Raw genomic sequence first — 72089 nt, forward strand, 5'->3', positions numbered from 1 at the left:
CGCTTTTGTAACAAAGCGCACTCTAAAGTGAAGCGAAAAAATAATGAGGAAATGGAGGGACACCAATAGAGGACGCTTTATTGAAAGCGCCCTCTAAGGGTAACCTTAGAGGGCGCTTCTAAAAAAGCGCTCTCTATGTCCATGTACATTTCCAGTTTATAAGGCGCTTTTTGGAAAGCCTTAGAGAGCGCTTTTAGAAGCGCCCTCTTAGGCCCCCTTTAGAGGGCGCTTTTGTAACTAAGCGCCCTCTAAAGTGAAGCCAAAAAAAAAATGGAGGGACAACAATAGAGGGCGCTTTTGTGAAAGCGCCCTCTAAGGTTACCCTTAGAGGGCGCTTTTGAAAAAGCGCTCTCTAAGTCCATGTACATTTCCAGTTTAGAAGGCGCTTTTGGAAAGCCTTAGAGAGCGCTTTCAGAAGCGCCCTCTTAGGCCCCCTTTAGAGGGCGCTTTTTTTAAAAAAGCGCCCTCTAAGGTCCCCTTTAGTAAACATTAAAATTATAACATATACTGCATGTCTCTTTATTTTCCCTCTCTATAAGCTATTTCGTTTACGTAACTGGGTTTTCTCTCAACTGCGATTACTCTCTACTGCGATTACTCTCGTCCTCCGTTCGTTCTCCCTCCCTCACCGTCATCGTCGCCGTTCGTTCTCCCTCCCTCACCGTTCACGTTCACTGCGTTAACCTCTTCCACCGTCACTGTTCACTTTCTTCTCCATCGTTACCGTCACCTTTAAGGTATTTCTCTTCTCCATCGTTACCGTTCACTTTCTTCATGTGTTTGATTAGGGCATTTTCTAAACTTAGTTTTTCATTTTGTGCATTATGTTGATTAATGTTGTTTAGGGCAAACTGAGTTTTTTATTTCTGATTGAAAACTGATATATTTGAAGTGTGTTTGAGCTTGTGCTTGGAAGTTTGATGATTATGGATGCAAGTTTGTTCATGTTCCAAACACCATAAGTTTGCATTGGTCTTTTGCATGCAGTAGGTGTGTGTGAGTAAATGTGTATGCAGTAAGTTTGTGCATGCAGTAAATGTGTTCACGTATTGAATCATTGTCTTACTTGGGTCTTATTGAATCATTTCTATATTACAGATAAAATGGCTAACCAAGACGATACCCATGCCGCGAATGAATCACGTAATAATGTTGAAAAAGAAATCAAACGAGGATTGACTGTTATGAAGTCAATCATTCGTGCAAGAGACAAGGGTGTAAAATTTGAAGTACATTGGAGTGCTGAAGACCAACTAATTGAGCCTAACGGTTCAATGTTGGCAAGTTACATTGGTTTCCTTGTTCGCCAACATATTCCGATTACATGTGATAATTGGAGAAGTCCGGACTTGAAGGTTGGCAAGGAAAAAATATGGTCGGAGATACAGGTACTTACCATATATTGTTATATGTTTTTTTTGTTGACTATTTGTTAACCATATATTGTTATAATATTACTTTATAATAACACACTCCATTTGTATGTTTTTTAGAGATCCTTTCACATCGATGAAAGCCGGCAAAAATATTGTATTCAATTGGCCGGAAAAAGACTCCGAGGATTTCGATCCTTTTTGTGCAACAAATTTCTCAAGGATGAGGAAGGAAAATTTGTTGAAGGAGAACGGCCAATGAAGTATGCCGAGATTATTTCAGCCGATGAATGGGATAACTTTGTCGCCAAACGAAGAAACGAAAAATTCCATGTAATGTCTATTAATTATGGTATTATACAATTGTTAAGTTACTTGGTTCTAATATGCCTTAAACTTTTTTATCCAGGAAATAAGCGACATAAATAGGAAAAGGGCATCAAAACCCGCGTATCCGTACAAAAAAGGGCGTACGGGTTATGCACGGTTACAACAAAGAATTGTGAGTATATTCAAATGCTATGAGCTTATACATTGTCACAATATGTTATAATTGATGATCTTATAATCTAATTCAATGTGTAGCTAGCCGAGGAGAAAAGTGACGCAACATCTCTTCCGGACCACGTATTATGGAAGGCTGCTCGGGTTGGGAAGGATGGGGCTGTCGTTGAAGCGGTCCAAAATGTTTATGACGAATGTGTAAGTATATGTAACATTATTTCTTTAATTATATCGAAAATTTTGTTAGACATATAATTCATTTTTAATCTCCTCTAATAATATTTCAGGAGACTTTATCCCAAACCCCTTCAACCGAGGTCCAGGATTGCAGGAGCGTACTTAGTCGAGTACTAAATGTTCCTGAGTATTCCGGTCGTGTGAGGGGTAAGGGTTTTGGTGTGACTCCGTCGTCATTTTATAAAAAAAAAAAAAAAAATCCTACCAACAAAGAGGTGATGGAGACCTTGGCGGAGTTAAGGGCACAAGTACTCCAACTGCAAAACGAGAATGAAAGGTATAGAGAGGAAAGGTGCGCTTCCGAGGCAAAAGATACTAGTGACCGAGCTAGTATCAATCATCAACCGAAATTTCCCGAGGTAATTATATATGTTATTATGAAATTAAAATAGCACTTTTTTACTTGACACATATACAAGTTAACAATAACATTTATTATTGGTTTAGGGCATTTCACCTTGTCAGCTGTATCTATCGTCACCAACTTATCGCATGGTTGGCAAGGGAAAAGTGCACAATACTTCGGGTGAATTACTTCACCATAATCCCCTCCCGGTGGGATTTATGAAAGTTTCGGTTGACCTCGTATTAGATACGGACGCCCGTCTACCATTACCCGACGTTGTTTCAGAGACAACGTTGATGCGAGATGCAGTCGGATCCTTTGTTGGAAAGATACCTCTTAAACCCTTGGACCAATCATGGAAGATACCTCTTTAAATGCCTGCATGCACAATCGCCACTATGCGATGACATCTAGAAAACACATCATGAGCATGATCTAATTGTGCATGATCCTCCTATAGTATCTCCTGATGAGATAGCCTCGATGGATCTCCTGGAGAAGCATATAAAATTGTGACACCCTGAAGAATCACCTAATGTACCCGTCGACGTAGCTCTATTCACTCTTAGCAATTATACTTCGTGCCTCATCCTGTACCAGATGATTAAGATAATCATCAAACATGACATTCATTTGCCTACGTGTCAAAGAAGGATGAGCAAAGATAATAGGGTGTATGGGAATGGTCTGAGTGTAGCCGAACTTCCGCATCATGCACTCAGGAAGATGAGGAACATTGACATATGATATGTAAGCCAACCATCCAGAGTATAACATTATGTCATCAAATAGCCACCTCTCACGATGATCAACATAGCTGTTGAAGTACATGTCCTCGGAAACCAAATGGTCAAGATGCACTCTGAATGAATTTGTCATTTAGTTCCCTTTGTGCCAGGAAAATGTAGAAGCACAAGGCGTATCCTCAGTGTAATTCGGTACACCTTCCCAACCAGAGATGCGCGAGAAGTACAAGAGGATCCAAGCCTACAAAGTGTTAGAACACACGAATCATCAGTAATAAAGTTGCAAAGATAAAATGAAAATGACACATAAACATTAAAAGACCAATAAATATTACTGTCAGTAGTCTAATGCTTCATGTGGTATGCTTCGTCTTCCACTTACAACCCTTTGATAACTTCGAGTACAAGTAGACCAAAGAAATTCCACCCAGTTGTACTCATGGATCCCCTTGAAGTCTCGTGGGTATACGACATCTATATAAGTGGCACTATTATCCATAAAAATTGCAGTGTCAACCAAATATAGCAAGTATGCTCTCATAGCATATGCTCTATGGATCCCCACCTGCTCGTTATCACATATAGCCTGCTCTTATATAAGGAGCTCATATGTATATACCTTTTTTCAAGAATTCAAACCTAGCACGATCCCCTATGGTTATTTCCATCTCCGTCATTGCAACCTCTGGGTCAACTCCTAAATAATCTACCATCAACTTGAGTGCCTCGTCTTTGCTAATACTCCAATGGTCTAGAAGTTTTCCTCTGATCGGAAGAAGCAGAAAACACGACACATCGTCGAGTGTGATAAACATCTCACCAAGCGGGAGATGAAATGAAGAGGTCTCGGTGTGCCATATCTCCACGAGTGGATTAAGCATCTCGTGGTTGATCGTAATATAATCGGTCATGTACAAGTCCTTCATCCCAGATAGGGACAAATCTGCCTGAAACCACTCCTGATTTAGCCGAGGTAAGCTAGTAATCTTCCGCCAGTGGTTAATAATCTTCAACGGATCACGATCCTGCAGAAAAATAAATCAATTTCAGAAACTTGTAAGATATTAATTAACGTAAATTAAAAAGAACGAATCCAACTAATGTTACCCCTTCGTTCCAAATATGTTTGGCAGAATGGTCTGGGTATAAAGGAAGTAGTGACAACTCTACATGGCCTCCTCCAAATGCATGAGGTGGATCTGACCCATCATCCTCACCAGCCTCACCATCCAAAGGTGGAACCGGCTCAGAAGCAACAACAACTGGAGGTGGCACTGGCTTAGAAGCATCATCCGTCGGAGGTGGCACTGATGCCTATGGTACCATTGGTGTCTGAGGTACCTCTGACGCATGAATATGTGAACATGAGCCTTTGAAACCTGACTTTTCTCCCGCTGCACTAATGCAGATTGTACAATCCTCGTGTGCCCCATTATATCGTGTTTATCAACCATAATGTCTATAACTAAACCAGACAATTAGTACAAGTAACACTACAAGCAAGAAAATAATAAAAAAAGCCGAGAATTTCCGAAGTTGCATTTCCGGTTACTGGGAAACTAAATCTCCATGATTTTTTGCAACTCTTCGGGTCTTTCAGTGGCAGAAATGCAAACATGCAAACCTAAAAAAATGGTTTGGTGGTGATATACAACAAACAAACATGTTTTACAGTATGTATAAACTAACATTCTTGCATTTCCTACCCATTTCTTACCTAAATTATCATTTCTACTCATTTACACAAAAACTCAAAAAAATTATCAAAATAAAAGACTTACAAATTTAGACTTTGATTCAGTGTTGGATGATGTCTCTGATGACTTTGATGTTAATTGAAGATCCTTTGAGCTAGATTGTTTGATTTTGGACTTGGTTGATGATTTTTTTTTTGAGAGTTTGCTAAAGTTTTGATTTTTTTTTTAGAAATGAGGAAGGAGAAGGGTTCTGGAATGATTTAAGCTCCAATGCCTTCTGGAGATGCATCTCCGAAATATTTTAACGTTAAATCAGAATTTGGTGCTTACGAAGATGCGTCTTCGAAATATGGGGACATTTTACTATTTTCACGTGGTGTCTAAGTAATATATAAGGTGCATTAAGAAATTCCCTTTCTCGATTTGGTCCGCCTTTTGCTAATTTTCTTGCAAGGTTGTTTTGAGGCTGTTTTAGACCTGATGCATATCCAGTTCCCAGCTGACCGATCCAATTCAATGTTTATTATTATGATACATAGTAATGAGTATGATAGAAAAATAAACATAAATACTTTTTAATAAAATAGTAAGTTTTTTTTTAGATGGAGGTAGTAAGTTTTTTTCTCTCGTTTAGTTCCTCTAAGCATGCGCTGCAAGCAATATGTTATGGTTTTTTTCACTCCTTGTTAGGCACATATGTATATAGGAGTAATTGAGGCAAGTGACCCTTATTGTTTTATTTTTTAAAAACTAATAATGACTAATTTAAACACTATTTTAACATACCTTAAATTTTAATATTGTTTGGAAATCAATGGCAATGATAATTTATATATAACAATACTCTTGAATCTAAGATGGAACATTTTTTAAGAGACACCCATGTATGGTTTCTACACACAAAGCGAAAAATATCTCAATGTTGCATTGATCAACAAAATCAAGGTCAATCTGAACATTACGCTAGAAGGAGGGGTCATACCCACATGGTTTAGAGTTTGCACCCCGCCCCTTAGCCTCGACTGAAGGACAACTGTTCAGAACACCTTAAAGCCTCGTGTTGCTTAAGAATCAAAGACAATGGTAGTTTATATACAACACACACACACACACACACACTCACACGCACAGACATATAATCACACACACACACACACACACACACACGCACACACACACACACACATAATCTCCTCAACCTAACGAGATGTCTTTTCAAAAAGACAAAGTTGTAACGAGTTTCCACACCCAAAGAAGACAATACCTCAGGGATGCAGTGGTCAACAAACTTAGATGCAATTGGAATATTGCCTTTAGAATGAGGGTTTGACCCATATGCTCGAGGTTTGCACCATGTTGCTCTGCCTTAACTAGGAGAAATTGTTCTAGTATACCTTAAACTTTTAAGTTGCTTAAGATCATATCCAAAAGTAGTTTATATACAACACTCACACTCTTTGGATTACCACACTCAAAGAGAGCAGTACTTCGTAGCCTCAATGACCAGTTGTTTATTGAGAAATTTGGTAAACAATCGTTAGTCTCTTATTGAAGGTTACTTACTGGATCAACTAGAGAATCCTATGAAATAGTGCTAAAAGCTTTTGTTTATAGTTTTGTGTAAATACGTGAAGGATTTCGACTTAGTCGAAATAGCTGAGAAAAATAGTGTGAAAGGTAATTTCGACGAAGTTAAAAAGCCTAGAATTTTCTAAAGTAAGCGTAAAATGGCAATGAAGTTAAAAGATAAATGAAAGTAAATTGTAAAATAATATAAAATGAAATAAAAAGCTTTGCATTCACTACGCCAAAAACTGGAATAGACAGCGCCCCTTAGAGGGCGCTTTATTACAAAAGCGCACTCTAAAGTAAAGAGAAAAAATAAGGAGCATACTATTGGAATAGACAGCGCACTTTAGAGGGCGCTTTTGTAACAAAGCGCACTCTAAAGTGAAGCGAAAAAATAATGAGGAAATGGAGGGACACCAATAGAGGACGCTTTATTGAAAGCGCCCTCTAAGGGTAACCTTAGAGGGCGCTTCTAAAAAAGCGCTCTCTATGTCCATGTACATTTCCAGTTTATAAGGCGCTTTTTGGAAAGCCTTAGAGAGCGCTTTTAGAAGCGCCCTCTTAGGCCCCCTTTAGAGGGCGCTTTTGTAACTAAGCGCCCTCTAAAGTGAAGCCAAAAAAAAAATGGAGGGACAACAATAGAGGGCGCTTTTGTGAAAGCGCCCTCTAAGGTTACCCTTAGAGGGCGCTTTTGAAAAAGCGCTCTCTAAGTCCATGTACATTTCCAGTTTAGAAGGCGCTTTTGGAAAGCCTTAGAGAGCGCTTTCAGAAGCGCCCTCTTAGGCCCCCTTTAGAGGGCGCTTTTTTTAAAAAAGCGCCCTCTAAGGTCCCCTTTAGTAAACATTAAAATTATAACATATACTGCATGTCTCTTTATTTTCCCTCTCTATAAGCTATTTCGTTTACGTAACTGGGTTTTCTCTCAACTGCGATTACTCTCTACTGCGATTACTCTCGTCCTCCGTTCGTTCTCCCTCCCTCACCGTCATCGTCGCCGTTCGTTCTCCCTCCCTCACCGTTCACGTTCACTGCGTTAACCTCTTCCACCGTCACTGTTCACTTTCTTCTCCATCGTTACCGTCACCTTTAAGGTATTTCTCTTCTCCATCGTTACCGTTCACTTTCTTCATGTGTTTGATTAGGGCATTTTCTAAACTTAGTTTTTCATTTTGTGCATTATGTTGATTAATGTTGTTTAGGGCAAACTGAGTTTTTTATTTCTGATTGAAAACTGATATATTTGAAGTGTGTTTGAGCTTGTGCTTGGAAGTTTGATGATTATGGATGCAAGTTTGTTCATGTTCCAAACACCATAAGTTTGCATTGGTCTTTTGCATGCAGTAGGTGTGTGTGAGTAAATGTGTATGCAGTAAGTTTGTGCATGCAGTAAATGTGTTCACGTATTGAATCATTGTCTTACTTGGGTCTTATTGAATCATTTCTATATTACAGATAAAATGGCTAACCAAGACGATACCCATGCCGCGAATGAATCACGTAATAATGTTGAAAAAGAAATCAAACGAGGATTGACTGTTATGAAGTCAATCATTCGTGCAAGAGACAAGGGTGTAAAATTTGAAGTACATTGGAGTGCTGAAGACCAACTAATTGAGCCTAACGGTTCAATGTTGGCAAGTTACATTGGTTTCCTTGTTCGCCAACATATTCCGATTACATGTGATAATTGGAGAAGTCCGGACTTGAAGGTTGGCAAGGAAAAAATATGGTCGGAGATACAGGTACTTACCATATATTGTTATATGTTTTTTTTGTTGACTATTTGTTAACCATATATTGTTATAATATTACTTTATAATAACACACTCCATTTGTATGTTTTTTAGAGATCCTTTCACATCGATGAAAGCCGGCAAAAATATTGTATTCAATTGGCCGGAAAAAGACTCCGAGGATTTCGATCCTTTTTGTGCAACAAATTTCTCAAGGATGAGGAAGGAAAATTTGTTGAAGGAGAACGGCCAATGAAGTATGCCGAGATTATTTCAGCCGATGAATGGGATAACTTTGTCGCCAAACGAAGAAACGAAAAATTCCATGTAATGTCTATTAATTATGGTATTATACAATTGTTAAGTTACTTGGTTCTAATATGCCTTAAACTTTTTTATCCAGGAAATAAGCGACATAAATAGGAAAAGGGCATCAAAACCCGCGTATCCGTACAAAAAAGGGCGTACGGGTTATGCACGGTTACAACAAAGAATTGTGAGTATATTCAAATGCTATGAGCTTATACATTGTCACAATATGTTATAATTGATGATCTTATAATCTAATTCAATGTGTAGCTAGCCGAGGAGAAAAGTGACGCAACATCTCTTCCGGACCACGTATTATGGAAGGCTGCTCGGGTTGGGAAGGATGGGGCTGTCGTTGAAGCGGTCCAAAATGTTTATGACGAATGTGTAAGTATATGTAACATTATTTCTTTAATTATATCGAAAATTTTGTTAGACATATAATTCATTTTTAATCTCCTCTAATAATATTTCAGGAGACTTTATCCCAAACCCCTTCAACCGAGGTCCAGGATTGCAGGAGCGTACTTAGTCGAGTACTAAATGTTCCTGAGTATTCCGGTCGTGTGAGGGGTAAGGGTTTTGGTGTGACTCCGTCGTCATTTTATAAAAAAAAAAAAAAAAAATCCTACCAACAAAGAGGTGATGGAGACCTTGGCGGAGTTAAGGGCACAAGTACTCCAACTGCAAAACGAGAATGAAAGGTATAGAGAGGAAAGGTGCGCTTCCGAGGCAAAAGATACTAGTGACCGAGCTAGTATCAATCATCAACCGAAATTTCCCGAGGTAATTATATATGTTATTATGAAATTAAAATAGCACTTTTTTACTTGACACATATACAAGTTAACAATAACATTTATTATTGGTTTAGGGCATTTCACCTTGTCAGCTGTATCTATCGTCACCAACTTATCGCATGGTTGGCAAGGGAAAAGTGCACAATACTTCGGGTGAATTACTTCACCATAATCCCCTCCCGGTGGGATTTATGAAAGTTTCGGTTGACCTCGTATTAGATACGGACGCCCGTCTACCATTACCCGACGTTGTTTCAGAGACAACGTTGATGCGAGATGCAGTCGGATCCTTTGTTGGTTGGCCGTCAGATCTAATTTTCTCTGATGCCGAGGTATATATGTTCTAAATGATTATGAATATTTAGAATTCACATTTCAATTCAGCTACAATTATGATATTTAATCAATCCTTATTACATGGTAATGTTAGACTCCTACAAGACCCACCCCTAAAGCTGGTAAAGGGATTTCAAGACGCATCGAGTCGGTTGCATCTCAAAAAGAGGTACAAATATATATACCCATTGAATTATATACACAACGATTCTTTTGCATCACAAAAAGTAATGATTTATTTTATATGAATTTTTAGGTTCCCGGTCGAAAGTTGAAAAGCGATGGTAAGGATATTCCAACGAAGGATATTCCAACGAAGGATATTCCAACGACGGCCGGGACAAAATCTCAAATTATGATGCGTCTTGAGAAAATGGTGGAAGGGTCCGATATTATGGACGGGTCCATTCGTAGTATAGATTTTGATGAAGGTGTTTTCGGAAAAGCTCATTTCGAAATAATTGGAAAGGAGGACATGCAACAACTTTTTGAGCACGACGAATTGGGCATCGCTATCATTCATACATACATATGGTACTCCGATCAATCTATAATTTACTTAGTTGAACAATTTATTTACACATTTCAATGAGTAGTCTAATATTTATTATGTTTCTATTTAAGGTATATGTATGACAAATTGATGCGGGGAACTGAATTGTGTAACCGTTTCAATTTTATTGCTGCTTCCCGTGTCAACGCAACGTTAATATCGAAAAATCCAACATCCGTAAAGAATGATCTAGTCGATAGATTCATGGCGGCCGGCGATAATACTACACGCAGTTTGTATTTTTTACCGTTTAATTCTGGCAACGGGTTAGATTTTCTTTCTAATAATTTCATTCTAATCTATGTATATCTTTTACGTAGAAAATTTTCATTCATCTAAATTTTTGTTTTATTTTACAGTGGCCACTGGGTGTTGGTTGCTATGGATCTTTCGAGATTAATAGTGTATTATCTCGATTCGTTATCGGGTGATTGGAGTAAATATCCGGGTTTGAAGAAGACGGTTGACACGTAAGTGAAATTCCCCTAAATATTCGTGTGTATTTCTATATTTAATTATGTCTGTCAGATTGATCTCAATATACGTTTTTATTTTGTTAGGGCAATACTAAAATTTAGATCGAAAAAGAATTACCGCATTAGGAAGGACATTACCTGGGTCAGAGTTCAGGTATATATTAAGTATCTTATTTTTGCTTATAATAGTGTTTGTTTTTTTGCTTATAATAGTGTTTGTAAGAAATTAACTATATATATATTGTTTGTTTTTCTGTGTAGTGTCCTCAGCAAAATAATTCGGTCGATTGCGGATTTTTTGTATTGAGATTTATGAGAGATATCATTGCATTGAATCGTATAGACATCCCAAAAATGGTATGGAATAATAACTTAGGGTTTATTTTAATATTATCGGATAACTAATCTAATTTGTTACTAAATCATGAATATGTTTTATTCTCTTAATTGTAGTACTTTGAGGAATACAAATCTTACTCAAGAGCTCATTTGGATGAAATGAAGGATGAATTGTGTCAATTCATTGTTGATCAAAGAATCATATAGCTAGGTTGTATATTGTTGTACATATATGTATGGAATGTTGTTGTTGTATGCTGTTGTTGTATATATGTTGTATATTGTTGTTGTACTTTTACTAAATCATGAATATGTTGTTGTATATTGTTGATCAAAGAATCATATATTAATGTTGTATATATGGAGGATTAATGTTGTATATAAATGGATTCATGTTGTATATATCAATGGATTAATGGTGTATAACATTGGATTAAAGGATGAAATCAATATGAATTTTACACTTTTGCAGCATGCGAACAGGTTACCAATTAAATATCCATTGTTTTTCAAACAAATTTTTTTAAAATAACTAACACTTTAGAGGGCGCTTTCTGTAGGAAGCGCCCTCTAAACACTTTACATTGAGAACTTTAGAGGGCGCTTTATCCAGAAAGCGCCCTCTAAACACTTTACATTGACAACTTTAGAGGGCGCTTTCTGCAGAAAGCGCCCTCTAAAGTGTTAGTTATTTTAAAAAAATAAGCGCCCTCTAAACACTTTACATTGACAACTTTAGAGGGCGTTTTTTCCAGAAAGCGCCCTCTAAACACTTTACATTGACAACTTTAGAGGGCGCTTTTTCCAGAAAGCGCCCTCTAAGGTGTCCCTTTATGGACCACTCCAGAGGGCGCTTTTTTCATAAAGCGCACTATAATGTGGGCCTTTAGACAGCGCTTTCTCCAGGAAAACAAAGCGCTGTCTTTACCTATGCCAGCGCCAGATTAGAGGGCGCTTAAAAGCGCTGTTATAGGCCAAAATAAGCGCCCTCTTTTCCCTTATTTGGCGTAGTGATTTGAATGAAAATGGTGTTTAAAGATTCATAAATTTTCTCAGTGAACTTGTTTCTCTCTAACGCTGGTACTTTGAGTACGTGTGAGATTTTGTAGTGAAATAAAATGAGCACACCTTGAATCCTAACACTAGAATCCCTATTTATACATGAGTAAAATAACTATTATCTAATGTTCGTTTCTTCAGCCTTTGTCACGTTGATTCTTGTATGTACCTCGCTTCTAAATATTCTCCACGTGTTTCTTGGGATAAGACTGAGAAATAGTTATTTATTTTGAACAAAACACCTCTCTGCGCCCAAATAAATGCTAATCGGCACACCTTGTTGTCGTTGAAAACCTAAACCACCAGGTTGTCAAAATGTTAGAAGAAATATTCCTTTTCTTCCTGAAAAAATCCTAAGTCCCATTCACACCTTTCCTAATGAAACTTCAACTTTTGCACCATAACACTTCGACAATCATCTAGTTAACCTCAACTTACTCCAAGTCTTCTAACTATACTGAGATTTTTCCCTTGTCAAAAATTCCAACTAACGAATTTCCCCCCAAAAAAGCCTCTTTTGACGAAAAGGAGATATGTGAATTTTTGACTTTCTCAAACACTATTTAAGCTAGTGGATTGACGTCATGGACATCATGAACTTTCCATCAACTGTTACCTAAAAAACATGCGCCTTTCCATTGACCTATAACTCCTCATCATGGTTCCATCTTCATGGGGTGGCGTGGCTAGGTGTACAAAATCGTTTCAATTTTGCCTCTAAAAGGTGGCACGTGTCAATATATTTCGTGCCATTTGTCAAGCAAAAAATTGAAGAGTTTTTTATTCCTTCAATATAAATACCTCTTCTTTAACTCTTCTTCTCTTTTCCACCCAATGTTATCAGAAACTTTATCTTCAAAATTCCCTTTTCTTCAAACAATCAACTCAACGTCCATAGCAATGGCTTCCAAAGAAAAGAACACTAAAGCAACCAAAGAATCTCTTCCATTAGCTAACATGCTCCAATCCGTCACTTGCATTGGAAATCAAGAGTATGTACTATAGCCTCCTAACTATGAAGAAAAACTATGAATCTACAAATCCCAGGTAATCATTCCTTACTCCATGTATGAAAAACCCATGCACTTATGGGTCCAATGCATGATCCCTCTGTAGATCTTACTAAAATTAGGGACTTTTTCCCTTCTTGTCACCGTACTAAACCTATTGTTATTATTAAGTAACCTTTACGCTTAGAATACATGATTGTCACCTTACGTGTTTTCCATTCAACTCCTCCCACTAAAAAGAATGAGGATTATATTGTCTGGCTGAACAAAATTAAGGCAAATTAAGTGAAACTTGGAAGTCGAGAGGTATTTTCGAATTAATTCAGTTGTTGAGAACTAACCCCACTTATTTCCAAAACATGCTTGTCGCCTCTTTGTACTTTTGGGAAAGTACTACCAACACCTTCTATCTTCCTTGTGGAATGATAACACCCACCCTTTTCGATATAGCAACCATTACTAGCCTTCACCCAACTGGATTTTTTTTATCCTAATGAGAGAGATGATGACATCGTAAGCTTCAACACGAACCGTGCCAGCTTTAGCAAATATATCAAGGACTATCACATCACTAACACTGCTGAAGTCTCTAATGAAGAGCACATTGCCTTCCTTGCTCTGTGGCTATCGAGATGCATTTTTTGCTGCAAGTATTTGAAGGTAGCAAATCGATATTTAACCTTAGCCAACCAACTGCACGAAGGCTATGACATATACCTTAGCCAATTAATTTTAGGATCTCTTTATGAGTCCTTAGAAGTAGCTATTGATGCTCTAAAAAACCTCAAACCCAAAGACAACATGTTGCTGTCTGGACCATTCTGGTGGCTACAACTTTGGATGAATGCCATGTTTGAAATTTCTATGGATGTAGACAAGCCCAACGACGCTAACGAAATCATTAAGAATAGGTGCGCAAAAGGCGTTCGACTGACCCAAATGAATCCAACTGATAAGAACAGATCAAATTGAGAAGCACTTTCGTCTTATTTCCTGATGTTTGCCAAAAGTTATCCCTCAACCCACGATGGCTCCTTTTGTCAAACAAACTCATGGTCCTGAGTGGTTTACCTGGAAGTTTCCTACGACCGACGAACATGAATTTGAGTCGAAGAAATATGGGAGGCTTTCCTTACTCCAAAGCTTTTTTCAACCAGACTTGGGACTTCAAAAGAAAATGTGAAGATCCTCTGTCATAAACCCAACTTGGTGTCACGCCAGTTTGGAATTATTCAAACTGTGCCCAAGCCCTTCTTTAACCGAAAAAGTGAACTATGTATTTGCAATATCGACTACTCCAAAGATGAATACCTTCAACGACTTTCTCAACATGCTAATGATCACGATGTGCTTACTACGTTTGCTGCAAATGCCAAATAATATCTCAATGCTGCAACATTAACTAAGTATCTAACTGATGCTTTCTCTTCCCTGCAACAAAAGTTCAACAAAGGTAGAGTCAAACACGTCAAAGAGATCCAATCTTTTCAGAAATACTTTAAAACTATGTATAACCCCAATGACCTTGGTCAGATGATATGTGAAGAAGTCGTTACTCTTAAAGAAAAAATCATGGTGAAACTCCTTAACTTGAGGGTTCATGATAATGTGAAGGACAAATACACTTTTGCACTGGATTTTTATCCTCCTAAATTTCCCACTTTGCCCACCAGCGATATGACTTTGGCTTTTTCCCCTCTATTTCTATGGTGGTTTATTTGTGTGGAAGATATAAAGGTGCTAAAAAACTAAATCCTGAAACCTTCCAAGCGAGTGACTCTGACTATGCATGACATATACAGTTTCAAAGGCTACCTTCGTGTTGACATAAGTCATGCCAGGGTTGAAACCCCCATACATGAAAGTGAGAAAAGCAAAATGATCTCTTCAAAATCTATTTAAACCTATAATATTTTCCTCTTCATTTACATTTGATTTTGCATGTTTTCAGTTGTCGAACATAGGAAGAGGACTAAAGATGCTGCTAGCGCTAAAGTAGCACTCAAGCAGCCTTAAGTCGAAGCAACTTAAAAAAAAACCACACATGTAAGTTTCACAAATTTTATTACATAAATAATTTAAATTAAAACTAAAATTAAATTAAAAAAATTAAAAAAATGGTTCCAAGAGGGGTCAAACCACGGACCTTATATTTACAACAAAAAAGCCTATTCACTAAGCCAATTGCATTTCTTATTTATATTCATAACACATATGTATATATTACATAATTGGAAGAGGACTAAATCCAAAAATGAATTGATTTTTCAGTTTGAACTTCTTCTTATTCCTCTCCTCTAATTCGTATTCTTCTTCCTCTCCTCTAATATGTATTCTTCTTCCTCCTTTTTCCCTTCATCCATGGCTACGTATTCAGCTGATAACTTTACTCTGTTCCAAATCCTCAAGACATAACTTTGCTCTGTTTCGTTTAATTTAGTTGTTATTTCTAATTATGGGATATGAGTTTGTAACTAATAGAATTGGTGGTGGATTTTTATTGTACAGTGGTAGTCTTCGGTCTTGATAGAAGTGTTAGAAATCATTTTTATGAAAAGGGGGAATAAGGAATAAACAAGGAATAGTTTTGGATTTGAAAAAATTCAGGGTTTGTATGATGGTTAGGGATGAAGGTATGAGCACAAACCCATAATTCTAGGTTAAGTATTCTTTCCGTCCCTATAAATTGGCGCGTTTTTGGCTTTAGTCCCTATAACCTAATATATTTTTGGGTTTTAGTCCCTAATTCTGGGTTTGAATTCATATCTTCATGTCCAACCTTCATACAAAACAATAATTTTTTTCCAGATCGATGAGAACATGTGTGTTTGTTTATTAGGTATTCTTGTATGTTTATTTAATGCTCTACCATTTCAAACCATTATCAGTTTTGGTAGTTTAATTATGTAACTTTATTATTTACTCTTTCTCTCACAATCTTCACCAGCATCTTCCATTAAAGTTTCATTTTCATGTTTGTTTTTGAAGTAAGGTTTGGATTCTTAGTTTCTCAAAGTACCAATGTTATTTTTATGTATGCATGGTGGTGAAACATTTTTCAAAACAAATACACTCATGCATGTATATACACACATGCAATCTTCACCATCATCTTCCATTAAAGTTTCATTTTCATGTTTATTTTTGAAGTAAGGTTTGGATTCTTAGTCTCTCAAAGTACCAATGTTATTTTTATGTATGCATGGTGATGAAATATTTTTCAAAACAAATACACTCATACATGTATATACATCTATGCAAGTGCACTCATGCATTTTATGTATGTGATTATCATTATCATACTCCTATTTCATAAACACCAATTAGTATAAACAAGGGTTGCAAGTGCATGAGTTGAAGCATTTAGTGGAATATTACGTAATTTTTAGTTGAAATAAATTAATTAATCATTAATAGTTGAAATATTAAGTAATTTATTAAATACTGAATCATTTATGAAATATATATTCTTGTTGCAATATTTCTTTCCTATTGAAAAGTTAGTTGTTTGTAATAGCAAAGGTCATGAGTTCAATTCCTTATAAGATTAAGTTTTGATTTTTTTCCTTTTTAAGATTGACTAATCCCAATGCAAAAGTGAGATGTAGAGACAAAAAAAAGAAGAAGATACAAGAACAAAATCAAAACTCGCGTGTAAAAAATGAGTGTTCCTTCCTATCTCATATACAACCTAATTTTCTCTCTCAAATTTATTAAATAATATAGATCAAATATCAAATACATAAGTAATTTAATAACTTAATTAAAAAATTAAACAAAATACTATTTAAGATGTAAAAAGGATAAAACACTTTTTAAAAATAATTATCCTTTTCCAGACACGTTATTTATTTATGAGATGATCACATAGGTTCTCTAAGTTATTTTTTTCTTAACCAATCATTCTTTCAGGATTTTTTTAATAACTTGATTCTTTAATTTACATCGTCATCATTTTTTAATAAATTAAATGTGTTAATTGTGAATGCAATTATTTTAATACTGATATTTTTATAAGTATTAAAAATATGATAAAAAGATGTAGAAGTCATTCTAACAAACTTACAACCGTAAATAACAAGCGAATTCTTCCTGCCACCTCCCAAATTATACCTGACATCCATCCATACTTTCATATTGCCCAAACTGCCAATGACTGCAAATTAAATGAGAATTTCGCCTTCGAGCCTACTGAAGAGGCATACGTACCAGACATTAATACAAACACCATACTTGTCTGCAAATATTAACACCAGAGTTGTCCACAAAGAGAGTACGAGAGCCATCCAGAATCTGTTGTCAATTGAGAGATGGAACAATGCCGAAACATCATCCAGAGTGATAGTTATCTATCCAAATGGAAAATGAAATAAAGATGTCTTCTTGTGCCATCTCTCAACAAAAGTACTAAGTAATGGAGCGTCAAGCATGGTGAGGGAGCAACGGGCAAAATTGAGCAGTTGGAAGTCTTGTATAATCCGGCTGACCTGCCCAGGTATTAGAATCTTCGAGAAGTCTTTCATCTTCGACCCGTGCGATGTCACCTTCAGTGTGGAACACTCATGTGACAAACAAATATAAACAAATTAGCATATAACTTTCATTTCACAATAATAAAAAATTACAATTAAACATAAAAGACATATACCTCTCCCTACCATAGTCGTAACACCACATGGTCAACATATTTGGTAAGCACTGACCGGTCAATGAATCCTTTAGGGAATCCTCCAGCAGTGTGCACAGAGGATTCGATCGAAGGAGTTGTAACATCAGTGTCAGTAGTAACATATGAGACTGAATTAACAACATCAACATTTGGCTGGACCACTCGAGCAACCTCATATAAACCAACCTCCTCATCCACAACAATAAGATCTGCAACCTCCTCAAGCACCTGATCAACCACCAAATCAGCCACTTCATTGACGACAACAACATATGACACCACCTCATCTCTAGGCTGCTATACTGACCATACCGGTCGGTGTCGAGTGCTACGAGGTGCCCGAAACTGATCCTGCTCCGCCAACCGCTTCAGGTGTAAACCAGTTAGACCACTCGTCCAACCTGTATATGGGAAGACTCATCCTTAACACCTTTGGCAGCCCTAACCTGGTCTATCGCTCAATCAACAACTTTCCCTGCAATAGTTTGTATCTACCTCTGTATTTCATTGTAAAAGAACAATTTTTTAAAAATATTAATAATTAGCAACTACTGAAAAATTTGGTATAGAACAAAGTTTTGGTACATACCGAAAATTTCAATTTTTTTTATATAAATTCTCATGGTATATATACCGGAAATTTCAGAATTTCCGATATAAAATCAGATTTTTCTAACTATCGAAAATTACAAAATTCCGGTATATTCAATAGGATTTTGTATCATAAATATTGAAATTTCCGACAAACATTTCTTAAAAACACTGGAAACTTAGAGATTTCTAGTACAAAATTCGATATTAATACTCATTGTTTTTGAAATTTCCGATACTTCTCCAAATTTCCGATATCCTCCCAGCAATTCCAAATTCACATCTTTGCATTATAAATTTTAAAAAAATTGAAATTGACAGTATTGTCTTTTCATACATAATTGAGGGTGTCAGGTCTAAGCGGGGTGTAAAAATTCAAAAGGAGATGACTTGGATTTGAGTTTGTTTAGACAGTTAGAAGGTGTGACATATTACCGGCCTTACCGGTTACCAAGCATTCAAACTTGCGAGTGAGAGTGAGAGTAGTCTTGATTCGCACTTCTCCGTCGCGTTCACCGTCGCATTCTCCGTCGCGTTCACCGTCGCATTCTCCGTCGCGTTCTTCATTTTTCTATTCTCAAACCTTCTCACATGTCAACGGCACCGCCGCCTAAGCGCGATAAGTTGCAATGGGAATATCCCGTAGCTGGTTTAATATCCGGATTCACCACCGTAACCGTAAAGTACCCCCTCGACCTTGTTTCAACTAGGCTTCAAGGTTTTCTCTCTCTTTTTCATCTATATGATTTTGATTTCCTTTATATTTGCCATACCTTCTGCTCAAATTTTTAGACCATGATTTGATTCGCAGTTAACGATGGTCGACTCTTCTCTCAGTTTCCTAGATACAAGAACACCGCTCACGCCATTTTCACCATTGCTCGCTTCGACGTTTGTGTTTTTCGTAGCTCATTACTTTGCAATTACTTTCGTCATTGAATTTGCATTTTTCTGTTTGCAGTTCAATGATCACAATGCACTTTTGTTTCGATTTATGGCTTCTGAATATGACTATTTTTCTACAATTTTAGTAACTGAACTGAAAGTAGGTTTTAAAAATCTGTCGGTAAAGAACAAATTTTGGTTAATTCACACCGTGACGACCACACTCACGTCGTCGCAACACATGTACCAACGGTTATTTAAAACCTTTGATTGCTAAACCTACTAGGTATTAATTGACACTTCCCGGTATAGCCATTTTTCAGGACCAAATTTCAGCACTATGGTTTCTTTCTGGTATTAGTGATATCAATGGAAGCTAAGAGAGTGTGTTTAGATTAGGGTAATTGAAAATTCTTAGGAAATTAGAACTGTTGGCAATTGAATTTCCTTCATATGTATTTTTTTTTGTTTGGATAGAGTAAAAAATTCTTCATTCATCAACTTTAAACTTTGTTGAGATATTTTTATGAAATTTTAAAAAGTTGAGCCAAAATTATGAAAGTTAGGCTAGAAGTATCCAATATAATATGTGCCAGCCGTTTTGAAGTGTCTAAGCTGTTAGTACCCTTTGTTGTGAAGGTCAGTTATCCTTGTTTGTTAATAAATGTTAACTCGAGCGTTAGTCGTACCCTTTGTTGTGAAGGTCACTTATCCTTGTTTGTTAATAAATGTTAACTCAAGCGGCAAACCTTCAGACTTCTTTTTACACCTCACGCATGCTCTTACTTTGTGAGGTTAATATCAATGTTATCTATTGCGAATTGCAAAGAAAAAAGCAGCTTGTTAAAGTTTTGCAATGCAACACAACTATGGCGCCGCTATATCCTGTTCTTCAAAATATTTTGTATTAAATAGCACATCACAGAAAATAAGTGACTTGTTCAAATTTCTCCATGCTATAGCGCCTCTATTTAACAACACTGATTAATATAGGAGAGAGAAACTTCTGGTGTAGGTACTTTGTGCCTGTCATACTATGAATGTTCTACTTACACGCTATGTTTTATCTTGCAGGGATTGAAAGGCCTGTATGCAGGCTTTCTTGCTGGGGTTCTTGGGACAGGCATTTCATCGGGTTTAGCACTCGTTTAGTAAGTAGTTTAAATTTTAACCTTTCACTTTTACATCTGATGCTCACTTGGAGAGAATGATATTTTATTAGGATGGCATCTTTGTAGTGTGATGTTTGTGCATGTAGTATATAGTATGCGTTCTGGTTAAATTTTAACCTGTTTCAATAAGTATGATTCTCTCCTTTTGTCTGTCTCTCTGTCACACACATAGCTTATATTTCTTAGTAAGAGTGAAATCAATATCTTGTAGTTGACGGTGTGTGATGATGGCAGACAATTTATTATATATGTTCTCTATCTAAAACATGAATGACACTCACTAATTATTAGTAGGTAAGGACTATTTTCAGCATCAATGTGTTTGTATGATGGGACCTTGTATAGAACTTGATAGTTTCATTTGGTGCAAATTTTTTTGGAAAATTGCATTGCTTGATTTTTATTATGTGAAGGATTGTCCCCCCTCCCCCATTTTTTAACTTCCATATTAGAAATTATAAGTTATCCTAGATAAAGAATTTGTGAGAGATCAGAGGTGATTATTCTCTTTTCTGGATTTTCGATTCAATCATTGTCACCATTACAGGTGAGAGTGAACTATTTATAGATTCACCACTAAGGGTTTGTTTGGAAGTTTGGAGGGGAGGTGATGGAACCCGTGAGTTCATACTAGAGAATCTGTTTGTATTAAGTATGAAAAGGGAGCAAGGATCACCTAAGTCATGAATGAAAGAGATTAACCTGAGTTCAAGAACTCCTAGTCAGAGCACTATTCTCCTAACTAGAGAGAAACTCTCATAACAAACTTTCTAACAAAACAACCCCTATCCCTCTTATCACTATTCCCATCCTAACCAAATCTCACCACATCACTACTCTCCCCATTCAACACACCAACTGGGCTAAACCCCAAATCCATTATCCTATCACTACCGGCCGCTAGAAAAATAGTCTTGCCCTCAAGGCTAAGATAAGGACACTAACACGTTGAATACGTCCTACCCTATCTTTGCAGCTGGTGACATGACCATGGTATGAACAGCTTGCATGAGATCAAGGGATTTAGGCACAAGCGGTTTCAACAAAACAACTTATGCATTGAACTGTTCAAGAACCCTCTCTGTATTGTAATTATTGCAAATCACGTCCTTGCCCCCAAGAACCCACTGTTGGTGGAAGCATAATGGCCCTGCAAGAGGCGACTGATCATCAAAAAATGAATTTTGCTAAAACCAATGTCCTCACTCCATAACCCATCGGACTAATGCCATAAGTTTCAGTCTTTGCATATCTTCTAGGAAATATACTGAAGGGACTAAAAAACGACAATAAAGGGGTTTGTGATTGAGACCAAATAGAGGTCATAAGGAAAAAGGAAGTATTGTGTAATAATGAGTGTGGTAAGGATATATGATAAATAAAGTGTGAGTTAGGATTTCTAGTTGGCAGGTTTGTTATGCCTTAGTAGTATAAAGACACACAGTTTTGTGCTTAACATGCTGGTCCATCTTATTGCTTCGTTTTTTTTTTCTTCTTTTCTTTCAATTGTAGCTACGCAAGATCTAAACAAAGATATGCTAAGAGCAAAGAGGAGAAGTTTAGTCCAGGTCTTGCCTCAGCTGTGGAAACAGGAGCTTTGGTGAGTGTTCAAATATACAAAATATTATGAAAGGATAACCACATTTATAATTCATGGTAAGATATTTGGATAGATTATGTGTTGTTCAATCCTACTAGTGTTTTGTATTTATTAGTTGTTGCAACTTGGAGTAAAGTTTCATAATCTCCCTAGGTTTGTATTTTTAGCTTTTTGCTTCTATTGGGCCCACGGAGTGGTGAGAAGGGATACAATGAAATACTTTTGGTAAAACTGTATTACATGATTTTTATTACGAAAATTGTTGCTTAAATATTAAGTGAGATTGAACTAACATACTTTACTACTTTCTTATCTGTGCATATACTTGAGAATAGTACCTAGCTTTCAAAGTTGGATGTTTAGGGCTCCAAAACCAAGCATAGTGTGGCACAATTCATGAATGGTGTCAAAACAGTCATTTTGGTTTCCTTCACCTGTTATCAGGTTTGCTTGTGCGCAAATCCTGTTTGGATGGTGAAGACAAGATTGCAGCTTCAGACTCCTCTTCAACCGACACGGCCATACTCTGGGCTCTATGGTCTGCTTTCCATCTTAATATTCTGAATTGTTTACTTTCGGGTTAATTTTCTTGATGTTTGTCTCTTTTCTACTCTGGCTCTAGAGGTTAGCTTAAATCAATAGCTTAATTATTATCTTTTACACACAGACTCTCTTAATCACAATCACATTACCCAAGCTGAGCTAGAAAATAGAAATTAGGATATATAAGATGAAAGATAGCTCATTTTCACTAGCTAATTCAATTGGAGTCATAATATTTTGTGGAAGTTTGTCCTTCTCACCCAAAGCAGGTCGTGGGAAATTTATATATATATATATATATATATATATATATATATATATTAAAGTATCTATATTCAGTCATTAATTAATACACTCTACTTGCTACTTGGCAATGTACTAAGCATACATATTCATTCCATTTCTTTCAAGTTTCAACTACCTAAAAGCTAAAACATGATAGTGACAGTATATTTTTCTTATTGTGGTTATATTCATCATTATACCAATTGCCAACCTGCCATGGCATACTTTTTTATCTGGATAATCAAATATCAGATGCATTTAGGACCATTGTGAGGGAAGAAGGGTTTAGTGCACTTTTCAGAGGGATTGTTCCTGGTTTATTTCTGGTAAGTTGCTGGCTCTTGTTATTTTTCCTGTCAATTTTATGCACTTAAAATTATAACTAACATTATAATGTGTGGAATTGAGCTTAAATAAAGATAAAGGTCTCAAAAGGAATTGACCTTCTGATAATTGAATAGAGTTTAATTGGTATATTGAGCTTAATGTTGAGCCAATAGCAACTAACCATTATGAACTCTTCAATTCAATATACCAATTAAACTCGTCAATTATCAGAAGCCTCGCATTAGATTCTTCCAACTAATTACTGTCAAACTACAATTGGAATTAGTTTATCATGTGATTTTCACATGGTCACTAGCACATGTTAGCATAATTTGTCTGTGATGAACTGGTTATTACCTACATCATTATATGGTTTTCTATTCATTCACGAAATTTCATTTGTTAAAACTAAACAGTCGTGCATTTAGGACCATTTTGAGGGAAGAGTGGCCTAGTGGACGTGACAAAGGGATTTGGTCCTTGTCTTTTTCTGTTATGTTGCTTGCTCTTGTATTTTGCCTGTCAATCTTGTCACTTAAAATTTTAATGGAGATTAAATATAATACATGTGGAATGGAATTGTGCATAGAAAAAGGCCATTCTTTGCCAATCTTCAATAAACATAACACAATAGCACTAGTTGCAACTGGCCATTAGAAACTTGAATCCACCAATTAAATCCATTACAAACCTCCAAGTGGATTTTTCATTCAATTTCTGCTAAATGTTACCAAATTTATTTGTCATGACATTAATGGCATGTACTAGTATGAATGAGTCATATCGTCTTCAGCAATCATTCATATTGCACGTTACAAATAGATTAAAAGCTCTACAAAATATCTCTCCACATATTTGGTAACAAGTTCGTCAAAAATTAAAAATCATGTGACCTAGCTCCCAACCTCTATCCTTATGAAACACCTTGTTAGAGATATAAAATCATTTACGAATCCCCTGCCTAACAGCCCGCCTAAGATTTGGAGAGTTGGTCCATGACACCGTATTAGAGCCTTTGATACTCAAGTGTTTGATGATATGTGTTGCTCTCCCTCTTAATAAAAAGGATTGTATTTTATCTTAGCATGAGAAGTCTAGCTGGAGTTTACTCTTTGTCCAACTTGAATCTGAATATTTCTAATTGATATGAAAAAGTTTCAACAAATATATATATATATATATATATATATATATATATATATATATATATATATATATATATATATATATATATATATCTATATATATATATATATATATATATATATATATATATATATATATGTGTGTGTGTGTGTGAAAGATATAGTGGAATGTAATTCTATCGTAATCTCAAAGGATACTAACAAATCATAGTATAATAAATATTAATTTTAACAATAAATATTAATATCTTAACACTCTCCTTTAAGAAGGAGCATGCGTATAAAATGCATCTATCTTGTCACGTAAGAAGGTTATTTGAGGACTTAGTAGAGATTTGGTAAAGATATTAGGAAATTGTTCTTTAGAATTGATAAAGAAAATTCCGATGACTCCCGAGAGAATATTTTCTCTATTGAAATAACAATCAACTTCTATTAACTTTGTTCTTTCATGACAAATTGGATTGAAGGAAAAATGTAAACAAAAATATAGCTCTTGCCATGTGCTATTTTGATATACTTAATTGTGTTGACTTTTTCTCCTTTAAACTTTTTCTCCTTCTGTTTCTTATTGATCTCAATCAGATTCTGAACACTTAGTTCAGAGTCTGACTCAGATTTACTTGGATTGTTTAGGAAAGTCTTTATCAGATTCTAAACCAGAATCTGACTCAGAATTGCATAGTTGATAGCAGGGGAATAATAAGATCAGAAACAAAGAAAGTAAAAGCAAAGACACACAATAGTTATCCTGGTTCCTCTCACAACTTGAGAGTAGTCTAGTCCCCTTCTACTTTTAAGGGATTTTCACTATAATCAAACTGATTACAAATGCTCAAGCAACAAGTAAGAGACTTCCAATGCTCAAACCCTCAAATAAGAGACTTCTATGCTCAAGCACGCAAGCAAGAGACTTCCAATGCCTATAAGTCGGTTTTGTAGGGATGAATTAGGCCAAACTCCAATTCTAACATGGTATCAGCGTCTACCGATTCGGGCACTCACCAGTTATATGCGCACCAAGCCCAACAATGTTGGGCGTAAGGGGGTTTATTGGAAAAACCAAGTCCTATATATTGACAATTCGGACCACCCACTGTTTATATCCACACACCAAGCCCAATAGTGTTGGTCGTGAGGGGGTGTATTGAGAAAAACGCAAGTCCCGCATTGGTTTGGTTAAAGATAGAGCATATAGAGTAACACCCTCATCTTAGAAATTGGTTTTATAGGGATGAGTTAGGTCAAAATCCAATTTTAACATCCCGCACTCTAGTCCAATATAAAGAATAAGTCCAAAGAAAAAGTAATTGAACAGCTGAGACCGTGAATAACTTTACTCGTAAAAAAAAAAGGACAATCAAGTACGAATAACACATCATTCAAAGATAGAGACAACAAAGGTGAAGTTTGACTAATAGTACTAACTTGTGCGTTAGAACCATTAACAAGTGTAATGTTCTGAAGTATTTTAGGAGGTGAAGTTTAAAATTAAGAGAGGGATTACCAACTACATTATCAGAAACACCAAAATCCAAAATTCATGATCCCACAAAGTGAAATAGGAAAAGTATTTTAGGAGGTGAAGTTTAAAACTAAGAGAGGGATTACCAACAACATGATCAGAAACACCAAAATTCAAAATTCATGATCCCACAAAATAAGATAGGAAAAGTGTAGAATTACTGTAATGAGACAAGGTGGTCGGAGATGAAACTAGTTGAACAAACATTAACCAATGAGCCAGAAAAGCAAGAAAAGCAAGTGTAAACAACCTTAGCAAACATAAGCGAAAAAGTTCCCAACAGAGGCGGTAGTGACAGTAGGCTTTAGACTTCTCTAATCCAGAGACGACAGTGCCCCTTGGGTACCCCAAGGCTAAATTAGGGCTAGCAATGACGGCTACTAAACCTAAAGGGAAAACTAGGTTTTCGAACCAAGCTGTATATACTAACTTGAATTTGAATATTTCTTATTGATATGAAAAGGTTTCAACAACTACTTATATATCTTAAAAATCCCACATCAGACAAGCACATATTTTTATAAGAGGTGGCAATTTCCACCTTACAAGTTAATTTTGTGAGATTGAGTTAGGCTCAACCACAATTCTAAGATAGTATCAGAGCCTCAATAGTGTTGGACATGAGAGCCTCAATAGTGTTGGACATGAGGAGGTGTGTTAAAAGTGTCACATCAAACAATTTATGACCTAAATATATGTTTATAAGTGGGGTATTCCTTACCTTAGAAACAAATTTTATAAGATTGAATTAGACTCAACCACAATTTTAAAAATACACATGAGAGAGAGATTTAATCTAAATAAAAATGTAATCCTATTATAATCCCAAAAAATACTAACAAATCATACTATAATAAATATCGATATCTCAACTATCCTTTTTTTTCCTACTGGAGTGCAATGTGGGTAGAATTATTTCAACAAGTAATAAAAATGATGAATGAATGTGGATCCGTTTGGTCTGCAATGTGGGTAGAATTATTTCAACAAGTAATAAAAATGATGAATGAATGTGGATCCGTTTGGTCTGCTGCTTCATGTCACTTAAATCTAAATGTTTCTCATTTTGTTGATAAGAGAATAACAAGTCTATAAATACAATCCCATAATATTAGGCCAAAATAGAATCAGTTATCTAAAGAATCTAGAATCCCATCAAATAAATTAAATATAAAATTCAAATATATTTAAAATCAAACACTTCTCCTCAAACTGGACAATATATGTTTGATGCATATTGCTTGTTACATATATAAGCTATCATAGGATAGGACCTTGTAACTTATAAGGACTTAGTTAACATGTCTGCAAATTGATTATTAGATCTGACCAAGGAAGTCTTACTGTTACTCAAGATAATCTTCTCTCTAATGAAATGATAATCAATCTCTGTGTGTGTTTAGTCTTCTCATGAAAGATTGGATTTTAAATCTTGATGACGACTGGCAATATTAAGAACAAACAAAATCATGATTTTTATTGTCTACTTGTTGTTCATAGAGAGCTTACTTGACTTTGTGGGGGGGTTTGGCAGGTCGCGCAGGGTGTTATTCACGTCACTGCATACCAGGAGCTTCGTAAAACTCTTGTTCATTTTAAGACTAAAGGAAGTAATATACAACATCAAAACCCTGATAAAATTTTGGTAAGTTATTGAACCTTAGATCCATTTAACTCTGAATTTTCAAGTGTACTGAACTACTAACATTTCAGAAATGATTGTTTGGTGGTTGGCCTTTTTGGTTACTTGTATGGCACTGAGTTCTTGTTTTATGATAGGATATTCTTGTCATTTGAACTATGCAGTTGGGTTCACCTTGTGTTAAAGACTTTGTTGTTGTTGTTGTGTAGTATAATACTTGTGTAGAACATATTGGCTCTTTCGCCCGTACATCAAACCATTTTACAATTTTATTTTATAAGTTCAAATTAATGCATTGAAGTATTATACTATGTTGAATTCTCGGACATTTCAAATGAGACAAATGGGTGAAAATTGAATAATATATTTGAAATAAAAAATTGCACAAACATTAATCTTTGTATGGGTTAATACATATTTTGGCCCTTTTAAATTGGCGATTTTTGAAAACCTGTAAAAAAAAAGGTTTAAATTCCCTCTCTGACATATGAAGATTCCTCTGTTTTGATCCCTCAAAAAACGCAATGATAAAAAATAATGACATGGTAGGGGATTTTAAAAAATCGTCAATTTGATAGGGGACAAAATAAATATTAACTCTTAAAAATAACATGACATTTAATAGGTTATTGATGGGTAAATATCTTGAGGGGTCAGATATAGGAATCTGGGGAATCTAAATCTTATTTTACGGGATGATTTTTAAAAAATCGTCAATTTGACGGGGACAAAATATGTATTAACCCATATTTGTATATAAACCATTTGAATAAAGGTCCGAATATAAATTACTACTAAAAATAGTAAAATTAACTATAATAAAAAATATATATTTATAATACTCCTCCCTCCTCAAGGTGGTGAATGAATATTTATCATTCTTATTTTGAAAACAATTTTTTCAAAGTTATTGTTATTTAGCCCCCCGGTTACTCCCCCGGTCTGAGAATGTTTGATAAATAGAGTATGATCTCCTTAATTTTATTTGAAAATTGAAACTCAATCTTACATGATTTTCGTGAATCTTCCAAACCATGCTAGTGGTGATTGTTGTAGCTCATATAAAGCATTTTTTTTACTTGCACACATGGTTGGTGGTAGTAAGTTCATGGTATCCAAGGGGTACATTTATGTAGATCTCTTCTTCAAGTTCTTTATGAAAGGAAGACATTTTTCACATCAATTTGATGTAAATTTCAATTGTAATTAACTACTAAAGATAATATCACTCTTACGATATTTATGTTTTCAACTCGGGCAAATGTCTCTGAGTAATCTACTCCATGTGAATCATTTGGCGCCCGATTTTTCCGTGTATTTTATAGTGTATACTCGTCTGCACCCTATTGTTTACTTTTTCTTTTGTAGTGAAACCAATTCTCAAGTATTGTTCTTATACAATGCCTCCATCTCCAAGTTCATGGCTTATTTCTATTTTCTGTAGAGAATTAGGTATTGTCAAAGTGTTTCAACTTGTGTGAAAGGCTTTTTGGGTGGGTGAAAAATGTTCAAAACTTATATAGTTAGATAGAGTAAAATGGCCTCTTGGTATATGGTCTGGTATCTTTTCTTAAGGAAATTGGACGTTGTAAATCTTTGTAGTAAGATGGTAGTATTGAGTTGGATTTTAGTTCCTGAGAAAATTCAAATTTTAAATCACTAGATCTTGAAGGGTCGAAGGAAGTTACCTCATATAATATTAGATTGGACTCTTGGATATATGTATATTCGGGAATAGTCTTCTTTCTTGTATATACTAAATTCTTTTCATATCTTACCTTAGTTTTAACATTTCCATTTTTTTCATAATAAGTTCAGTCTCAACTTCTAATCCGAAAATTAGGTCAGGAAGTAGAAGAGACTCATATTCCTTACTTATATTCTCCTCCTAAAGATGAGTTTGAAAGAAGTAACTTTTTTGTTCATGGAAGGGGAAATCTCAAAATATAAAGAACTTATGAGATGGTGGGTGATAATATTTGTAACCCTTTTGGATTGAAGGATATCCTATAAAGACACATTTTAATGCTCTAGGATCAAGTTTCTTTATGTGAATCATCTAAGACAAGCTCATAGCTTTTTAATACATATTTTGAGTCTTGTATTGTAGTCTTAGCATCCTGCTATTTTATGCTTATAAGTATTTTCATTTAAATTTTATATTCAAGTACTCAAGGTATTCTCCATGATTTATTTATGAAATGTTTTGGTATTTTATTCCTTTCCAGAATTCTGTTGATTCTGCTGTTCTCGGAGCAACATCAAAAGTTGCTGCAATACTCCCAAACTATCCATTTCATGTACAACTCTCTCTCCCTTTTCCTTTTGAAGGAGAAAAGTTTGGACTTTAGAGTCAAACATAGTATATCAATCATAGAAAACGTTCCTTTCTCATGTTGGATTCTGTTTCCCCCCTCTTTTTTCAGGTTATACGGACACGTTTGCAGGTAACAGAGTGTGGTTACAAGAATAGGGATAATACTTATCTTTTAATTGTGTATCATTTTAAATCTTAGCTGGACTAAAACTTCTTTCTCTCTGCAGCTACGACCTGACAGTGATGGGATATCAAGATATAAGAACAGCTGGCATGTTGTGAAAGAAACTGCACGGTACATATTAAAACCCATTAAGATCTATTTTGCATCTTTTCATTAACAAAATAAGGAAAGGTGACACTGGTTAGGACTTAGCAATGATATAAATGTTGTTTATACTTGAGTAACTTAGACCTTGGCAACACAATAAGTTAACTTTAGTCTAATACTGTCAACGAATTATAAAGACTGTTGTACTTTCATGTGTATCCATATTGATATACTCTTAATTTCAAATTGAACCAATCTTTTTTGCATTGTTGATTATATTCTGTTCTTGCAGATTTGAAGGTGTTCGAGGTTTTTACAAGGGACTCACTGCAAATCTCTTGAAAAACATTCCTGCTGCTTCAGTAACATTCATTGTCTATGAAAATGTTCTAAAATTACTTAAACACGCTAGAAGGAATGACTGAGTAAGACAGTATTTGGATATTCAGGGAGAAATCCGAGAATGATCCTCTGTCTCAAACAGAAAATTCAGAATTGAGAATGAATCTCAATGCAAGAAATAACAGTGATAGAGAGAGAGAAATAGTTAGTTGTGGGAATATCTTGTGTATTGCTTCATTTTCCCATCATAGCGCTAATATACCACTACTTTGTTACAATGAGCACATTACAAGGCTAGCTCATCAAATCTCTTAACAGAGTTATGAGTGGAATAAAATGTACCTCATAAAAGTGAAAATATAAAATAGAATAATAGAATCAACAAAGTCTTGCACTCTCCACTATGATATCTATTATTTACTCTATGATTTTCTTACTCACCTTGCTAAACACTCTTTTCTGACTTCCTGACTTTCTATTGGGTATTCTTTTATCCTTTAAAACCTTAACTCTTGACCATGTCTTCTTTTGACTCAATTATAGTTATGCTGGGAGTTTTGATTCGACATATTCTCATGTTTATGGCAAAAATATGTGTTTAAACATCTTGGTAATTTATTCCCATTCAAAACCATTTTTCCTTCATCCTTTAACTTTTAATGTAGGTGATGAGCTAAAATTTAATGGGTCTTGTATGCTTACTGTCAAGTATAACCACCATTTTGTGTTGAAGATTGTTTCTTTGATAAAGGTGTAGGTAATGCGATTTTAGAAGTTTTCCTCACCAAACGAGACTGATTATTTAGTGTGGTTTTCTGAAGTGGAGACTACTAAATGCCAACTTTGGAAGAATTGGGACCTTGTTGACACAATCATACTCTAAACATAAAGTTTGATATGGAGCAATTCTTTGACATTTCGACTACTTGTATGTAAGTGTAAATACTTCTATCTTTCTTTGGGGGTATGATGGCCCCATATTTTCTTGATGTGGGTTCCATTCTTGGCTTGCATCACTGGGGCGAAAGCTCAAACAACCTATGATACCTTTGCCCCCAAGTTAGGGTTTTCATTTTTTGAAAGGTAACTCAATTCATCCAAAAAAAATTATTCACCAATGCAAAAGCAAATACGTCTTTGGTGTATTGGCTGAACAAGTTCTTTGTTTGTACTAGTTATGTTTGTCCAAGTGTTAAATCTATATTTTGCTTTGTTAAATATGCAAGAGAAAAACATATCTTAGGGTGTCGATTTTTGTTTCTTTATTCTTTAATTATGTATTTAATATATTAGATAGTTTGTCTGAAAATAAATAACACTATGAACTAATCCATTTTGTTTCTTCAACTATGTTTCCACCTTGATTTTTTTCTGAATTCCTTTGTACAAACTTTGGTTTGAAGTTAGTTCTAAATGATGGGCGAGTTTGTGTGAATCATTGGTTTTTTACTCTATCAAAACTATTTGTGCGATCAATTATTTTCAGTTACACGTGTTTTAATCAACTACACCTTAATCAATTCCAAAGAATGAGAATTAGGCTAGGCTTTTGAAGGCTAGGAGACCTATTGTGTGGTTTGAAATCGGGTAGCAGGAAGGAACGACAATACCTCGATGGAACATTGCAATCCCCATTGTGTGTTAGGGAAATTTGATCTCCTCCAACATATCACTATTATGTACGTTACAATAGTTTCATACCTCACAAGAGGATTCTTGGATGAAGAGTAAGTGGATCACCTAACTTAACTTAACCGATATTTGATTGGAATCCGTTAAAAATTAATTAATAATAATTCATATTTAATTAATCACAAGTGTAATTAGATTATTATATATTGTGTATAATTATATTTGTATATAAATATATAGTATGTGTGATCATATTCTACATACAAAAATACAATCACTCTTATATGGTATCTAGAGCAGATTGACATTGTTTTCCACAACAACAAAAAGTTCCCCTTCCGTTTTTTTCGGCCACTAACGTTGCCGCTCCTGACGATCTTCTGGCAAAATACCTATATCGTTGGAATCGCCTCTTCCAGATTGACCCGCCCCAAAATTGCGTCGTCGCCCGCCTTCCCACGCGCCTCTCCTCATGTTACACGTGGATCTAATGCGCCACCACTCTAGCCGTGCGTGATAGTGCGTCTAGCGGCCCTCTCCGTTGAAATTTTCGTCGTCGGCGTCGCTGTCCTGCCCTCTTTTCAGACATGTAATCAATTTTTCGTTTCAAGCCATCAACTTTCATGGGAGACACCGATTTCGTCACGTTTACTAAGGTTCTGCTTATCTCGTGTGAGAAACTAATTGGGACATCCAACTACAACATATGAGTTGGTGTTGTCAAAATATGGTTTCATGCTCGAGGATATGAAGATCACTTAACCACAAAATCAGATAGTATTCTCGCTACCAAATGCGATAAGTGGACACAAATTGATGCTTCTTTATGTATTGTATTATGATTTTCCATAGAAACTAATCTCCAAGCACATACCAAGGCTTTACCACTGGTTATGAGATTTGAAAAAAGGCTAAGAAAGTATTCTCTAACAATGTCCATAATCTTTATAGTGTCATCGTTAAACTTAACTCTTTGAAATTGGAGAATATGGACATGCAAGCATATCTGAGTAAGCTTGATGTGTTGAAGGAAAATTTCACAACCTTAATGACTTTTACAATAGATGTAACAACTCATGCAGAACAATGCAATAAGTATTTCATGTTCTTGGCACTTGTTGGACTACCACCAGAACTCGATTTCATTCGTAACCAGATTTTATCAGGATCCATTATTCCTAATTATGAAGCAGTTAGTGAAAATGGTTACGCTTGACTACACCCCATGCCTTTAGACTGATTTTTACTCCACCTCCCACCGAATTAGCTGCTCTTGTTTCCCACTACCATGGTCGTGGTGGACGAACCGGGGGACGCGATGGTCAACATCATGATATTCGTTGTAACTATTGTAATTATTACCGTCACGTTGAAGCTGATTGTCGTAAAGAGGGAAGAGAAAAACAATGACAATCGCGGGTCAATGTCGTTGCTCAATCGACGACCACTAAATACATTACTATTCTCGCCGTTGATTAAAATGATTTCCTGCAATTCAAAACAACTCATTAACCATTATCATCTACCATTGTTGCCCAGTTTGGTAATTCTACAGCCTTTGCCTCTACATCCTTTCTTGGTCCTCGGGCCTTGACTCTGATGCCTCTGATCATATGGCTGGTAATAAATCCATTTTATCTCACTTGTCTTATCTAAAATCAAAGTTCAAGGCCTTGATCAGACACACTCATTTCCAAACTTGTCTTTAGAATCTATCCTTTACATTCCTGATTGTCCTTTTAATCTAATGTTTGTTAACAAACTCACTTGTACTCTTGATTGTTCAGTCTCTTTTAATGATAATTATGTTCATGTCTAGTTTTGACGTACAGGACAAAATATTGGAGAAGGGAGTGAATCCGGGGGATTATATCTTATATCTCCACTGGTGGCATGTGCTTCTATTGCTTCTCAAGATCTTACTCATCAACATTTGGGTCACCCTAGCCTTAACAAAATGCATCTTTTAGTTCCTAGTTTTTCTAAGCTTTCATCATTTGAGTGTTAGTCGTGTAAATTAGGCAAACATACTCGTAGCACTTACTGTCAACGGGTACACAAAAGTGTTGTATCACCTTTTGATTTAGTTCATTCTAATATTTAGGGTCCTAGTCGTGTCAAGTCAACTTTAGGATATTATTAATTTGTAAGTTTCATCGATGATTTCTCACGATGTACTTGGTTATTTTTAATAAAAATCGTTCAAGTGTTTTCCATACATTCTAAGAGTTTTATGCTGAAATTAAAAACCAGTTTGACACTTCTATTAAAATTTTACGCACTGATAATGCTCGTGAATATATGTCATCCTAGTTTCAATATTTTTTAACATCATAGGGAATTATTCACCAATCATCATGTGCTCATATACCACAACAAAATGGTGTCGCTGAATGGAAGAATCATAATTTAATTGAAATTGAACAGACTCTTTTACTTCACCACAATGTACCCTCTCGTTTCTAAGGTGATTCTCTCCTCACAACCTATCACCTTATCAACTGAATTCCGTCATCGGTCCTTCAAGATCATATTCCATACTCTATCTTAAATCCGCAATATGATTTCTACCCCATTCTTCTTCGTGTCTTTGGTTAAACATGGTTTGTTCACGACTTTAGTCCAGGTAAAGACAAACTTTTTTCCAAATCTCTAAAATGTATCTTTCTAGCTACTCATGTATACAAAAAGGATATCATTGTTTTTGTCCCCAACTTCAACGATATATTGTTTCCTCCGATGTTACACTCTGAAAGTTTCCCATTCTTTTCATTCTCTGTGTCACCCGGTGAGCATTGTACTTCAGATGTTCGAGACATCTCTTCCATCACACCCACACTCATTACACGTCCATTGTAGGTCTACCAACGATAGACACACTGTCCATCGAAGGGTAGATTTGACATTGATCCACTAACACCATCTCCTGCTCCAACTGCTCCTCCAGTTATGTCACCTGAACTTGACCTTCCAATAGCATTACAAAAAGGTATTCGATCTCATCATCCTAATCCTAAATATGTGTATGTTTTAAATTATGACTGTCTCTCTACTTCCTATGTCTCTTTTGTGTCTATTTTGGATTTTGTGTATATTCCTAAGTAAAAAGGTGAAGTTATGACTGATCCCAATTGGTGTCAGGCGATGGTGGAAGAAATGGCTGCATTGCATTTAAGTAACACTTAGGACATTGTTACTTTACCTCTAGACAAAACTACAGTGGGGTGTTGATGGTTTTATATGTAACATCCCAAACCCCGACTCTTAATATAAAGACAAATTTCACGACTTAGGATGCTACTCATAATACAACATGCAACTTCATGAATATTTTTTAAAAACTTCGCAACAGAACTCAAAATATCTTAAAACATAAAAGAATTATTTAAAGGAGATTACTTAAGAATTAAAATGCCAAACACTAACTCAACAAATAAAATTCCTTGTCCATAGTGTTACATATCAGAGCATATAAAACTGACTAAAAGAGCGATAAATATAAAATAAATAAAAGACAACCTCCAAGACCATCTTCCAACTCACAAGCAACTACTCCTACTGAGTACCTGGTTATCTGTACTTTTGAGGAGTATAAACGCCACAATAGTAAAAAGGGGTGAGAATATACCTTACAAATGTCAATGGTGAAAATTAGCAACATGATGGTAAATAACAATATCAACAAGTATGATAATTCTCATAAAACACAATCACAATCCAGTTAATAATGCAAATATTAATGCCACAAACTCCTTCATCAATATACATGTGGTATCGGGCTTTTGGGGTCAGAGGTATGTTACTGATTACCCATGTTTCTAATTCCTCTTGAACCATATCCATCTCTAGACTTGAGACAGTCATGGTTCCTCTCTGAACCTGACCATCACTGGACCGAAGTCCTACCTAACTCCAAAATATATGCATGCATGATCATGTATAAAAGCAAGCATACAACTCAATAATCATCACAAATTCATCAAAACATCATCATCAAAATATTTCCATCAAAACATAATCATCAAAATATGGTTCCACTCTTGAACCAAAATATTGTCAATCACAGGCCATCATTATAATCCCACCGGATTACTAATCTCGAAATATTGCCAATCACAGGCTATCACTATAATCCCACCGGATTACTAGTCTCAATGTATAATTTTTTTAAATGATTATTTTTAATTTCAAAAAGAGTAAATTTAACTTATTACTCGACAACTCTAAACTCATCAAAATTACTCATAAAATCTCAATATTTTATTATATCATTTATAACGCAATAGAGTTCTCAAAAAGCTTAAAACAGCTCAACAACAACTCTCAACTCTCAAAATAACTCTAGAGTATCCAAAAGTACTCTAAATACAATTCTTCATAAGTGATAACTCTACTAACTTTATGGGATGACAGTTTAACTCAATTTTAACTCTTTTGGCTCAACAGTCTTTAACAAATAAAAGTTATACTAAAAAGGTAACCTTATAATATCAATGGTGCTCCAAACTCAACTCAACTATATTTTATATTCTGATCTTCAACTCTAAACAACTCGAAAAAACTCTGACAACTCGGTAACAACTCTAACCAAATAAAATAGGACTCTTAAATTCATCAAAAAGGTAACAAGAGGTCACCACACTCAAAATTGCTCAAAACTCTGGACCTAACTCTGAAATTATCTCACTTCAAAATAACACCAAATATTATAGACTTGTGATAAAATTATGAAACTCTCCAATTTTAAAGTTCTTTAAATCTTCTTTCAAATGTACTTAACTTTACCTCAAAAGGAGTTACGAAACTCCGGTTCTATTCGTTTCAGTTCAGCCCTATCACAACAGTTTTTGCATAAACTCTAAAATAGAATGCATGACTTCAAAATAGCACAAAAAATTATATACTCATGATAAATATTTGAAACTCTCCAAATTGAAATATCATTCAACCCTATTTCTAATGCAATTGACCGCACCCCAAACAGACTTAAGAAACTCATGTTACGCGTGAAACATGATGACCAACACAAAGCTGAAAATGATTATGCCTATGGTATAAAAACCAGCCAACTTCTACTGTTATAACGCTCATAGAAACAATTTCCCTACTTTAAAAAAGGATTATTGTGGTAGCTTTCTAAGCAACTGACAACACCTCAAACAGACTTACGAAACTCAAGTTATGCATGAAATAAGACGATTAATCCCCTTCTATATCTACCTGTGATTTTCTGCACACAATACCCCCTATTGAATAGACTCGAAACTCTCCTATTTCACCAATTTGAGTTCTCACAGCAAAAAAAACATACTGATAAATATAGCCATTGAAAATTAAATATTCTTACTCTCGCTCTATCACAACACACACGTCAATCAACAACACACATACTCATAAATAACAAAACATCTACGGTGACTATAGAGGATTTATTCATACATCAATAAATCAAATACGATGACCATATATGATTTATCCAAAATGCCAATTGGTCACGCACAACAATAAAACAAATAACAAATGTTATTCATCGATCAAGGTCAATAAGATTTTGTCCAAATCTTATTTTGGCAAACACATTATAGAAGGGAGAATAGCATAACCTTTGACGCTGATGGAAGGGTAAGGACCCCTCACCATACTGGCTGGCTATTATCACCCATCAATAAGGAAATTCACCTACCTTAAAATTGCAGAACCTTCAAACTTTTTGCTATGGCTTTCCTTTCCTAGCTCTCCTTTTTCCAATCCATTGGCTGCCTCTCTTCTCCAAAATACTAATTATACGTATTGTAAACCTAACATTCTCTAAAACTTCCTATTTATTTTACCCTAATTTTAAAATATTTGATTATTACATTTTTGCCCCAACTTTCTCAATCTCTCACCATCATGATATTCATTGTAACTATTGTAATTGTTACCGTCACGTTGAAGCTGATTGTCGTAAAGAGGCAAGAGAAAAACAATGACAATCACGGGTCAATGTCGTTGCTCAATCGACGACCACTAAATACATTAATATTCTCGCCGCTGATTAAAATGATTTCCTTCAATTCAAAACAATTCATTAACCATTATCATCTACCATTGTTGCCCAGTCTGGTAATTCTATAGCCTTTGTCTCTACATCCTTTCTTGGTCCTCGGGCCTTGACTCTGATGCCTCTGATCAAATGGCTGGTAATAAATCCATTTTATCTCACTTGTCTTATCTAAAATCAAAGTTCAAGGCCTTGATCAGACACACCCATTTACAAACTTGTCTTTAGAATCTATCATTTACATTCCTGGTTGTCCTTTTAATCTAATGTTTGTTAACAAGCTCACTTGTACTCTTGATTGTTCAGTCTCTTTTAATGATAATTATGTTCATGTCTAGTTTCGACGTACAGGACAGAATATTGGAGAAGGGAGTGAGTTCGGGGGATTATATCTTATATCTCCACTGGTGGCATGTGCTTCTATTGCTTCTCAAGATCTTACTCATCAACATTTGGGTCACCCTAGCCTTAATAAAATGTATCTTTTAGTTCCTAGTTTTTCTAAGCTTTCATCATTTGAGTGTCAGTCGTGTCAATTAGGCAAACATACTCGTAGCACTTACTGTCAACGGGTACACAAAAGTGTTGTATCACCTTTTGATTTAGTTCATTCTAATATTTAGGGTTCTAGTCGTGTCAAGTCAAATTTAGGATATTATTAATTTGTAAGTTTCATTGATGATTTCTCACGATGTACTTGGTTATTTTTAATGAAAAACCCTTCAAGTGTTTTCCATACATTCCAAGAGTTTTATGCTGAAATTAAAAACCAGTTAGACACTTCTATTAAAAATTTACGCACTGATAATGCTTGTGAATATATGTCATCCTAGTTTCAATATTTTTTAACATCATAGGGAATTATTCACCAATCATCATGTGCTCATATACCACAACAAAATGGTGTCGCTGAATGGAAGAATCATAATTTAATTGAAATTGAACAGACTCTTTTACTTCACCACAATGTACCCTCTCGTTTCTAGGGTGATGCTCTCCTCACAACCTATCACCTTATCAACTGAATGCCGCCATCGGTCCTCAAGATCAGATTCCATACTCTATCTTGAATCCGCAATATGATCTCTACCCCATTCTTCTTCGTGTCTTTGGCTACACATGATTTATTCCTGACCTTAGTCCAGGTAAAGACAACATTTTTTCCAAATCTCTAAAATGTATCTTTCTAGGCTACTCATGTATACAAAAGGATATCCTTGTTTTTGTCCCCAACTTCAACAATACATTGTTTCCTCCGATGTTACATTCTTTGAAAGTTCCTCATTCTTTTCATTCTCTGTGTCACCCGGTGAGCATTTTACTTCAGATGTTCGAGATATCTCTTCCATCACATCCACACCCATTACACGTCCATCGCAGGTCTACCAGCGACAGACACACCGTCCATCGAAGGGTAGATCTGACATTGATCCACTAACACCATATCCTGCTACAACTGCTCCTCCAGTTATGTCACCTGAACTTGACCTTCCAATAGCATTACAAAAAGGTATTCAATCTCATCATCCTAATCCTAAATATGTGTGTGTTTTAAATTATGATTGTCTCTCTACTTCCTATGTCTCTTTTACGTCTGCTTTGGATTTTGTGTATATTCCTAAGTATACAGGTGAAGCTATGACTGATCCCAATTGGCGTCAGGAGATGGTGGAAGAAATGGATGCATTGCATTTAAGTAACACTTGGGATATTGTTACTTTACCTCTAGACAAAACTACAGTGGGGTGTTATGGTTTTATATGTAACATCCTAAACCCTGACTCTTAATATAAAGACAAATTTCACGACTTATGATGCTACTCATAACACAACATGCAACTTCATGAATATTTTTTAAAAACTTCGCAACAGAACTCAAAATATCTTAAAACATAAAAGAATTATTTAAGGGAGATTACTTAAGAAATAAAATGCCAAACATTAACTCAAAACAAATAAAATGCCTCGTTCCCAGTGTTACATATAAGATCATATAAAACTGACTAAAAGAGCGATAAATATAAAATAAATAAAAGACAACCTCCAAGACCATCTTCCAACTCACAAGCAACTACTCCTACTGAGTACCTGGTTATCTGTACTTTTGAGGAGTATAAACGCCACAATAGTAAAAAGGGGTGAGAATATACCTTACAAATGTCAATGGTGAAAATTAGCAACATGATGGTAAATAACAATATCAACAAGTATGATAATTCTCATAAAACACAATCACAATCCAGTTAATAATGTAAATGTTAATGCCACCAACTCCTTCATCAATATACATGTGGTACCGGGATTTTTGGATTAGAGGTATGTTACTGATTACCCATGTTTCTGATTCCTCTTGAACCGTGTCCCTCTCTAGACTTGAGACAGTCATGGTTCCTTTCTGAACCTGGCCATCAGTGGACCGAAGTCCTACCTAACTCCAAAATATAAGAAAATATATTATTTGTCAAATGGATAAAGAGTAAAAGAGTATAAACATAAACAATATGATATGGGATGCTAAAGTAAAAGCATAAAGTAAATGACAAAAGAAGTAAAGAGCATAAGATAAATGACATTAAAATAAATTTAGTACAATATTAATGAATGATGTTAGTAATCAAAAGGGAAAAGCAATTTATCATTTTTTATAGAACACTCAACTATTCACTCACAGGAATGAAAACACGGACCTTTACATTACCTATGAGAATGACTCCAACTTGGATAAAATCAACAAAGAATGCCACTAGCTCTCATAAGTGAAAAGGAATCAATAATTTCACACAATACCATGAGGAGTAGGAGACTTACAATCTCACTTATAAAAATGATTCACTTTTGGGACAAATTTAGCGCTATGTTAAGCAATCGTAATTGAACTTATGTAAAAATCACAACTATCTGATGCCAGACAATAATAATGTTTGTGTTAATACATGCTAGATAAATGATATGTAAATCATTCTCCTAAAGCTATGTCACAAAAAAAAGGGAATTGATCAAGCACAAAGGCTAGGATAATGGTTCATTACATCAATCTATATTTCATGATACATATGAAAAACTTATGAATCAATCCAAAGTACCTTAAATGATCCATGATCAATTAAGAGGTAGATTTGAAATGATGAAAGTTCATAAAGCACCAATCCACACATCATGATCAAGATGGACACAAATCATCCAATTGATCAAGAGGAAAGAAAAAGAGAAGGGGATGAAGAAGAAGAGGACAAGAGAAATCAAAACCCAAATTGGATCAGAGGCTTGATCAAGTCATCGTCAACATCAATCATACATTTTGGTGGATTAGGGTTTTCACCCCATCAACACCCAAGATCCATTGAGTTTGATGAGACCTATGATCAAAACAACCATGATCCAAGGCCAACAAAAGTCAACAAATGTCAAACAAATATAAAATGTAACAAAATAGAATAAAATTCAATAAAAAAACATTTTAAAATGAATTTTAAAATGGAAATAAAAGGGAAATCCATAAAGCCCTTCAAAACACCAAATAAATAGCCAAGAGAATTATGGAAGGTTGGAAATAAAATAAAAAGCATAAAATAATTTTTCATAATTTAAAAATGCATAAAAGTATTTTCAAACAAATTAAAACAAAGGAGAAAAGATAAATTCTATGAAAAATAGAAAATCAAGAAAATAAAATATGGAAAAATATAAATGAGATGAAGAAAAATAAAAGAAAAATTTAGAAGTTATCTTGGGATTTTTGTGGATGAAAAATGAAATTAGTATGAATTTTTAAAGAAAAGGAAATTTAAAATAAAGAAAGAAAGAAAAATAAATAAAATCAGAAAAAATACAGAGCATTGGATCAAGCCTCATTAATTGATGTGGCGGATCCAACACTCCTCAAGCTAGGGCGCAGAATGGGATTTAACAAAAATGAAACACGAGATTGCATTTAAATTGAACCAATCAGAATATTTCAATTGTTCAACATGTATCCAAACTCAGATGACCTGAGATAAAACTCCAGTCGTCTTCTCCGATGGTCCTTCGCCAGAGTTTCATCCTTTAGTAAATTCAGAACACGAGACCACCACCAATGTGATCGCCTTCTCACCATGAATTCAACCTCATGCTCCAAATTAATTTATCTAAACTTATCCTGGGAATTTCAGAGAAGTTTGAAAAACAAGCAAGCTACAAAAAATAAAATTAAAAGATGAACACGATCAATCAACACCAGATAAGTTAACGGAAAGAGAGTGAAGAACTATATTATGGTAACTTGTTTGAGTTCAAATGATGCTCAAATTTACCTTGTCCAAATGGTGATCAGAAGTTGATGAAGCTTGATCTGGTTAAATCACTTTAGAAGGTCTTGGAGCTTGAGAATTGTTGCAAAAGCTTCAGAGAAGATCGAAGATGCTAATGGAATCAAGAATTTGGATTGAAACAAGTTGGAATTCAAAACACGATAGTTGAATTTTTTTGGAAAATTTCAGATTGAAGCAGACATTTCTTGGCTCGCAAAAGCTTGGAAATGAATGCAGTAGCTTCCTTTATTTATAGGGAATGTGTTTTGATCCAAATACATGTGGAATCAAGCTTAGTTCATACAAAATGAATTTGATCATGAAGTGAGAAAAATGTGACTTGTAATCCATCAAAACTTAGCCAAGTGATGCGTTTCAAGGGTTAATTAACTTCTGGAGAATTAGTTAAACATGTTTAGGTCCAAAACACATGGTAATTTGGCTTGGAATTGATATTAGTGAAGTTCAAATTTCGGGCCATGGTGATTTTTTCCAGTTTGAAGTTACCATGTTTAACTCAATGGGGTATCATGCTCAGGAGGATTTTCGATCCCATTCTTCTTGCATTGTGTTGACATCATATCAAAGATTAATATGTGCCAAGAAAGTTTGCATTTGGATGCTTGAGCTTAAAGTTATGTCATGTTGAAGTTGACACAAAAAACTGGTCATGTAACTTAGAAAAATTTAAGTGTCCAAAGGTTGAAAATGACATGTAATGTCTTAATGAATTCAGTGGTCTTCCAAGCATAATTGAATTTTGATCTTTGATGCAAACTTGTAGATGGTATCACAAGTGATATTATGCAAAAATGATCAGTCTAAAATGTTGAAAATTGAAGAAGTTGTAATCCTTGAAAGTTGAGAAAAAGTCACTTGAAAATAGGTCGAATTTCACTAAGTCCACAAATGACCTATAATGTCTCCAAACTTTTGATGATCCTCCAAGCATAATTGGCTCTTGTCATGTAAAGAGACGTTATAGAGGGTATTAGAAGAGTCATATGCAAAAAGAAGCACTCAAAAATGTTGCGAATTGAAAGAGTATTGATCTCTAGAACTTTGACTTCAAATGTTGACTTTTGGTCAAAGAGTCTTGGAATAAGAATTTCATTTCAAGGTAAATGGATGATCATATGAACTCAAAATAAGGTGTCCATGAATGGCCCTTGATTGAATTAGCCAAAGTATGAGGTAACTTGTTGAAGAAGGCATGGAAATAAACACATGAACCTTTGCCTTTTATTGAGAAATAAGCCACAAGACTTTGAGATACTCTTGGTCAAAATGAGATTGAAAGGTTCTTGAGGACCTTGGAGATCATGCATGAGAGGTAAGCTTCTTGAGAATCAATGGTTGAACACACTTTGTTGAGGAATCCAAAACAAAACCTAGTTGAGGAGCCATACTTGATGCTCCTGATGAAAAGGGTATTCTTCACAATAATCTTAAAGAAAACAAAACATATTTTTGGTATTTTGATTAGTGGTTAGATAAGCAATGAACATATAAACACAAAGCTAACAAGAAAAACCAACAAAGAGGTGCTTGATGATCCTTGCACAAGGTAAACCCAAAGATGAGAATGAGAGTACCAATATGTGATCTTGTTTGTATGCAAGGATGCAAATGGTATGTGGGATCTTAGGATTAAAAATCAGGGTATGACACTAACATCACAAACACTTGCGCCTTATCCTTCACGGACTCTCTCACTTGCTTAGCTGATACAAATGTCAACTCTTCACCTCTATCAAATCAGATTCACGCCCTGGAGTAAAGTCGTAGATATCTTCGGGAAAACATCAAGAATCACACACCACTAGCATAACATTATCCATCATATTGCTTTGTACTCTCTGAGAAGCAATATCAACAATAACAAATCGTTTTCCCCAAAGACATCCCAAATTGACCAGCAGACAAGAAACTCAAATCCCTTGCATCTTCAATGTCAGGAACAACACAATTTTGGCATTACCTGAGCTCTTACAATCAGCGGCATGCTCCACCAACTTATCAAAAGAACTAGTAAACACTTGGTTTAACTCCAACAAATTCATTCCAAAAATAACATAAACTTGTTCCAACGAAATACAAACCGTACACATCCTTAAGGATCACTTCAGGATACTCAATACACCACTCGTCTTCTCTATCCAAAACATTGCCTTCTCCCCCACAAGGAAGCAACAAACGAGAACACCTGACCGTCTTCCTTAAAGGATCACACCATTTTGCTAACCAACACCATCCTCGAATCCAACCTCTCTTCGAGTTCAGGAAAAGCACAACATTCTCAAAACAATTGAACTAGCCAACATTGCCCTCTTTCATACAACAACATGATATATAAGCTTTATACAATTGGAACATCCATGAGAAGCAGGCGTTTCTCCCCCACTTGTTTCATTCCCAACCTACAAATGGAAAATAAAACAAGTATCGACAGTGTTCTCACACACATGTCGCATACTAGGGAATAAACTTAATTAAACAACCTGGGAGGATGGACCAACTTTCTATGATACCACTATGTAACACCCTAAATTTTCTCCGAGTAAATTTAAAACATTTATCAGAGTAAAATAAAATAGCATGCAACTTAGGATGCTACACTACAACATACAATCAACCTGCTCAATTATAAAGACATGTAACACTTTGCATTTATAAAAATAGTAGTAATAACCACGTGTATGAATGTTAACTTTTATTAAATTACATTGGAACAACAATAACAAACAGTTAACTCAACATAACCAACATCAACATAACATGTCATATAAGAATTATTAAAACATAAAGAAAGACACAATGTTTCAATCTCCCAATGTTACACATCAGAGCAGATGCCGAAACAAAAATAAAACTAAAGACTTCATCTTCCACTCACATCTGAAATTCTACTATGGATTATCTACATGTTACCCGTGTGGAGGCAACATTCAAACAGAAGGCGTGAGATGTCATAATTATATCAAGGAAAGTATGATAATAAGCAATCATCAGATTGTTACATGCACATCACCCATTCCATAATACAATTCCACATAATCCACATAATGGATATTCACAAATAATAGCAACATAACAACCATTCAACATAACAACAATATAGTACACCATCCAACATGATAACAACATAATCAACCATCCAACATAATAATAAATTCAACCAATATACAATGCAATGAGACTCAATAACTCGACTCAATGCATGTCGTACCAATACATGAACACTCAGGTTCACCACTTCGATCCTCACCTCCTAGGATCAAAGTCATCAATTCGTTACCATCACCTCCGATGACGTCTGACTGATTCCATCACCTCTAAAATCAGTTATCGGCCCAATCCATACAATATGATTTGAGGCTCACCAACAACTAATCATCTATCCAACAACATGAATGCATGAAACATACAATACATGCAACAACGACATCATGAACAAGGACCCGCCTCCGTAGTCAATGTACACTGCTAATATTGGCCATCATGCATCAAACACATGTTATCCAACTCAACAACATTAACATAATGAGCAACAACAATGCATTTAAGGTTATATCACATAACCACATAAACATTACAATGCATTCCAACATGATAACACATAATTTTTTTTCATTTTAAGGTACTAAAATCAAAGTTAAATGATAGTACACACTCTCAATTTTCCGGCGCTTCGAATCGTGCGTCAAACGGAGTTATGGAGCTCAAGTTACGTCATTTTCAATTCCCCAATTGTTTTTACGTCATAGTGGTAATCGATTATGCTTAAATTGGGAACCGATTACACGCTTCGAAAACAGCCCATAAACCTATTTTACATCGTTGGAGGCCTTCCGGACCTTTGATTTCGATTCTATAAAAACCTCCTGAACCTAGCGGAAATATACCCAAACGCATCGCACACTCGAACATACAACAGAGTTTCCATCGAACTTTATTTATTCCCGAAGGAAAGGAAAAACATTTATAAAACCCGGGGGAAAGAGATATGATGGGTAAGGAAGTCGGTTATGGAAGGTAAAGGTATCAGCACCCCTTAGATCCATGGTACTCCATGGAAACCGTTTTGATTGTTCTTGGTCAAATAGGTGTGATATCTAAAGATTACTCGCAAAAGAATGAAGGAAAAGGAAAGGAAATAGATAAAGTGCTCGGTGAGTATTGGGGCCCTCATGTCCATGTATCCTCATAGTGCAATGAGGAATTCAGAGCTCCGTAGTTCGTAAAACTGATGAAAGGAGGTGAAAATAAGTATGATCAAAGTATGGTCTAAACCTAAGGATAATATTGTTTGAACTCCAACAATGGGTGAAATATGAACCCAAGAGTAAAACTGGTATGAACCAACAAGTGAGGGGCCTACGATATTGTATCACTGCATTGTAATAACCGAAAACAAGGAAATTAAGTGTTTGGTTTTACAACACAAACAACTCTTGGTTCACAAGGAAATACAAGATAGAGCTCAAAGAGATAATGTATTTGGCTCGAAGATAGGGTATATCACATGAAGTGAATGAAGGTAGAATATGAATTCATCATGAAAATTGATGGAGGAATACCCTAAGGAAGGAGGAATAAATAAGTATGCTCGCTGAGGATTCAAACCCTCATGCCTAAGTATTCTCATCGTGCAATGAGAAAATCAGAGCAATCGTAGTTCAGGCTACTACGGTTGAAACAAAGGAAAAACAAAATGATTTTCCAGGGTACACAACCCTTCAAGGATGAAAAAGGAGTGCCAAGGTTCACAACCTTCTAGGTAAGGTATCACTACCATAGTTTATAATTCTGAAGGCTGCAAGGAACTGAATTGCCAAGGTTTACCACCTCTCAAGGCAAAGAATTGAATTTCCAAGGTTTACCACCTCTCAAGGCAAAGAACAAGTGCCAAGGTTTACCATCTCTCAGGGCAAAGAATTGAACTGCCAAGGTTTACCACCTCTCAAGGCAAAGAACAAGTGCCAAGGTTTACCATCTCTCAAGGCAAAGAATTGAATTGCCAAGGTTTACCACCTCTCAAGGAAAAGAACAAGTGTCAAGGTTTACCACCTCTCAAGGAAAAGAATTGAATTGCCAAGGTTTACCACATCTTAAGGTAAAGAATTGAATTGCCAAGGTTTACCACCTCTCAAGGCCAAGAACAAGTGCCAAGGTTTACCACCTCTCAAAGAAAAGAATTGAACTACCAATGTTTACCACCTCTCAAGGCAAAGAATTGAACTACCAAGGTTTACCACCTCTCAAGGCAAAGAACAAGTGCCAAGGTTTACCACCTCTCAAGGCAAGGAGTTGACTTCAATTTCCAAGGTTTACCACCTCACAAGGAAAAGAATTGAATTACCAAGGTTTACCACCTCTCAAGGCAAAGAATTGAATTGCCAAGTTTTACCACCTCACAAGGCAAAGAATTGAATTTCCAAGCTTTACCACCTCACAAGGCAAAGAACTGAATTGCCAAGGCTTACCACCTCTCAAGGCAAAGAATAAGTGCCAAGGATTACCACCTCTAAAGGTAAGGAATTAAATTGAAAGAGGGCGTACAACCACAAATTGATAATAGCAAAAGATGCTCCATTATTGAAGTGTTGAAAGGTTGATGTTTGCTCGAAGAAGACTTGTCAATTGCATGATTCAAATTGCACTAAAGTCTATGAACAAGGACGAGTGCTTTGAATAGCTAGGGCCTACGCCTCGTACATAAAGTCACTCTAGACAAGGTTAGGAGAAACTCCGTCTCATCATTCCTCATTACTTAAGGCTCATAGCGTGTAACCCTAATCATGATTGACATGTGTTATTAGAGGCTTCTGATTATTGATCTTGATGATGCCATGTTGTTTGTTGTATTGAGAATACTTGACAATTGTTTGATACAAATTATGCTAAAGTCTATGAATGGGGGTGAATGCTTTGAATAGCTAAGGCCTACGCCCCGTACGCAAAGTCATTCTAGACAAGGGTAGGAGAAACTTTGTCTCATCATTCCTCATTACTTAAGGCTTATGGCTTACAATTTTAATCGCACTTGTCAAGTGTTGATACCTTTGTTGTACTTTGAGAAGTAGTCCATTTTGCTAGCTATGCTTGACTGATGTTGATTTGAAGTCTTGATCTTGCATTTGAACCTTGAGGTGTTGAGCTCCTGAGATTCATCATATCCACAATAGCTTGAGCGTAATAAACTTGCCATATCAAGTGATCAAAGGTCTTTTGATCACTTGAATTGGCTTGGGGAATTACAACACAATTACAAAGGATTTGGTCAACACTAATCAGAGGGATCGAAATGAATCGTTGAATTATGACCAATAATAAACTATTGAAATAATCAACTAGATAAAATCAAACATTTCTAATTAAGGCCATAAACTAAGGGAACATGTCAAAATCAAATTTTCTAAACCTAAGGGCAAAACGGTCATTATTCACAAACCATGGATATTGAATTAAATTTCTAATCATGCAAATTCTAATTGAAATCAATTAAATCCTAAACAATTCTAATTATTCTAAAATTCTAAAGGATTATCTAATCTAATTATTTCTATTTCACAAACATAACAAGCTAATTAATCTCTAATCAAAATTAATTGCTAATCAAAACACTATTCCTAACAATTTCAAAAAAAACTATTAACTAATCAAATTCAAGATTTAGATCTAATTAATTATAATCAATTAAAACTAATCAAAATTAATATTTCTAAAATCAAAACTAATTAAATTAATCAAGATGAAAATCCTTTCGTTCCTTCTTCTTCTGAGCTTTGCGCTTCTTCTTCTTACTTCTACTCCATTTCTTTAGTCTGTAGGAATATGAAGATTATTATGTACTCGTTCGTGGTGAGTGGTGCTCTGAGATCGGTGCAGAGTGAGAAAGATTCAGAGAGGGATTGGGGATTGAAAAGAGAGAGAGTTTGTGAAGTTGAGAGTTCGTGATGAGAGTGAAGGTTGGAGGTCAAACGCGAGGAATGAATCGAAATTGCAGAGTAAAAAATGGATGAAAAACTGAGTGATGAATGTATTTCGATTCTGGGAACTAAATGGATATATATATATAGGGTTCTAATTCGGTTAGGAAATGAAATGAAAATTCATATGAGATTCATCTTTCAGTTAGAAATGATAAATTAGGTTAGGGTCAAATTAGATTGAAATCCAATTGGAATTAAAGTGAAATGGAAATGTGTTTTCTGCTGATCGAAATCTGAAGTAATATGAAGTGAATTGGAAATGCAAATGAAATTTACTAGAAATGAAATATGTTTGTCAATTTGAACTTTGAAATGCACATGAAATTTTCAATTGGAATGCATATCTGAATTTGCAACTGAATTCTCTCTTAGTTAACTGTTAATGTGAAGTGGAATTGAAATGTAATGCAAAATGATAATGAAATTAAAATGGAATGCTTGTTCTGTTTGGAGTTGAAAATGAAACTCAGATGTTAGAATACAGGTTATTGAAATGAAAATGAATTGAAATGCAACTTGTTAAAGTGAAATGAAACCTTGTTTGGACTAATATTTAAAGGTTTACTTATGCAGGGTAATTTCAACTGGTTGATTGTGGAGTTGTAGTGGTTGTCATGTGGAATTTGGCTTGGTGAGGTGCAGTGAGAACCAATTGAGTGTGGATTTCTCAGAAGGGAATTCAGACTGCTTGGACCGGTTTTATTCTGTAAATGTGAATTGTTATGGAATTTTGAATTGTAAGAATTTGTTTATTGAATGTTGAATGGTTGGATTATGGAAAATTGAATATTATTATGAATGTTAATTTGAAATTAACTTTGAATGTTAAATGGAAATGGACTTAAATAATAGTAAAAGTTTAAGACGGCAAGCTAACTGTGGTAAAGGCTTGAAATGGTGTAATTTAGTTAAAGGATTTTGGAAAGTTTAAATTGAAATGATTGAAACGTTTTGAATTTAATTTAAAATGGTAAATCGAAATTGGGCTTGAAAAGGTTTATTGTTAAAATGGTTTTGAAATTGGTTTTAAAAGGGTTTTGAGCTGTTAGTGGCAATGGATTTACAAACTCAATTAGAATGAAATTAAAAGGCAATTGAAAAGTTTTGAAATTGAAAAGTTAATACATTCACCATGGCAAGTATAAATGAACATGAGCTTTAAAAGTTGAACTAAATGAAGTGCTTAACGCTTTTAAGCTAAATGGAAATAGGCCTATGGGATTTGAAAACGAAAAGTTATGAATGGTAAGCTTAGGTCTAACAGTTAGTAACAAAGTAATGACTTGACTTGGACCAAATCAAATAAACATGGGCTTGAAGAAAATTTATGGGTTATGGTTGACTTTGGTTAATTTGTTGACCAAAAGGTCAATAGTTGACCAAAGTCAATCGTGGATTAGGAACCGAGGTTTTGCATGGCTTGATGGAATAAGGACCTTTAGTGTAATCATGACATGGCTTAAGCGAAACAAATGGCTTAAATGGCCTTTAAAATGTACCAAGATAAAAGACGGTAACTGCACAAAGGACCAATATACACAAAGTGACTCAAGAGTGAATATCCTGTAATGGCTTATGGACCCAACGACAGACCAAAAGACCAATATACCAATGCAACATGAATCAAAGGCCTATGAATCAAATGGATGGTTGTCTGAACAAAACCTTGGACCAGATGAACTCCCAAACAAGTGGACATGATGGTCAAGAGTTTCTCTCTGATGGACTATGGTTTCAGACGCATAAATGAGTGTCATGATGTGATCTCCATGAATCAAGACCCAAGAGGGAATGAGATTAGGGTTTGTATTCCATGTGGTAAGCAATCCTCCAATCCTCAGACAAAACCCTAGTTTAAAATAACCAACAACTTTGAATATATGATGTTTGTGATGATGTGTCATATGAATGCATGATGCATATTAATGAGTGAAAATGAATCTCAAGTCAAAGGTTGAATGAAAAGATGAAAACGGGAGGGCAAATTTTGGAGTACGACACCTCCGATCTCAGAATTCGACAGAGTATAATTATTCAATGATTAAAACAACAAATTCACACTATATCACAAATTAGCATACAAAAGTTTATTCTCATCGATTCATATGTACCTCAAACTCCCAACAACAACAATTGCAACAATTCATCATTCCAACTCTGACCTGAAACCACATCAATTCACACAACTTTTACATCACACGATTCAATCAAATTTCATGGGTTTAACATCAACATTTTCATCATTCACATAATACAATCAAATATCATGGGTTTAACAGAAAGATTTTCATCATTCTCACAATTCAATCAAATTTCATGGGTTTAACAACAACATTTTCATCATTCACACAATTCAATTCAATTTCATGGGTTTAACAACAACATTTGCAGCATTCCCACAATTCAATCAAATTTCATGGGTTTAACAACAACATTTTCATCATTCACACAATTCAATCAAACTTCGTGGGTTTAACAATAACATTTTCATTATTTCCCACAATTCAATCAAATTTCGTGGATTTAACAACAACATTTTCATCATTCACACAATTCAATCAAATTTCATGGGTTTAACATGAACATTTTCACCATTCACACAATTCAATCAAATTTCATGGGTTTAACAACAACATTTTCATCATTCACATAATTCAATCAAATTTCATGGGTTTAACATTAACATTTCATCATTCACATAATTCAATCAAATTTCATGGGTTTAACAACAATATTTTCATCATTCACATAATTCAATCAAATTTCATAGGTTTAACAACAATATTTTCGTCCTTCCCACAACCCAATCAAATTTCATGTGTTTAACCGCAACATTTTCATCATTCCCACAATTCAACATAGAGAAGAAAACACAAAACTTACATGACATAATCTACCCATCATCATCATGTTAACCCTTAGATAATCAGAATTTCACCCTTACCTTAGAGTTCCTAGCAATATTTTCTCTAACCTTCAACAATGGTGAATCTCCCCTTGAGCCCTAGCCTCTTCTTCTCTCTTTCTCCGCTTCTCCTCTTTTCTCCCAAAATGTTATGTACCGAGTTTCTATCCCAATACCCCTTTTATATTTTTGTTATAAATCCTATTATTTTATTAGCTTATTATATTATCACTATTTTCTTATTAATAATAATAGTAATAGTAATAATAATAATAATAATCCACTCAAAGTAAATAATTAAATTACTATTCATATAATATTAATTAATTAAATAAATAATAACTAATATGATTAATTAGTTTTACTCACCACACCATATTTTCTACACTTTTGCTCATACACTCCCCAACACCTTAATTTCTAAGGTAACTACCCTACACCAAGGATACACAACACATCAAAACACCAATCAACACAACCACAACTATCACATAATTTAATTATGGAAAATAATTTAAATAAAATCGGAGCGTTACACATTTCATCCATATCAACATCTATATTTCACCCATGTTCACCGGTCGTCTGGTCAAGAGAAAATATAATGCAAGAGCTCTCATGGTAGTCAACTCAGATCCACTCTGGTTCGTATCCAGAGTGTGGTGCATAAAGTACGCCCACGCCTTTGGGACTACATCCAAATCTACCACTACAATCTTCCTCAAAATATGAGTAGATTTAGGTTGGAAATCTCTCCCCTCTAGTGCCAAATGATCCAACATAACTCTATATGGTCATCAAGTACTAGATGCAGTCTTCTGCATCAGATACTCACAATTCGGTTCCCTGAACTTCATCTTCAGCAACCTGTTCACCATCTTCCAGTCAAACCGGACCTACTTCCCTTTGACCCCAAAAATCAACTCGGGCTCTGTAGAAGTTCCTTAGTATTGGGTATGTAGGCATTATCATAAAGCTCTAGTGCCAGCTCCTTAGCCACTGGTTAGATCTGACTGTTCAGATAAGTCAGCTTATGTTTCTTTAGGATATCATCGATGTTAGGTGCTCATCTGGATGTAGGTTAAAGGCTATTTCCTTAATAATCTTCTTGTCCAGCAAACTAAAATACCTTTCTTGATGCTCAGTTGAGGTAAACCAGTAAGACCCTAATTTTGACCCTAAGATCCCTCATGGCATCATATCATTGCACATTGCATTGCCTCAAGGATCATAGCCTCTTGGATCTTACCATAGGGTGGGATCTCTTGTGAGTTGGTTTGAGATCACCAAGCATGTTTGAATTGTATATTATTGCTTTTCTCATTTTGTTTACTAACCAAAGCACAAAAATATGTCACTAACATCTTTTGTTTGTAGCTTGAGCAGTCACAAGGTTCAAGGCTCATAGAAGATTCTATGCTCATTGATATGGTTAGGAGAAGATGAAAGCAAGCATGGAAATGGTTCCCAAAGCTCTCATCCATCAAATATGTCTCCCAAGTATCTTAATTCATCATTTTGATCAAAGCAAACCAAGGGGTTTGAGGCTTGTTTCCCAAGGAAACACTAATTCATTTGTTCATCAACTGTGCCTTGCTCATGAAGCAACCTCAACCCATGATCAAATACAATCAAGGGAAGTTCTTTAATTCATCATTTCATGCATATTTGAACTTATTTAAGTGTCTTCAATCATCAATTCATCAATATATGAGGTTTGGACTTGAGAAGTTGATCAGTCAATTCATCTGACTATTTTGAAGTACACTGAGACCTAACTTTTGATGTGTTTGTCAAATGGAGATGACCCCAAGAGAAAAGATGTTCTTAAGAACCATATGAACAACTTTCATGTTCATTAAAAATTGATTTGAAGCTTGGAAGGTCATCATACATTTCAAGACATTATAGGTCATTTTGATTGAAACCCTAATTTTGGGTCAACTTCCCAAGGACATAAATCCTTCATTTTTCATGATTTTAAGGTGGGATCAAATTAATTGGAAAGTTTAAGATGTCTAATTCAATTGTTATGTTGAACAAATTTTCAAAATCCTAAAAGAAATACATGTGATAATGCAAAACATTATAGATCACTTTGGACCAAAGGCATTGAAATGTGAAAAAGTCCAACTTCAAGTGCCCATAACTTCTTCATCAAGATTCCATAGAACACACTGCAAGCTTAAGCATCAAGAGATCTTGCTCTCAAGCTCCTCATTTCAGAGGTTTACATTCAACTTTGTTTTCTTCGAATCTACTTGTGTATTGCTTATTTCTTGTTGTTGTTGGGTTGTCTGAAGTCCTCTTCATAGAGGCAATCATTTTGAGCTTTGAATTGTTGAAATCCAACAAGTTTCAGTTGAACACCACAAAATTCAAACTCTGATTCCTCTTTCTATGGAAGCCTAGAGTTGAATTGGTTGGTACATGGGTGATGTACATCACCCCAGCTTTCATTTGATACCTGGATCGTGGTATTTGGTGGAGTTTTTATTCTCTGCAATTTTGGCCGGCGCCGGAAGTTGGCGGGAGAAGACGGTGGTGTACACCACCGTCCAGTCTCCAGATTAAATCACAGTCGTGCATTTTATTTTCCAGATTAAATCTGAGCCACTCAATGTTATGACCTAATTATTGGCAAGGTGTGATTACATTGACTGAGGTGTTTGGTAGGCGCGCATGTGTGGACCAAGCGATTTTCCAGCTCAATTAATGAGCTCTTCATCCAACGCTCCACGTTTTTTCGCTATTTTAATTTCTGATTTTAATTTTCTTTTTATTTCTTTAATTCCTTTTCATTTCAAAAAATCATATCTCTTTTATTATTGGTCCAAAAAATGTGAGACCAATTGCATTTTTCTCCTTTTAAATTCTAGTTTCTGAAAGTGATTTTTAATATTTTTTATTTTATCATTTGATATTTTTTAGGAATTTTCTCTTTTCTGGTTATTTTTAATTCATTTTAAATAGTTTTTGATATTCAAAAAATACAAAAATATTTTCCCAACCTCTTTGAATGATGATAGATCTATGGAAAATATTCTCATCAATTTATTAATTGATTTGAGATTTATTTGAGATTTTAATTCAATTGGGTTATTTTTATGCATTTTTAATTGATTAAAAATAGTTTCTGACTTCTAAAAATGCTGAAATTTTTTGTCCAACTTTGTTTGACCTTGTTGAACTTAGGATAATTCACTTGGACCTTTCAAAGTTGATTTGAAGTTTGACCTTTCTTTATTATTTTAATTCAAGTATTATTTTAATTTTTAAAAAATACCAAAAATATTTTATTTGTTTCTTGACTTCTAATCTTGATCTTGCTTCTGTTTACTATTGTTTGACCTTGATTTCATATCTCTTTGGTCAATGCTTGTTGATTATCTCATTTCATTTCCATTAATGCACTTTAATATTCTTCTTTTTCTTTTTCTTTTTCTTTTTTTGATCAATGAGTTAAAGATTGGTGGTTAGCCTTGATACATGGGAGATTTAACCTTCCTTGATTCAAATCTAATTCATCTTGATCATGGATCAAGTGAATGGCTTTGCATTAAGGATAGGTTGCTTCCTAATCAAGCAAAGAACCTAAATCAATACAAGATCATTTCTCATCTTCTTTTGGCTTGGCAAGTTGTAGGAGCTTGATTCACTAATCAAGATCTCTAACTTGTGTTGTTGCCTACATTACTATTGACCGACCTCAGATAGTTGTGACTTCTACATAAGTCCAATTACGATTGCTTAACATAGCGCTAAATTGCCTTATGGCACACTAATACTAACACTAACCATTAACCATTAACATTTAATTCTTGCACTTTACATTTATGCAATTTACTATTCTTGTACATATTATTCATTTGCTTTTGCCCTTTGCTCATTTGAGCACATATTTATGTTAATGTAAATTTGCCTTTTGCTCACTTGAGCACATAATTGTGTATATATTATTGTGCTTGTGTTTTGTTTTGATTGTTGTGGACCAAATGCAAGAAATGGACAAAAAGGACTTAGAATTCTAGGACATTCCCTATGCAAAAAATGGAGTAAAAAGGCCCTAATGTTGAAGATGGATTAGAAGGACCAAATCTCTAAACTCACTCTTGTCCATTCTTGATTTACTTCATGGAACTTTTTGATGTGTGTGCTTTTGTGCTAGGGATTCTTATTTGAGCCAAATTGAAGAACCATTGTCATGTGCTTCTAAAGTGAGAGATACAAGAGCCATTGGAAGATTCCTAAGAGCTTTGCTTGCTTGATTGATTGATTGCTTGACTATACACTTATTTGCTTGCTTATTCCAAGGGATGGGAGCTACTTGGATCATCAATATGATCTCAAGAGAGGAACTTCATTTGTGGTTCTACTTCTTCTCCTTCATCTCTTGTATGATTAGGACTTTAGTCATTCTTCTTCTTCCCTCCACTCTAACCCAAGCCAAAAATTTTGTGCAAACATTAACACTTGTTTTCAAACATTAGAAACCTAAGCATTATGCTTTTGATTTTTAAACTTTCTTTTCATAACACTTATTTTGAATTGAATCTTTAAGTCAACTTTGACCATATTTTGTAAATACTTTTCATTAGTAAATATAACCCATTCAAATGCTTTTGTGGTTTCAATGGCCACTTTCTTATCAAAAACTTTCCATAACCTTTAGCTATTAGGTTTGAGTTATCCTTGAGGTAGATATAATACTCACCTATATCCTTAGTGATGGACAATGAGTCTTCCATGCTTATTATAGGGTTAATCCCTCACTAGCATTTTGAAGTTATCCTCACATGGTGGATTTGTGGTTTTAGGTTAAGTTTTCTCCCTTGGATAACAAAAGACCTTAAGGCTTTTGGACCAATCGATTCACCCACTTGTTTTGAGATTTTTACCCCGAACTACGAGGTTTTGATCCTAATCTTTTTTAAGATGGTACGTAGGCAGTGGGTTTATCCATTCAAACACAAAATTGTAAATAATTTGTACATTCTTCTCTCATCTCCCCAATCATGTTTGCACAAATAATTTTCACAAAATACCAACCTTACAATAAGTGTGAAAAGGGCTCCCTAGGAGTACCTAGGATGTTTTGGGTGCTTAAAACCTTCCCATTGCATAACCAACCCCCTTACCCAGATTTCTGACATTTTTATTAGTTTTTGATTCGATAAAACTTCTCGATTTTTGTTCGCTTTCTAACCTTTCCTTTGGATAAATAGAAGTGCGGTGGCGATTCGACTTGTATGGTTTACTTTTGATTTAGTCAATAAATCTAAAGGTAATGAATACCCCGCTACTAAACCTAAGAGAATCAAAAGGTGAAGAAGAAAAAGTGTTTGTGGATGTTGGTGCTGAGCAAATTTGTGACGTATTAGAGAAAAAACTAGAAAATACAAGAAAACTTAGAGAAAATTGTCAGAGAAAAGGGTGTCGCATATGTCTCAGGGTGGAAAATGGCAGGAAAATGTTGGAAAAAAAATATATTCCCCTATACGCCTCATACGTGTATCATATGCGCGTTGTCAGGGCCATACACGTATGAGGCTCCTCATACGCATGGGAAAACACAAAAAATAGTACAAAATCTGGATCACGTATCGTATGCGTATAATTTCAGGTGAATGTTGCATACGCGAATCACCTGGCCATACGCGTATGGCCCAACCTTAAAAATTCTCGGTGACCATTGAACTACCTCATACGCGTATGAGGACCTACATACGCATATGAGCACAAACCATGGAAAATGGGATTTTTGGGCATCCCCATACGCGTATGAGGTGAGACATTCACATATTTGCAGAAGGCAAAAAAATTTAAAAAAATCTTGTGTTTGCCTTGTCTTTAAAAATTCCCTTTTCCGCTTGGTTCTGTGACACACGACTCTTAAAAACAGAAAAACAAGAACTTAAATCACAAAACTAAAACTAAAATTATTGTTACCTCCCTTGTGTTTCCTCCCAAGAAGCATTTTCTAACGTCCATAGCTCGACGTATGATCAGTCTATGGTGATCTGAGTTGCACCTCTTCCACTAGGCCACTCTCATGTCCCTAGTGATAAGGTTTCAACCTCTGACCATTAACCTTAAAGGTGTCTCCATTGGTATTATTCTTTAACTCAACTAATCCATGTGGGAACACCTTGTTGATAATGAACGGGCCAGACCATCTCGACTTCAGCTTTCCAAGGAACAAACTCAACATGGAATTAAACAAGAGAATCCATTGTCCTTCCCAAAATTCCTTTTTCTGAATCTTCTGATCATGCCATTTTTTTGTTTATTATTTATAAATCTTGGCATTCTCGTAAGCTCGGTTCCTAAATTCTTCTAGCTCATGAAGCTGAAGAATTTTGGAATCACCCGCTTTTGAGATATCATAATTCAGGAAAACTTAGGCCCACAAGGCTTTGTGTTCCAATTCTAAAGGTAAATGATAAGCTTTTCCATACACTAACTGATAAGGAGACATACCTGTGGGAGTTTGGAATGCAATTATGTACGCCCACAATGCATCATCCAACTTTATTGCCCAATATTTTCTAGAGGCACATACAGTCTTTTCCAAAATTTGCTTGATTTTCCTGTTAGACACTTCCACCTGCCCACTTGTTTGAGGATGATATGAGGTGGAAATATTGTGTTTCACATTGTATTTTCTAAGCAAGTTTTCCATAAGGAGATTGAGGAAATTCGTACCTTTATCACTTATAAGTGCCATTGGAACTCCATACCTTGCGAAGATATTTGCACTCAGAAACTTTACCATAACCTTAACATCATTTGTGGGTAATGCTACAACTTCTACCCACTTAGACATGTAATCCACTGCCACCAAAATGTAGTTCTTACCAAAATATGGTGGAAATGGTCCCATAAAGTCTATATCCCAAACATCAAACAATACTACCTCTAACATAGCATTTTGGGGGCATTTGGTTCCTTTTTTAAATGTTACATGTCCTCTGGCATCTGTCACATTCTTGAACTATGTAATGACCATCTTTGAACAAACTAGGCCAATATAATTCTGACTGGAGAACTTTGGTTGTTGTCCTATCTCCACTAAAATGTCCTCCATATTTAGAGTTATGACAAGGCTTAAGATGTCGGTTTGCTCTCCTTCTAGGACACACCTTCAGATTAATCCAGCAATCCCCTTTTTGTAGAGGAATGTATCATCCTACAGATACAACTTGCAATCATGTAAAACTTTTTCTTTTTATTATAATCAAAATGATCATGTATTACACCATTTACCAAATAGTTTGCATAGTCTGCAAACCATGGAACACTGGTAATTTCCAAGATGTGTTCATCAATAAATGCATCATGTATTGGGTGTTTCTCTTATGTTTCCTCAATTGGGGGCATTCGAGATAAGTGATCAGCAACAGTGTTCTCACATCCCTTTTTATCCCAGATTTCCAAGTCAAACTGTTGAAGCAACAATATCCATATCAAGAGCCTTGATTTTGGTTCCTGTTTAGCAAACAAATACTTTAAAGCAACATGGTCAATATACCCAATTATTTTAGAGCCTAGTAAGTAAGACTTGAACTTGTCAAAGAAATAAACAACAATTATCAACTCCTTTTCGGTAGTTTCATAATTCATATGAGCAGGATTCAAAACATGACTAGCATAATATATAACATGCAATAACTTTTCTCTTCTTTGCCCTAACACGGCCCCTACTGCAATGTCACTTGCATCACACATGATCTCAAAAGGGAGAAACCAATCTAGGGCAATCATAATAGGTGCAAAAACCAACTTACTCTTTAAAGTTTCAAATGCAACCATACACTCTTTGTCAAAAGTGAATGGTTTGTCTTTTACAAGCAAATTATTTAACGGTTTAGCAATTTTTGAAAAATCTCTAATGAACCTGCGATAGAAACCTGCACGTTCTAAGAAACTTCTTATCTGTTTCTCATTCATAGGAGGTGGGAGGATAACGATCACCTCCACTTTTGCTTTGTCGACTTCTATTCTCTTGTGGGAAATTTTATGACCTAGCGTTATACTTTCTTGTACCATAAAATGGCACTTCTCCCAATTAAGAATTAGGTTTATTTGCTGACACCTTTCTAAGATAAGAGACAAGTTAGTCAAACAATTATCAAAAGAAGAACCAAAAATAGAAAAATCATCCATAAACACTTCTATATCCTTTTCAAGCATGTCGACGAATATGGATGTCATACATCTCTGAAAAGTAGCAAGGGCGTTGCACAACCCAAACGACGTCCTTTTGTAAGTAAAGATACCATACGGGCATGTGAATGTTGTTTTCTCTTTATCCTCTGAAGCTACAACAATTTGGTTATACCCCGAGTATCCATCTAGAAAAAAATAGTACTTATGACGGACGAGCCTCTCTAACACCTGATCAATGAATGAGAGAGGAAAATGATATTTCCTTATTATGGTGTTGAGCCTTATGCAATCAACACACACTCTCCAGTTAATGACCGTTCAGGTGGGAATTAATTCATCTTTCTCATTCCTAAGCATTGTTGTTCCTCTTTTCTTTGACACCATATATACTGGACTCACCCAAGAACTATCTGATATAGGATAAATCAGCTCCACATCTAACAATTTCACCACTTCCTTTCTCATAACTTCTTTCATTGATGGATTGAATCTCCTTTAGGGTTGTACCACTGGTTTATGATCATCTTCCATCAGTATTTTTTTCATGCATACTGTTGGGTTGATCCCTTTCAAGTCCCCAATGGTCCATTCCATAACACTTTTGTATTTCTTAAGTACATGCATCAGTTCGTCTTCTTCTTTTTCTTGTAGCCCATAACTTATGGTTGTTGGACAATTCTTTTTAGTATCTAGTAAGACACATTTCAGATTTTCAAGTAACAACTTCATCTTTGTACCTTTTTCTGATTCCTTTGTGTTCTCTGCTTCTTGTGGTGCTTTTAAATCCTCCCAGCAATGTAGTTTGGATCTTGGCCACTAAAGTTGTGCTTACATCATGGATATTACTTCTTTCTCTTTTTCATCCTTATTCTCTTATATTTCCTGAGTAGATAGGCTAAGGACTCTCTCTAAATGTAACTTGGGTATTTGATTTTGAATAGACTGAGTAATCAATGCATCTAATACCTTAATTGTATCACTAGTCTCTATATTATCTCTGTATTTCATAATATTCCAAACCTAAGTCTTCAATTCTTCGTCATAGACCTTGAGGGTAATAGTTTCATCCTCAATGTCTATCATGCATCTTCGAGTCTATAGAAATGGTCTTCCTAAGATAAGTGGAATCTTTCCATCTTCGGGCATTTCAAGAATCACAAAATCAACAGAAAACATAAACTTGTCTATTTTTACCAAAACATCTTCCACTATACCATAAGGTATCTTCACTGAGTGATCTGCAAATTGAAGTGTCATTCTGGTATCCTGAACAACACAAATACCTAACTTCCTATAGACGGACAAATGCATGAGACTCACACTAGCTCCCAAATCAATAAGTGTCTTCTTGAATGTTCTGTATCCAATAGTGCATGGAATGGTGACATAGACCATATATTTCTTTTTCACAAGAATCTTTATACCCTGCCAAATATCACTGCATGTTTCAGTCAAAAGTACATGTTCAGTGTCAGTGGTGCATTTCTTGGAGATGATATCTTTCATGAACTTGGCATATATAGGCATTTGCTCTAGTGTCTCGGAAAAAGGGATATTTATTTCAAGCTTCTTGAACATCTATAGGAACTTCTCAAAATTATTTTCATGTTGATCCTTCTTCTTTTGTCTCTGGGGGAATGGGAGTCGGATGATAGGTTTTGGCTCTTTCTACTTTTCCTTTTCAACCACTTTTGGTGTGACCTATGGTTCAGGGATTTTCTGATTATCCTTAATTTCCAGATCTACCTCTAAAAGGGGTTCTTCTTCCACTGATTTATCTTTAGAATTCTTAGTTGTCTTCCCACTTCTTGTTATCACATAACTCACATTGTTATGTTCTCTAGGATTTGTCACAGTTGCACTAGGAAGGGAACTTTGTGCTCAAGAACCAACTATTTATTGTGCTATCTGACCCATTTAAACTTCAAGGTTCTTAATAGAAGTTGTTGTTTCATGTGGTCAGAGTATCATAATTAGAAAAAAAAAAGGAATTTCTTAATGCATCATATGATTTACTAGCACACTTCGTGAAAATATAATAATACCCCTATATTCTAGATACACATCTCTGGACGCACCCCAAACACATATAACCAAAGATGATTTTGAGTCATACCCCATGTTTGTGTCTATTTTGCATTCGAAGATGCATATTTGAAACCCTTACGGAGTTGTATTTCTGTAACATACTGAAGTTGTAGCTGAAAACCAACAAGTTATAGGTTGACAAAATAAAATTACCATTGATAACATAAAATTAGCATTACATATGTAATGTTAACATAAACCAAACATTACATTTAAATATCCAGGTGGAAGTTTCAACATCTTCATGATATCTTTGACCTATCTCAATATCGTCGCATCCATCTCGATTGGAACTTTTGTTACAAAAGAGAGAAATTATTCTAATTAGCCTTCATATTTGCACCTATCTTCAACTCAAAGTTGTTGAACTCAATCTCCCATTCATTTTTAATCGAAGGTGAACGATACTCGATTGTCTCAGTAAGGTAGGAGATCCTGCAATATGTATTTTAGATATGCTAGGGGTTTACTCATTGAACTTAAATTTGATTGAGGGCTTCATGTCGTTGAAGTAGACATACATGACATGCTAATTGATGTTCATTCTAGTGTAATATGTATTAGTATGAAACATGACAATATGCCATACTTATAGTAGTCATAGACAAATATGAACCTCTGAAATTCTCGAAAATTCATCTCCATTACCACCCTGTTACCTTAATCCTGAGATGTATTCCCAGAACTTCTCAGAACAAAATGAAATTGTATTCCTGACATAAATAGAACATGTATTATATATATATATATATATATATATATATATATATATATATATATATATATATATATATATATATATATATATATATATATATATATATATATATATATATATATATATATATATATATATATATATATTAGACATCATTAATAATAATATAATATTACATACAATACATTGATGACGAAAAACTAAAACAAATTGAAAAATTTATCGCCATCTAAATCAATAATAATGGGTGGTATCCTTTTTGACTTTTTGTTGATTTGATTCTCTTTCAATGTCGTTCAATTTGGCGAACTCTTGCATCCTTTTAATAAAATGATCCGACTAAGTATCGATTTTTGTTGTTGAATGAGATGTCTGCTCCGATGATGTAAGTGGTACAGGGCATCCCAATTTCAAATAAACTTGAACAAAGTGTTGCAAATTTAAAATCCACCCAACACACATAATCCAATCATTTGGATTTTGAGATGGTGCGGTGCATATTGGAAAAAATGTTTTTTAGAAACCATATCTAATAAGATAAATACAGACTCTATCATACACACTTGCTATGAGATGGCCAATTTTAGGGAAACACATTCATTTATCCTCCGGTACCAGTCCACTAATGCAAGGAGCAAGAGATTCATAAATTGCATCCAAATTTTCTTTTTTCCCGTATAGTCGTGCGTATGATTCTTTTTCATCCCTTAACTCTTGGATAAGTTGATGGCAAACAAGTGTGTGATCCTCTTCTCCTTTATCGAGAAAAGAAAAAATAGCTTGAAAATTGCAATTACCGTCTGAAGCTAGCGGAAATATACTCGAACGTATCGCACGCTCGAACATACAACAGAGTCGCCATCAAACTTTATTTATCCTCAAAGGGAAGGGAAAACATCGATAAAACCCGGGGGAGAGAGGTATACTGGGTAAGGAAGTCGATTATGCAAGGGGAAGGTATTAGCACCCCAAACATCCATGGTACTCCATGAGAACCATTTTGATTGTCCTTGCTCGAGTAGATGTTATATCTAAAGATTACTCGCGAAATAATTGGGAAAGGAAATAAATAGATAGAGTGCTCGGTGAGGATTGGGGCCCTCATGGCTACGTATCCTCATAGTGCAATGAGGAATTCAGAGCTCCGTAGTTTAAAGAACTAGTGATGGGAGATGAAAAAGGGTGTGATCAAAGTATGGTTTGAACCAAAGAATTGTATGATTTGAACTCCAACAAGGGGTGAAAACATGAACCCAAGAGTAAAATTGGTATGAACCAATAAGTTAGGGCCTACAACACTGTATTGGAACGACCGAAAAAAGATTGAATAAATGTTTGATTACATAGTACAAACAACTCTTGGTTCACAAAGAGATACAAGATGGAGCACAAAGATCTATTGTATTTGGCTCAAAGAATAGTGTATACCACATGAAGTGAAAAAAGGTAGAGAATGAAGGTATCACGGAAATGAATGGAATGAAGTGACTGAAGTCACAAAAGTGAAGGATTTGGTAACAAGTGACTGAAAAGTATAGTTTGGAACCGAAAGTCAAGGTATATTGGAATCCATAGGAGAAAGGAAATTCGCACCATAGAGGGAAACAAACATATTGTCCAAAAAAGAAGGAATTAAATGTCTGGCAATAAGCCAAACAACTCTAGGTGCGAAAGAGGACTATTCATTAGGTGTCCTAAAAGAATGTATATGGAATTCCAGCGAAAGTGTATTTCGATGTCAAAGGAATAATACGTCACTGGATGAACGGTTTATGATCGAAAGTAGATAATGGATTATGAGAGATATGAATGATGTCCTAAGGCGGAGGAGTAATAATTAGAAGTATGCTCACCAAGGATTCGCATCCTCGTGCCTACGTATTCTCATTGTGTAATGAGAAAGTTAGAGAAATCGTAGTTCGGAACTACGAGAATAAAGAAAGAGATTGAGAGTGATGAAAAGTATAACTTGCACCAACATAATGGTATCAAGGGAACTCACGAAGATAACTGGCTTCGAACCCAAGAGCAAAACTGGTATGAACCAACAAGTGAGGGCATACAACACTGTATTGGAACGGCAAAAAAAAGATTGAATTAAGTGTTTGATTTCATAGTGTCGGTTACGCAAGGGGAAGGTATTAACACCCCCTCACGTCCATCGTACTCGACGGGATCCACGCTCAGAAAGAATAGAGTAAGGTTACTGAGTAACTGCTCAAAAACTGCACACACACTGGAATGAAACGCGAGTGAAGGAAAACGGAGAAAGCGGACTCGGCAGGATGTCGCATCCTGGGCCTACGTAGTTTGTCCGGCACAAACATCAGAGTCGACGTAGTTCGGGGAAATGGGAAACGTGCTCGCTAGGACCTCGCATCCTATGCATACGTATCTTCTCTAACCAGAGTAAGAATCAGAGCACTCGTAGCTTGGCTAGCGCACGCCGAAACAAAACGCTGAAAACAAAGACACTGAGACATTAGAGCAAACACACAACTGGAAACAGACTGCCAATGGTTGGTCTTACATCTGACTCCGAACAACCAAACGCAAATAGGAAACGGAATGCCAATCACTGGTCTTACATCCAACTCAACAAAAGAAACACAAACAGGAAACCGAATGCCAATCGCTGGGCTTACATCAGACTCCCAACACATAAACGCAAACGAGGAAACGGAATGCCAATCGCTAGGCTTACATCGGACTCCAGACAAACGCACACGAAAAGAAGAAGGGTCTCGATTGCAACTAGGGCAAGAGAAAAGGAGGGTCTCAATTGCAACGAGGGCGAGAGACAAGGATTAAATGTTAGTCGTTAGTCAAACTCGATAAGACATCGCATCTCGTGCCTACGTATCTCATCTGGACATGAGAATCAGAGTTGCCGTAGTTCGGCTAAACTATTTCTGTTTGTTTTGTGTTTTTTAGGTGAACTACGTCACTACACAATCTACCGGATGCTCGACCTCTGGAGACTTACTCACCTATAGTAGTAGGAGTCAACGTGTCCTTAAAAGAAGATAATGTTTGTTTGTGTTTTAGGATGCTCACGCAAGAAAGGAAGTCCTAGACGAAGGAACTGTGCTACCTTAATTGACATGCAAACGAGAGACTATGTGAAGTCTAGCAATCCTATGGGGATATAATCACACCACACAAACACATACAACATGAAGTAAACACACCAACAAGGGGCTCAAACATCAAGGATGAGGCTTTAGTCAAGGGGTCATATCAACCTCGACAAACAAGTCGGGCTTTAGTCAAGGGGTCATATCAACCTCGACAAACAAGCCAACTGTAGGGTATGAAGGCTCTTAACCACTGACATTGACCGTCAGGGTGAGCAGATGAAAGGTAATGAGGATTGGACCTCATAGCTCTTAACCTGAGCCTGGGTGAGCTTCGAATCAAGGAAAGTGTGGGAGTCCAGAATGTGGGACTCTACTCCACTTGACTGACTCTATATACCAGGATCTTGGGTGTTTATTCAAATGCATCAGCATGTAGTGCGAGCAAGATGAAAGACTCAACTGAATAGCAGGGGATTGATTGCAAATCCCTTCTATCTGCCAATTGCCTCTTCACTTAGGAGGACTTGAAGTACATGGCACAAAAGTAAACAAACACAGTCATTGCCTCTTAAGGAGGACTTCAGCCAAATGCCTGCCAAACAGAAACGACAGGGCTTCCAGACTACATGGAGTTAGAGGATGATTACCTATGTGGTATGCCAACCACAAGCAAAGCAAAGCTCAAGCAATGAGCTAAAGCGACTAAAGTACCTGTAAGAAAGTCAAACAAGTCAGTATTCACATTCAGACAAACCAAACAGTCAATCAACAGTGTTACAACCAATATGCACACAAGGCAAGTCAACAACTCAAATGAGTTCATCACCAAGGCACCTACAACACAATCAAGGTTAGTGGACAATGTAAATTTGCATCTCAAGTCATAAGATTGCATCAACCACTAGAGCTAAGCTTGAACCTGAAATACAAAGCTCACAAGATGAGTACAAACCACTAGTCCAAAACTAGGGTGAAAGGCAAAGAAAAAAGTCAAAACAACAGCCAATATTCAACATGAAGCTCATTTAATCAATCATGAACATGTCCTAAAAAGGACCAAACCTAAATCAAATGGAAAATTCATCTCATGAGCAAGATATGGCAAAGGCAATTACAAAGCTCACAATTGGACATCAAGAATAACAATTCCATATTAAAACAGAAATAAATCAAACAATCATAGAAATTTTTATGTGCATACAATATGTCAAACACAATCATCATGCCAAAAATTAGAATCAACAGAGCTCAATTGCACTAGAAATGAAAATGCACAAGTATGACATCAAATTGCGTGACACACATTGTCACACCAAATATCCATGTGCCTAAAACAGAAATGGAAAATGATAAAAATGCACAACCAAGCCTCAAAAATCATACAACATGTTAGGAATCAGTATACCAAATTTCAAATCAATTGGCCAATGTATGAGCATTTCACAATAGAATGAATGAAGCATGTCACATTTGCATACATGTTCAATTAACATTCCATAATTAAAATTCCAAAAATGATAAAATCATGAAATCAGCATCATAAAATAATAGACATCCATATGAACATGTAGCAAAAAATTGGAAGTGATTTGGATTCATTTTCAATTTATTATGATTTTTTGAAGTACATGAATAAAAATGAAATAAAAATTGAAAACATGAAATAATATGAAAACTGAAATGCCTCATGCCAGAATCGAACCCTGTACACACCAAAACGCAGCGTTTTGGTTTTGGAAAATAAAATGGATTTGAAAATGCGCTCGCTGGGAATCGAATGGAGGCTGCGCAAGAGATCAAAACGATGCCGTTTTGGATTAACCCTAAGTTCATACCAGGCGGTGGCGCTACTGTTCACGCACGGTGGTTTCCACCGTCTTCTTCGTGAAGACGGTGGCTGCTACAGTACACGCATGAATTTTTTTTTGCAGAATTTTAAATGGCATACATCATTAGAAAGCTCTTGTCATGAGGAACACGGATCTAGCATTGGTTTGGCTTAAATCTCCATGGATTAAGAGAATCGATCGAAAACATTTTCATGCATCAAACTTTAAATGCACATATCTCACACAATTCTTATCCATTTTCAACGAATTTTATATCAGAATTTTCAGCATGAAAAGCTCTACCTAAACATGGCAATGGTTTGAAGAATTAAGAGATTCGAAATTGGACCAACCTGAACTTGCAGTGACCAAAACAGTAGATTCAAGCTTCTTCCAGCTCCAGTTCTCCTTCCTCAACCTTGCTATGAAGTCTAGAACACGATTTGATGCTTCAATTGGCTTGGACCTTGCTGAAACTCAAAGCTCCATGTTCATGTTCATGTATGGATTTGCTTGATTCTTCACCAATTTTTTCAAATCAATGCTTGATCTCTACCAAATGATGATCAAGGAACAAGAATATGCAATAAAAATCATGTGTTATGTGAAGAATTTTTGAATTTGGATTGAGAGAAAAATTGGAGGGAAAAATGTGATCTAGATCTAGAATGTGTTAGAATGAAAATTCTGTTAGGATTAAGGCTTTATACTCTCTCCTAATTACTTTGCTAATGATACTTATGCATGGCTAATGAAAGTTTAATGCAAAATGAGGTGTTATGCACAATTGGAAAATTCACCCTATGCATGGCAAATTTGAACGTGAAAAGTAGCATGCATGGTCCAATTACACTTAAAATGAGCTTATGAACATGATGGAATGGTTAAAAAACTTGTAGCATCAACCAATTTCAAATTAATGATTTTCCCTCCAAAATGGGCATGCATGAACAAATGATTATATGAGATAATTTCATGCAATGCAATGATGTATTTGGAAAATATGAGTCATAAGGAGAATAATGCAAGAAGAGGCACTCAAATTGGAGCTTTGGATCAAAAGTTATGGCTCTTGGAAGTTCCATGCACACTTTGCAATCATTGGATCATAACTCCTCAACCATTCATCAGATGCTCATGATTTTGGACTTTTTGGAAATGGGAGAGAAAGATATTCAACTTTCATGTTGGACAAAATTTCATTTGAAGCTTATTTGATGTTGGAAAGTCAAGTTGAAAGTGGTCTAAAAACTTGCCATTTTTGGAAACTTGAAATTACAGGTCACTTTCCATTTTTGGAAACTTTTGATCTGGCTTCAAAATCTTCAATGTAGATGTTTGACATGATGAATAAACTTCTTTTGGACATGAATGAAGTGTCTCAAACCATTTCTCCACCCCAAAGCCCTCAGTTGACTTTCAGTTGACTTTTATGGGCCTTAGATGACCTCGACATGTGCTGATGACTTTTGAGCCTCTAGCACTTAGCAAGATTGCTTCAAAATGAACCTTGATTCATTTAAGCTCTCTAGAATGCTCATGTGGCCTTCAACTCAAGGAAAACTTGCTCTCTTTGCACAGATGAATTCTCTTGATGCCAGTTCTTGTTGATGAGGTGCAATGCAATATGCAATGTTAATGTAATGTTAATGACCTAAAAAAATGAAAATGTATGCATGAATGGGGGGTGCGAATTTGAGGTGCTACAGTTGCCCCTATTCAATCAACTGGGAACCTGAACGGATGAGAGCAACGGCTGTCAGACCTTCAAGGTAAACAGGGATTGAATACCAAAGAACCGTGGAATTTGCACTCTGCGGGGGATGAAGCGAAGAAAAGCGAGGCCATTTACCGATGGCGGCTTCACAACAAAATACCTCAGGAAAGCGAGGCCATTTACCGATGGTGGCTTTACTGGAAACTTGATATTTACCGATATCAAAGATAGCGAGACCATTTATCGATGGCTGCTGGGAAAGAACATCCAAAGGAAGCGGGACCATTTACCGATGGTGGCTTCAACTGGAAATTTGATATTAAAAGGAAGCAAGACCATTTACCGATGGTGGCTTCAAAACAAATTTTTGATATTTACCGATATCAAAGACAGCGAGACCATTTACCGATGGCGACTAAGCTGGACATTCGATATTTACCGATATCGAAGAAAGCGAGGCCATTTACCGATGGCGGCCTAAAAAAATTCGACTTGACATACACTGATATCAAGGAAAGCGAGGCCATTTACTGATGGCAGCTTCGACTGGGGAGGAAAAAGATATTTACAACTGGAACCAAACAAGACGTTTACCGACGAATCTACTGGGGATCTTGATATTTATCAAAGAAAGGATACATGACCAGACATTTACCGATGACTGGGAAGGACTCGATGTTTATCGACATCGAAAGAAGATGTTTACCGACACCAAAAAAGAATAACCAGACATTTACCGATGACTGGGAAAAAGAAGAATCACAACCAGACATTTACCGATGACTGGGAAAAAGAAGAATCACAACCAGACATTTACCGATGATTGGGAAAAAAGATACACAACCAGACATTTACCGATGACTGGGAAGGACCTCGACGTTTACCGACATCGAAAAATGATGTTTATTGACATCAAAAAAAGGACGACCAAACATTCACCGATGACTGGGAAGGACTCGATGTTTACCGACATCGAAAGATGATGTTTACCGACATCAAAAAAAGGAAGGACCCACACGGGGATCAACATGACACTTACTGGTATCGTGAGTATGACATCTACACGTGTCAAAACAAGGCAGACGCTTGCCGGGGACTACGCTGGGGAGTCACGCTTTCCTTTCACGGACAGGTGAGGAAATAAACCTCTCTGGGGATTATCATTTCTGAATGCTGTCAGGAGCAACTGCCGCAAATGTGCCACACAGATGTTGAAAAATGGTCCACCTCTGCTGGGGATATGATCCAAACTGGTTTAACACATGTATGCATATGTTTGAGTTTTCTATGGCGTAATGCTCCATATTGGATGGAAATGCTACGCATTCTAAGGATGCAAATGCAAATGATTACTATATGCAAGATGCAGATGGAGGAAAACTCCTGCTGAGAGAGCAAACGATCACTTTGTTGAGCACACGATTCTGATTTGATCTTCCAACTCTATGGGGAGACGCAACAACTCTGCTGTGGATGTTTACTGATCTGACGTTCTCGGAACGGCAGAGAAACCAACTCAACTGGGGAGTCACATGTTGGGAAAACACCAACCTCTCGATCATACTGGGGAATAACATTGCTGCTGGGGAAAAGATAATCTCCACCGGGGACGACCTCCACTGAACCCTATCCGCTTGGGGATTCCGCTGGGGGAAACAAACAACGCCCACCACCGCTGGGGAAATAACCACCTTCAGACTTGCTAGGGAAAAACATTCTCAACCCTGCTGGGGGTTACAACACTTCAAACCTGGCTGCTGAGGAATGACCTACCCACAGACACCTCCGCTGGGGAAATAACAATCTTCAGGCTTGCTGGGGAAAGGCATTCTCGACCCTGCTGGGGGTTACAGCACTTCAAACCTGGCTGCTGAGGAACGACTTACCCACAGACACCTCCGCTGGGGAAATAACAATCTTCAGGCTTGCTGGGGAAAGGCATTCTCGACCCTGCTGGGATTACGGCAATCTTCAGGCTCGGCCGCTGAGGGATATCGTTCTCGAATCTGCTGGGGAGACAAACCCTGTCTTGCTTTGGACAACCCAACTTCTCAGACTACTGGACAGTGCTGAAGCATCTTTGAATAAACTGTGGCTTATCTGCTTCAGCCAGCAATCAAAGATAGTAACCTGCAAAACAGCAAGACATACATGCCCCAGGGGATTTGTATGGACAAGATACACCCAAGTGTACTCAACATTCAAAATGTTTTTCAAATGTTT

At 35.8% G+C, this 72089-nt stretch overlaps 2 protein-coding genes across 2 annotated transcripts; one reads left to right on the plus strand and one right to left on the minus strand.

The window, feature by feature from the left end:
• The first annotated feature begins 18738 nt into the window (after positions 1 to 18738).
• Positions 18739 to 30802, plus strand: LOC127074627 (folate transporter 1, chloroplastic). Its single transcript, XM_051015964.1, has 11 exons — positions 18739 to 19065; positions 19159 to 19238; positions 20307 to 20383; positions 21917 to 22004; positions 22449 to 22542; positions 23085 to 23158; positions 27364 to 27474; positions 29700 to 29771; positions 29898 to 29918; positions 30016 to 30083; positions 30352 to 30802. The coding sequence occupies exons 1-11, from the start codon at positions 18939 to 18941 to the stop codon at positions 30482 to 30484; spliced, it is 945 nt and encodes a 314-aa protein (XP_050871921.1). The 5' UTR covers positions 18739 to 18938; the 3' UTR covers positions 30485 to 30802.
• Positions 30803 to 61529: 30727 nt separating this feature from the next.
• LOC127136741 (uncharacterized) lies at positions 61530 to 62012 on the minus strand. Its single transcript, XM_051063267.1, has one exon. The coding sequence runs from the start codon at positions 62010 to 62012 to the stop codon at positions 61530 to 61532; it is 483 nt and encodes a 160-aa protein (XP_050919224.1).
• Between the last annotated feature and the right edge of the window lie 10077 nt (positions 62013 to 72089).

Source organism: Lathyrus oleraceus, chromosome 4 (assembly GCF_024323335.1).
Source record: "Lathyrus oleraceus cultivar Zhongwan6 chromosome 4, CAAS_Psat_ZW6_1.0, whole genome shotgun sequence".
Classification (NCBI taxonomy): domain Eukaryota; kingdom Viridiplantae; phylum Streptophyta; class Magnoliopsida; order Fabales; family Fabaceae; genus Lathyrus; species Lathyrus oleraceus.

Coding starts and splice junctions, on each gene's coding strand:
- LOC127074627 (XM_051015964.1), top strand. CDS start 18,939: ATGTCAACGGCACCGCCGCCTAAGCGCGATAAGTTGCAATGGGAATAT. Junction 19,239..20,306: donor TCACCATTGCTCGCTTCGAC/GTTTGTGTTTTT, acceptor TTTATCTTGCAG/GGATTGAAAGGCCTGTATGC. Junction 20,384..21,916: donor TCGGGTTTAGCACTCGTTTA/GTAAGTAGTTTA, acceptor TTTCAATTGTAG/CTACGCAAGATCTAAACAAA.
- LOC127136741 (XM_051063267.1), bottom strand. CDS start 62,012: ATGTTCAAGAAGCTTGAAATAAATATCCCTTTTTCCGAGACACTAGAG.